A 72,089-nucleotide genomic window follows, 5' to 3' on the forward strand; every position below is an offset into this window, starting at 1 on the left:
AAAAAAAAGAAAAGAAAATAAAGAAAGAAGCTATGCTCAATAGAACAGTTGATTCTAATATGGAAATAGCCTAAACTATTCTGCAACATTATGCCCAATAGCATATATAAGACCATTCTTCTTAACCAATATAATAGAATGACAGGGGAGAAATTACAGAGTGAATAACCTTATTCATGTATATATTTACTTATATCTGCTGCATTCCCTAAAAAGTATTTGTGCCTACTATAAAAAGCTTGTCTGTAGGCTAGCTGTGCTTTTTAAAGAGTGGTTCACCAAAAGCTATGATTTATATATAGAGAGATGAAACATTTATTTTTAGCAAATCCCTTCTACTAACTACCATGGAATCCTCCAGAAAGTTGAGCAGTCCAGTGTATGTTTTGATATGTGATTTCAGCTTTGCCTGTGCACATCCATAAGTAAAAGTCTATACCCAAAACGATGCCATAATTATTTACTGTGTTTTGAATCTAAGTATCAAAATATTTCACTGATTTAGGTTTTCCAAATAATATCCTACTGTTACATGTGTCACAAGTACTAGTTGCAAAGTATATTGATAGTTAATTTTGGAAATGGAAGAAGTCAATTTTAAGACAGTTATGAAATTTGTTATTGAAAACATTCTTTGGCCTAATAACTAGTCATTTCAAGCTAGATATACTTTTGACCATGTTGGGTTGAATCATATTGTTCTCAACAAAGCAACTGTCTTTTTATAATAGCCAGGACATGGAAGCAACCTAGATGCCCATAAGCAGACGAATGGATAAGGAAGCTGTGGTACATATACACCATGGAACTCAAGAATTCATTTGAATCAGTTCTAATGAGATGGATGAAACTGGAGCCCATTATACAGAGTGAAGTAAGCCAGAAAGATAAAGATCATTATAGCATACTAACACATATATATGGAATTTAGAAAGATGGTAATGATAACCCTATATGCAAAACAGAAAAAGAGACACAGAAGTACAGAACAGACTTTTGAACTCTGTGGGAGAAGGTGAGGGTGGGATGTTTCGAGAGAACAGCATGTATATTATCTATAGTGAAACAGATCACCTGCCCAGGTGGGATGCATGAGACAAGTGCTTGGGCCTGGTGCACTGGGAAGACCCAGAGGAATCAGGTGGAGAGGGAGGTGGGAGGGGTGATCGGGATGGGGAATACATGTAACTCCATGGCTGATTCATGTCAATGTATGACAAAACCCACTACAATATTGTAAAGTAATTAGCCTCCAATTAATAAAAATAAATGGAAAAAAACCAAAACAACAACAACAAAAATAAATGCAATGTTCCTGTTTAATCACTCTAAAGTCAGAATTAAATTAATCATGGATGCCAGAATTTGGAGCCTCTTTTTCTCATATTCCCAAATTAATCTACAATAATTATTTATATTTTTATCTATTCTATACATTGGTAGAATTTGGATTAGAACTGAAGGGGTTTTAATGACCATTGTAAATTTGATATGTTATTAGACCTTAGAGCTTGTGAATAAAGGGCAGAAATTATCAAATCATGGAAGGATACATATTCAAATATGTTAGCAAACTATAATCAAATATGGAGGGATTTTAAGGAGAATGCAAGATCTTTAAAATCAGAGAGGAATGGGCATTCAATATAAAAATCCGTGATGAGGACTGGGACTTCAGTTGTGGATTCCATTAACATATAGAAATTAGAAAGATTTAGCACATTTAGTGTTGATTGGGTTTATCCAAGGGAACTGTGGTAATCTAATCAGAAAGGGGCCTCAGGGTCCTGATAGGTGGATCTCAGATGCACTGTTGCTTCTGTTCACAGTTGTTCTGAGTTGGCTGGACCGTGGACAGTTCTGAAAGCTACAGCTGCTGACCCGTCCAAAGAACATAGAACTCCTGACTGAACGGGACTGATTTTGTAACAGCATTGAGGAGACCAAATCTATAACTTTCTGGTGAGTAGATTTTTCTGAGTAGATGGATTCATATTTCTTTCCCTCAAAAATTAAAAATAATAATTTTAATTTAGCAGTAGCAAGCTTAAGAATGTCTTAAGCAAATGAAAACCACTAGTTAATAAGAATTATGTTATTACTTAGAATTCACTCTGAAACTACAGGCTTACCTTCAAATCATTGGAATTTGTGAATGAACATGAGTGATTCTATGAACTTATGATTTCATGATATAAAAGGAAAATATGAATTTCTTGATGGGAAGTCCTAGACAGTTTATCCATTTAGCATGATACCTAAAATTTGATTGAGAAACTGTGCTGTAGATCATGAAGAGTAATATATTTGTAAGGAAAAGTTGGGATTTCCGCCTTTAAATTGTCCAATAGCAACCCAGACCTGATGATGGCTCTCAAAACAACATCAGTAACACACCAAAATAGCTGAAAGAAAAAGAAATTCTGCACTCACTCTGATATGGAAGTGAAAACTTTTATTAACTTCAGTCATTTATTTTGAAGCACAGTATAGTAGATGGCTGGCTTCCCTGGTGGCTCAGGGGAAAAGAAGCTGCCTGCAGGAGACACAGGTTCAATCTGTGGGTTTCAAGGGCCCCTGGAGAAGGAAATGTCAACCCCCTCCAGTATTCTTGCCTGGAAAATCCCATGGACAGGAGCCTGGTGGGCTACAGTCCAAGGGGTTGCAGAAAAGTCACACGGGCCTCAGGGACTAAACAACCACAATATTAGATGGAACTGTGTGTTTATTGATTGATGGATTTGATGACTTTGGCTGCACCAGATCTTTCTTGCACCTCAAGGAATCTTTAGATGGGGCATGCAAACTCTTAGTCACCACACAGGAGCTCTGTGTCTTGGCAGGTGAACACTTAGCTGTGGAATGTGGGCTCTATTTCCCTGAGGAAAGACCAAATGCTGGGCCGTCCATTGGGAGCATGGAGTCTTAGCCACTGAAGCTCCGAGGAAGTCCCAGAACTGGTCTTATTGTGACTTAGAATTTGTATGTTTCCAAATGGGAAAACTTTTCTGATAGTAGAGCAAATCTGATATGATTGGGAGTATGTTGATGGGCTAATCAAAGAAATGGATTCCCCTTACATTAAGGTCACTTAAATTGAAGAATGTCATTCTCAAAGAGAAGAGAAAAATCAATTGTTAGAGTTCTCAGAACTGAAAGTTGTAGTTAAAGAAATATTACTTTTATGCTTAAGAGTCATTTTTCTTAGAGATAGAAGGGTCTGAGTTTTAATAGAATAAAATAGAACATTGAACTTGAGTACCTTTGTTTAGTGTAGATACACTCTGTGTGATATGTCATTGTTTCTCAGGTTGCTCTGTCAGAGGCAGTAAGAAGACTCTTCTTGTGTGAGTGCAGGAGACACGTGCAGAGAAGGGCTTCCCTGCCAGCGCCTGAAGTACCTGCACCTCCTCCATTGGTCAGTGTTCCTATTTGTTCATTTCTATGAGCTTCCGATGAGACATGTTTTGTCATCTTTATATCTCAGCCAAAACAGAGAGTCCTTGGCTTAATGTGAAGTAGTGATGTGAAAGTTGCTCAGTCGTGTCCGACTCTTTGTGACCCCATGGGCTATCCAGTGCATGGAATTCTCCAGGTCAGAATACTGGAGTGGGTAGCCTTTCCCTTCTCCAGGGGGTATTTCCCAACCCAGGAATCAAACCCAGGTCTTCCACATTGCAGGTGGATTCTCTACCAGCTGAGTCACAAGGAAAGGGTCTTGTTGTATAGAGTTGTATTTAATATGCCTTATTATAATGTCTACTGACCTCACCAGAAATGAAATATTGACCACTTAAACTCTTTTTCAATCCTTACATACATGTGTTTACCCTTCTCTTCTCTTCATCTTCCCTTTGTACTTCTGTGGCCAGTTTCTTAGATGAATTATATCTATTATGTGTTTCTTAGATGAATTGTATCATCATCTCAACTGCACATTCAGTCTATGGCCATTTGGACTTTTCTTAGAAGGGAGCGATGCTCAGAATCCTAAGGAGTGTTACTGTTCTAGAGAAGATGGCATTCACAGTAACATTTAACAGAAAGTACAGAATTCCTGTCTACATCCTACCTCCCCAGAATAAGCGTGTGTTTCCCTCCCCCCCCACCCCCCGTTATCACATTATGTCTCAGAGTCGTGTGTTTATTATGATTTAGGAACCTCCACTGACACTTCATTATCACCCAAAGTCTATGGTTTCACATTAGTGTTCACTCTTGGTGTTGTGTATTCTGTTAGTTTTCACTGATATACAGTGACACATATCCACCTTTATAATATCCAGAAGTGTTAGACTGCTGAAAGTCATTTGTGATCACCTATTCATCAGCCCCATCACCCTAACTGCTGGGAAGCAAAGTTTATTTCACTGTCCTCATATATTTCTCTTTTTTTCCATATATTCCTCTTTCCTGGAATATCTTATAGTTGGACTCATGAAGTATGTATGCTTTTCAGCTTAGCTTATTCACTTAGAGATATGAATAAAAGAATACTCCGTGTCTCTTGCTGACTTGATCGCTCATTCGTTTTTAGAACTGAGTACTATCTCCTGGCCTTGATATACCAGAGTTTCTTTATCCATTCATATTGGTTGTTTCCAAGTTTTGTGATTATGACCAAAGTGGCTATAAACATCCCATTGCAGGTCTTTTTCTTGTTTTAATGGATATAGGTTTTCAAATGATTTGGGCAAATACAAAGGAGCATGAGTCCTGACTTACGTGGTAGGAGGATATTTAGTTTTGTCACAAATTGTCTTATTGTCTTTCAGAAGGCGTGCACTGTTTTCATCGCCTTAGGAAATGAATCAAATTTCCTGATAGTCCACCCTCTCAGCACTTGGTCCTTCTTGGGGGTTTTGACCATTCTTGTCCGTGTGCTGTGGTATCTCATTGCTATTTTAAAGCCCTCTTGCTTGTCAGGCATTTTTATTTTTAACTTCCCTTCCTTTTCTCTCATCCTTTGTCCCTTGAGTGAGTCCCCAGGCTTTTCTTCATTTCTATGTAAAAGCCACTGTGGTGAGACTGGAAGGCAAGTTGGGGTCAGGCCTGAGGATTTTTAATTGTGAAAAGAAGCTTCATAATGCTCACAGGACTCAACTCAGAGGTTGGGTGGGTTCTCATTTACGTTCTTGAGGGTAAATGAAATGACAGAAGGGATGTACGCCAGGCGGGCGGTGCTTCTCGCCTGTGTCAGGAGAGAAGGAGAGTAACTTTCCTTTTCTTTCTCCACAGAAACGGAGGATCGCACACACTGCAGGACTTCAGAAATAACTCACCTGCTGAATCTTGAGAGTGAAGAAGCTGAAGATTCTGCTGAGGTGTCCAAACTGCTGGGATCACATAAGTGTCCCAAAGACCCAGAAATGGCGATGCCTAAATGCCAAGATGACTGGTCCAAGGAAGACATTGTGCAGTTACTGGAATGTATGGAGAAAAACATTCCATCCAGTGACGGGCACACATTCAAAAAAACCCAGTCAGTGATGGACTGGGAAAAAGTAGCTTTTAAAGATTTTTCTGGGGAAATGTGCAAACTCAAATGGTTAGAGGTTTCCCATAAGGTGAGAAAGTTTCGCACGCTGAAAGAATTAGTCCTGGAAGCTAAGGAAAATGTTAGCAATCCTTCCAAAAAACACAAGAAAACACAGAAAACACAAGAAAACACCAGAAAAGACAAGAAGCATGCTTATTTGTTCAAGAAGTCCCTGACAGCTTACCGCCACATTTCCCAAGTGATCAGACCCCAGTACATCCAAAAACACCCCAAGATAAGCAAGCAGGAGCTGACCAGGGATCTGTCTGAGGAACACAGGAAGGTGACTGAGCAGCTGAGGGTGAAAGACACTCAGGATCTTGAGAAAGAGAAAAAGGATTTTAGGGAGAAAATAGCTCTGTTCAGAGAACAGCACCCTGATCTAGTCTCAAACCCCAAGAAATCTGGTGTCCCCCAAAGAAGTGAAATGAAAGTGCCAGAGAAGTTTCAGGAGACTGTTCAAAAAGTGAAGTCTCCCCAAGAAAAAAGTTTACCCATGATGTGGAAATTCCAGGGAGAGCCCAAGAAGCCCCCGATGAATGGCTATCACAAGTTCCACCAGGATCTCTGGTCGAGCAGGGAGCTGAAAGTGATTCCCCCGAGGGAGCGCATGGTGGAGATCAGTAGACGCTGGCAGCAGGTCCCCCAGGACCAGAAGGAGCTTTATAAGAAGCAGGCAGAGGGACTGCAGACACAGTACAAGGTGGACCTTGATCTCTGGCTCAGGACTCTGTCTCCTGAAGAATATGCTGCTTACAGAGAGGCAACCTGTGCCAAGCGTAAGAACATGAGCGTGACGGGGGGCCCGAACCCCAAGATTAGAAGGGTGGATCTGCAGTCCCCATCATCAGGGAATCTGCAAGGAAGGCTTAGAGAGGACCCGGGGCTTCAGGCTGCAGAGTCAGAATCATCAGACACCATTGGAGAACATTCTTCTGCCTCAGGGAGATCAGAAGAAAATGAGGAAGAGGAGGAAGGCAGCTCCTCAGCCCCCAGCAGTGAGGATGAAGATGGAGATTCTGAGCCAGAGGAGCGCAGCTCCAGCTCCTCATCCTCAGGGGACTCCTCTGACTCAGATTCCAGCTGAGTTTAGTTCACAACCTGAAGGACAGAATTTTCAGCAAAAGTTCATCGGCTCTTCTCTCTATGCCTTTTCATTGCCTTCCTTCTTTCCTTCCCTCTTCATACAAAGTGGGACCTGTTGGAAAGAAGGCATCTTGTGCTATAATTTCTGGCTTCTCCATCTACCCCAAGTTCACCCCAAGAGAAAGTCAATGCAATGATGCCCCCTGGAATTAACTCTGAGCTGACAGGGCTGCGGGGCACCCTGGACTAGATTGAGCTCCTTGAACTGGAAAGGTTTGCTCTCCTCACCCTCTGCCTACCAGACATGTGAGGGGCTCCAGGGGTCTGTGAGACCCTTCTCTGTGACCTTGTCCCTCAGGACTCAGGCAGTGAGCTGGGGAGGGAAGATCTGATTGACTGGAAGTAGGAGATTTGCCTTAAAGAAAACTGTCCGGACCTGATGTCTCTACCCCATCTCTCTGAAGTGAGGAGCTGGCCCTTCCTTACCTTGGACGTGGGACTGGCACATGGGCAGCAGCATTTCCATGTGTGTGTGCATCCCGTTAACTGCTTGTGAGCTTTCTCACTGATCAAAACCTCGAAATTAAAAATGTGTAACCCTCCACCTGAACTAGCTTTTCCTTAAAACCAGCCTCCTTTGACACAGTGGCCCTGAGTTTGCAGGCCATGTCTGAATTTCTGCAGGTTTCTGCCCCAACCCCTTCCTCCTGCTCCAGGTTGTAAGTGAATCATGTTTTTACCATAGACTCATATTGTATTATATTATGACTTGTATGTTTGTATGTCAGTATTTTAATTCACACTTACTAAACAGTTTGGGAATTCATCTACCACTATGACACATTTTTATTTTGGTTTATTGATGTATTTGAAAGTGTATTTAAAGCTATTGCCATCTCATTAAACTTTTTTTTTTTTTCTAAACTTCCCTGGCTATTTTCATTTTTGATTCTCATGGACAATTAGTATCATACAAGTATTGTTCTTGTATATGAAAAGTGTTGAATCTGGAGAGTTCCTCTTCATCCATGATGTCTTAGAGGAATATTTTATTCTTCGTGAATATACAGCTGGGAACTTACTGTAAAGCACATGGAACTCTGCTCAATTTTGCGTGGCAGCCTGGATGGGAGGGAAGTGTGGGAAAGGATGGACTCAGGTATATTTATAGTGAGCCCCTTTGCTCTTTACCTGAAATTACCACAATATTATCACTCCTCTCCTCTCTCTCTTTTTTTTAACAGATTACTTGTTTTTCACTGAGCTTGGTGTCCTTGCAGTGCAGGGGATGTTTCCAGTTGGGGGAGCTGGGGCAACTCAGTGCTCGGGCTTCTCCCTGGGGTGGTTTCCCTGGTTTTGGGGCAGGGCCCTAGAGCAGTGGCTCAGTAGTTGTGACACGTGGGCTTCGGTGCCTCCAGCGCCTGTGAGATCTTCTGGGACCAGGAATCAAACCCATGTCCCCTGCATGGGAAGGCAGATTCTTAACCACTAGACCAGCAGGGAAGACCTACCACAGAATTATAACTGGCTATACTGCAATACAAATAAAAACTATTTAAAGAAACAGGCCAGAAAATGCACATACTTGATGAATATAGGCTAAAATTCTGAGTTTTCTGATACAAAAAGACAACATTGGTTAAAATACTAAAATATGTATTTATCTGTTGCTTCAGCTATAAATGAACTGGGAATAAAACTCCAGCCTTAGAGGATCTAATTTAAGATTAGATTTAGTGCTTCCAAAATGACTTGCTCACAGTTCATTCACACCCACAAAATGTGAAGTGGATTTCTTTCCTTTAGGAAAATCTAAACATATCTTTTGGCTGAAAAGACTCAGGGAGGAAAGCAGGAAGCACTGCTCACTGCCTGCCAGACAGCTTCTCCCTTTTACTCTAGAAATGGGATTGACGCCAGGAGTCTAGCAAGTCAATCCCGGAGATATTTCTGCCTCTGGCTGTGGGACCCAACTGCTTCACGTCATTAGACCTTCCTTCTCAGAACCTGCCCAACCTGCACTTCTGATCCCTTCACTGTAGAAGGACAGGTTGGGGCAGCAGCAGGAGGAAAGCGCGGGTCAGAGACTCACCTCTCAGGATTCTCGGTCTCGCCTTTCCTTGTCTGCAGCTTCTCTTTCAATAAAGGGCAGGAGTTCTTGACCTTCTGGAGTCCTTCCTAATTATTCTGCCAGCTCTGTCTGGAAGTGGGGCCCACCAGGACCCCTGAGGCACTGGTGATGAGGGGTGCAGACCCTGTAAAGAAAGGAGAGAAGGACCGTGCTAGGCCCGCCCACCACACCTACCCACGGAGCCTCCAAGGCTGACTTCTGGCTGAACAGAGAGGAGCTCTGTGCTTTCCCGACCAATTCTCCAAGTACGGGTGCCCTCTTGGGGCCTCACAGAAAAGCTCCCTCTCTGGAGAAAGCCATGTGGAGTTGTCTAAGTTTGAGCTCCTACGGAGGCAAGGAAGGGGATTGGGACCGGGGATTGCCCTGGAAAGGCCTGCAGGTTCCCTGTCCTCTCAGAAGGAAGGGCCCATGAGCAGCTCCCCGCTGAGTTTAGGGCTGGTCTTCCAGCGTTCCCCCATCTGCTACAGGTGGATTGTCTTTGTGTGGACACTCAGATAACCTTCCAGGAATTCGCCAGGAAAGAATACCGGAGTGGGCTGCCATTTCCTCCACCAGGAGATCTTCCCAACCCAAAGATCAAACCCAGATCTCCTGCATTCCAGGCAGATTCTTTACCCTCTGAGCCACCGAAGAAGCCTGGGCTTCACTCTTAAATACTCCCATGAAATAAAATGACTCTACTTTCAGGTTTTAGTCGACAGTTTCCATCTAATCCCTGGAACTCAGGTGAGTGGGGGCAAGACTCTGTGGGTTGGGAAAAGGTCTTGGAAGAGCAGGTCAAATGACAAAAAAATGAACAAACTAAAACATGCAAATATGCTTTCTTCAGTGATTTTACAGAAGATGGTAGCCAGAAAGGAGTCTTCTCAGGTGTCTCTGAGGAACCGTTCAAAAAAAGGAGAGCCAGAGTACATAAGGTCAAGGGCTGAAAAAACATTCAGAAAGCATCAAAAGATTATTGCAGATGATGAACACGATACATCTCAAATTAATGATTTTCATGCTTTTAAACAATTGTTATTTATTTATTTTTATAATCTTATTTGTTTGCTTATTTTGGCTATGCTGGGTCTTCCTTGTTGAGCTCAGCCTTTTCTGGTTGTGGCAAGCAGGGGCTACTCTCGAGTTGTAATGTGTTGACTTCTCCTTTTGGCGACATCTCTCATTGTAGAGCGTGGGACCAGGGTGTGGGTGTCAGTGGTCATGGCCCCCAGGCTCTAGTCAGGTGCTCAGTAGTCGGGTGCTTGGGCTTAGTTGCTCCATAGTCTGTGGGGTCTTCCTGGACAGGGATCCAACCTGTATCCCTGGTGCTGACCAGTGAATTCTTAGCCACAGGACCACCAGGGAAGTTCCTTTTCATGATTTTCTCTATGAAAAGAGCCAAGAGTCTGGGCTTACTGAAGTCATGTTTATGATATGCATCTTAACTCCCTCAGGACACCATCCTGTTTTCCTCTCCTTGAATTCCCCTCAGGGCACACTGTCTTGGGGAGCTGCAGTGGATAACGGCCTTTTGCTGCAACATCCTTTGTTTACTGAAATGACAAGTGAAATATCTATCCCCAAGCAAAAGCTTAGGAGAAGACTGGAAGTAGAACTGAGTTGCTATTCAGGTGCTCCGTCGTGTCCGTCTCTTTGTGACCACAAGGAATGCAGCATGCCAGGCTTCCCTGTCCTTCACCATCTCCCACAGTTTGCTCAAATTCATGTCCATTGAGTTGGTGATACCACCCAACTATCTCATCTTTTGCCAACCCCTTTGCCTCCTGCCCTCAATCTTTCCCAGGATCAGGGTTTTGTTTTGTTTTGTTTTGTTTTGCATAATGGTATATATTTAATGGTGTTTATCATTAATTATTATAATTTTTAACTAATTTATTTTAATTAGAGGCTAACTACAATATTGTAGTGGTGTTTGCCATACACTGACATGAATCAGCCATGGGTGTACAGGCATCAGGGTCTTTTACGATGAGTCAGCTCTTCCAATCAGGTGGCCAAAGTACTGGAGTTTCAGCTTCAGCATCAGTGCTTGCAATGAATATTCAGGGTTGATTTCCTTTAGGATTGACAGGTTTGATCTCCTTGCAGCTCAAGGGACTCTCAAGAGTCTTCTCAAGTACCACAGTTTGAAAGCATCGGTTCTTCAGTGCTCAGCCTTCTTTATGATCCAACTCTCACATCTGTACATGACTGCTAGAAAAATCACTGCTTTGACTAGAGAAAAGCCTGCACACACCTGTGCTGTAAGAAGCTGATGATCTCTGCAATGGCCCTGGACAGTATCACGAAGCTCCTGGCTATGGTGCAGCTGGACTGTATCCAGGAGGCGCAAGCGACCTGGATCTGGCATCTGTCCATCCCGCCCACGTTTGCTCCTCTCCTGGGTCAGAGGAGCAACGTGTAGAGACCCCGTCTATCCCGCATTCATGGTCTGCCCATGAGGAGCAGCAGCAGGAAATGGTCCAGTTTCCCCCTCAGTTTCTAACCTCACCGTCTCCAGTCTCTCTATCTGGACTCTCCCTCCTTGTCTGAACCTGCCTGGACCAGACGCTCAGGTGAGGGTGGACCGCTGCCTGGGAAACAGTGAGCACAACACTGGCACGTCAAGCACACCGGGTCCTCTGGGGCTCCATCCTGCGCGGTGCTATCACTTCACCTCGGAAATCAAGGGGGAGGAGCAGAGACAACACACTAGAGATCTCTGGATGGGGCGGTTTGGATCCAGTGAGGGCGGGCGTGGGTTCTTCCTTAGGAAGGGAAAGCTATGCCAGATGACTAAGAGAATAGGTAAGTGAAGAGGGCATTAAAGAAGGGACACCACCCCAGATCCGAACAATTTCAAAAAAAAGGTCAGAGGAATTCCCTGGTGGTCCAGTGGTAAAGACTCTTCTCTTTCAGGGCTGAAAGTCCAGGTTTGATCCCTGGTGGGGGAAGAATTTTCACAACCTGTGCAGTGTGGCCAGAAAAGAAAAATGAAAAGAGAAAGTTCGGGAGAGAGACAGAGAGAAAAGCTCTGTGCTTACCAGATTCCTGAACACAATGAATTTGTCTCAAATCACCAGTCCCTAAAAGATTGCCTTTTGCTCCCTATAAGTTAGTTAATAATTAAGAAATGCATAATTCTGAGAGGATTGTAGTGGAGCAGGAGCCAGAGATCATACAAAGCTGCAGGTGCTTTGCAGGTGATGCAGAGACGTACTGCCAGGCCAAAATGAGATGGGTCATTCTGGGTACTGACCTTCAGGAGGCAGTTAGTAGGACCCTGTCTATGGGAAAATCACCTATCTGACAACTTTAGCTCAGCTGCCACCCTGATTTCTCAGACCTAATTGCTTGCTTTCTCTCCAGATGCCCGAGGACCCCCTTGGCCCACCGGGCAGTAACTAAATGGCAGCTTAGAGAGTCAGATTTGCCCCATCTGTCCCAGAGCCAAAACATGTATCAGCTCAAAGGCCTGGATCTGAGTGCGGTTACCATGATGGACTTTAATCCTGAGATCCTCCATGTTCTTCTTGAACAAGTTGCAGCCACACTCCAGGAAGTGAACTTAGAGTGGTGTGGGATCACAGAGTCCCAATGTGAGTCCATCCTGTCTGCCCTGAGCTGCTGTTCAAGCTTGGGACCTTCAGTCTGTGTGGGAACCTCCTCTTAGCCATCCTGGAGAAGCTTCTGAGTCACACCACTGGGCTGAGCAACTTAAGTGATGAGTGTGATCCTGCCCCTCAAGGAGAGCTGCAGCCCTCCTGGAGCCCTCCTGGAGCCCACCTGGGCTGACTCGTCCAGCTTCAAGATAAACTCGTTGAGATCATGTGGGATTTAGGACATCCAAGGTCCATCTGGTTTAGCTCCAGCCTGTGTCCTCACTGGGGCAATAAGACATTCTATCCCAAGAAGTCCTTTCTGTACCACTGTTACCCTCCTCCTAGCTGGATGCATCTGTCAAAGTTTACTTCTGGTCACCTGCAAACTAAAATCTAGGCAGTAAATGCATCAGGAATGGAAAACCAATCTGTGGTTTCAGACATCAGCTCAACTTGAATAGAAAGGAAAGACAATCATGCGGGGATGCTTGATTGCATGGGGAAAGGTAGACTCTGGGAGGTGTTGGAACTCTGGGGGATATGTATTTATACAATCAAATATGCACCTCAATTTTTGGAGCTGCATGTGGGTTTGAGACCCACATGTTGGAATTTTCCCTGGGTGGATGTTTGTAAAGCAATTGTCAGAAATAAAGAAACTTTCATTGAAAACCAACTGCTGCCTTCCCTGATTTAGTACTCTCTTTTTCAGCTTATACCTCAGCAATCTCCAGTTATTGATTTTTAAAAAGAAAGCACTGCATTGTCTATGATCCAAAACTTTACCATTCCTGCACATTCTTTCTTCTGTTAAGAGCATCTCTTAACCCTTTGCTTATTTCTTTGGCTTTCCTGTTCCTCACTGTCTCCTAGACTTTGCCCAGTTTCATGTCCATTCCACTGGTGATGCCATCCAGCCATCTCATCCTCTGATACCCTCTTTTCCTTCTGCCCTCAATATTTCCCAGCATCAGGGACTTTTCCAATGAGTCAGCTATTTGCGTAAAATGACCAAAATACTGGAGCTTCAGCTTCAGCATCAGTCCTTCCAATGAATATTCAGGACTGATTTCCTTTAGGATTGATGGGTTTGCTCTCCTTGCTGTCCAAGGGGCTCTCAAGAGTCTTCCCCAGTACTACAGTTTGAAAGGGTCAGTTCTTCAGTGCTCAGCTTTTCTTATGGTCCAACTCTCACATAGCCATGTTTATGGCTACTGGAAAAACCACAGGTTGACTATACAAAGTGGTGTAGGCATAGTGGTGTCCCTGCTTTTTATTTTTTTATTTTTTTGTCCCTGCTTTTTAATATGCTGACCAGGTTTGCCATAGCTGTCTGTCCAAGAAGCATCATCTATTCTTCAAACCTCAGAACTTTCTTGTTTTTCTTGCTCCCTCTCAGGAAAATGAAACAGATGTAGTAACAGATATGGTAATTACCACAAAGATGGAATTTCACATTTGTGAGCATCATGATCAGCATGCTGAAATGTCCACAGGGTCATCATTAAGATGAAAGCACTGGTGATTGCAAAGTTCTGGGAATTTTTACTGTATTTCCACTCAACTTTCTGTATTATATTGAATATTCTCTATTATCAGATTCTTTTCCATGACCAGCATTGAAAATAAAGACATAATCCTTTTAGAAAATCTAGAGCAAACATACAATGAATTGGAGAAATAGAGACAGGGTTTAAGCAGCTCGCATGAAGAAAGAGAAAGAGGAGCTCAGTTATTTAGATTTCACAGTTAAAGAAGAATATACAGTATTTATTTTCTCTGACATAGTTCACTTAGCATAATGCCCTCAAAATTCATCCTGCTTTGTAGAATATGGTAGGATATCTTTCTTTTCATGGCATAATAATACATATATACATGTTTGTATGTATACACTGATGAGAAAGAAGTTTGGCAGAGATGCTTCTTCTATCTGTAGCATTAGAAAGTGTTTTTATTTGGGAAAATCTAAAAAAGTATGGGGAAAAAATGGAATTTTCTTTCATAAGCAACTTTCATGGACATGTATATTGACCAGAAGAGTTATTTCTTCTATATGTTTATATTTGTGGTATTGGCACCTGGGCTAGCATTGATTTTCCCTGAGTTGGCATTTTAATAAATAATAATATTTCACAAAATACTGATGATAAAGTTTTCGATGGACCATGCATTTGTAACCGTTTACTGCTTTGCCAGTCTCTGTGATCAGTTATGAGACCACAGGGACACTGTTCCTTACCATTTATTGGACAATATCTAACTTGGGAGTTTGTTAAGAAAAAGAACAAAATTAATACATATTGGTATTTCACAATCCAGTAATTTTGCTCCTTTCAGATTACTTGAAACATTCTGTCCATGCAAACACATGCACATGGAAGCTTAGAGCAGCTTTATTCCTCATTGTCAAAGCTTGAAAGGAACCAAGCTGTCCTTTAGTAGGTGAAAGAACCAACGGACTGTGATATATACAGAAAATTAAATGGTATTAAACCATGACAAGTCATGCAGAAAATCACAATGTCTGTTACTAAGTGAAAGAACCAATCCGAGAAGCCTACAAACAGTGAGCCCAACTACATGACATTTTACAAAAGGTAGACTCAGAGAACAATGAAATAATCAGAATTTTTTCCAGGGGTGGAGGTGAAGGAGGGATAAACAGGCAGAGAAGATACTCTGTGTGATTTTACAATGTCCTTATATACTTGTTAGAAGTCATAGAACACACAACACAAAGAGGGAAGCAACATATAAACTCTCCACTTTGAGTGATGATGATATGTCAATGTGGGCCCATCAGTTACAACAAATATACTGGTAGAGTGCAGAATGTTGACAGCTGGGGAGGCGATGTGTGTGGAGGCAAAAGGATTTAGTGGAAACTCTGCAACGTGTCCTCTATTTTACTCTGAACACAAAACTGCTCTTTAATGTAAAGTCTACTTTAAAAAGGATATTTGCAATCCAGTTTTGAAAACTTATTCCAAATATTTTTTAAAGAAACTTTTTGGATGATCTTTGAAATCCATTTTAAAGATATTTTTCTTTGGAGACTCCAAATCCACATGCATCCTTTCACTAAATTTTCTTTATAATTTTAAAAGACAATGTATATCTTCTATGTTTATACAATGTGTGTTAGTCACTCAGTCACGCCCAACTCTTTGCAACCACATGGACTATAGCCCAACAAGCTCCTCTGTCCATGGGATTCTCTAGACAGGAATACTGGAGTGGCTTGTCATTCCCTTCTCCAGAGGATCTTCCCAACCCAGGGATAGAACCGTGGTCTCCTGCATAGCAGGCAGATTCTTTATCATTTGAGCTACAGGAAGTCCTTATGTTTATATAAATCACAGCAGAAATGCATTGACATTACAGCAGATGTTTATAGGATGCTGAAACCCACAGCCCTGCTTGCAACATTAGGTCATGTCCTCTGGGCTGATGTACCAGCAGGTCGCCTAGGAGTCCTGAGGCTCAGGATGTCTGTCCCCAGAGAGGAGGGGAATCTTTCCTATGACCAACTCCTGCCCCTTCCTGTGAGGGCTACTAAAGCAGCTTGGGGGAATTCTGATTCATTCATGGCCTCATGTAATGCTGAGCCCTCCTTCTTTCCTTCCTGTCATAGGAACATAGAGTGAGCCTGAGGAACGAAGACTCCCGGGGGTGTCTGCTAGCAAGGGAAAAGAAGGCAAGGACTCATTTATTGAGCTCATACTGTATACCAGGTCCAGTGCCAAGACCTTAACATGTTTCATCTTATCGATGTCCAGGATAAGACTTTCCTGGTGACTCAGACGACAAAGAAGTTGTCTACAATGTGGGAGACCCGGGTTCGATCCCTGGATGAGGAAGATCCCTTGGAGAAGGGAATAGCAACCCACTGCTGTATTCTCCCCAGCCCAACATCCACTCCATCCCCAGAGCCAAGAAAACCAGCTCTTGAATCTTCAGCAGGAGCCTTCATTTGGGTCTCTTTTGTTTATGATCTCAGTGTTGGTTATATTTAAGTGATATTAAGAGTGGGTGTTTCTGACATGATGTTCCAGGAAGAGACCAGCATTTAAACCCATCAAATGAGTGAAGACATCCGCCCTCACCTACACAGTTGGGTTTCGTCCGATTCCTGGGGGCCTGAATGAAACAAGGTACTGTCTTCTCTCCCTCATTCTCTTCTTGCCCATGGACATAGCCACTTCTGGCTCTTGAGACGAGACTCCAGGACTTACCCGAGTAGTGCCTGGGTTCTCAGGCCTTTAGCCTCCCGCTTGGAGTTATATCACAAGCTCCCCCCATTTTTAGTCCTAAGCATTGGCCTGAATTATCAAAGTGGATTTGCTGGTCCTCTCCTTTAGAGAAAGCAGACCATGAGACTCCATCACTGTACCCTGTTTGAACCCCTTCCCATAATAATCCCTTCTAATGCATATACACATCATTCTCGACCAGCACGCCTTTGAACTGCTCAGATTCTCTTACTCTAGGACATTTTTCTAGAATAAATGTACCCCATCTGCAGGTGCTTAAGTCTCAGGATGTGGAAGTGAGTGTAGGGAGAGTTGACTATGAATTATAAAATGTATACAGGGAGTGTTTTTGACAACAGGCTGATATGTTGATGGTAAAACATGCTGCTATTCTCCCCTGAATAGGGAGAGACAGTAGGTGTTACGGGAATAATGTCACTCTCCCAAAGACATGACCTACTCCCACAAAAGGATGCATTTTCTTAATGTAGCTTAGAAACACTAAAGCCATGCTATATGCCTGTATGATTTTAGTATTATGCTCAAAAGAAATTGTATAACTTTACTGTATGTGTTTACTATAGCTTATTCAAGGAGGACCACTGCACACGCTTGACAGGGACGGGTTGGTGAGGACAAGAGACTGGGCTCATCTGCAGTATGGATGATGCTTCTAGGAGGGAGGGTCTTGATGTGTGTGGTGAGGCCCTTTCCTAACACACAGAGGTCAGGGACTGGGACCTATGGACCCACCAGGAGAACCCTGAGCCCAGCTCACGTCCAGGGCCATGGGTACCCTAATGTAGAGCTCTTCACTCCAATGACTCCTCGGCCACTGAGTATGTTCCCCTTGCTGTGTGAGCAGTAAGCCACTGAACAGCCACCACAGTAAGCTAGGAGGTGGCAGATGTCCAAGACAGAATAGAAAACTAGTGGGAATAGTGGGATTTCTGAGCATAGACAATGCTGTGAGTTTGTTTTCATCACTACCTGGAGATTCCTGAGGTGAAAACAGACAAACATGATAATGTATCATGAAGGGCACCGGAGACAAATACAATGCAGGTTTCCTTATTTGTGAGCATTTATTTCCAATCCCCACCCAAGGGTAATGCCACATGTGCATACAAGATTTCCTTCTGGAAATTAATTCATGTTTGTCATGCTGTAAACCCATGTCTCTGAAGGTCCCATCACCAACCAGAGTCTGCATTTCCCCTTGCAGTCCTGCACCCCCGCAGGATCATCTTTCCTTTCCATTCACGTTGAGCTGATGTCTGAATCATGGATTGGTTTTCCGTTCCTGATGCATGGGCTCACTCAAGATGGACTCACGTTGGGACTCTGTGATCCAACACTGGTTCAGTTCCTGGAGTGTGGCTGCAAGTTATTCCAGAAGAATGTGAAGGATCTCAGGATTAAAGTCTGTCATAGTGACTGCACTCAGATCCAGGCCTTTGAGCTGACGCATGTTGGGCTCTGGGACAGACGGGGCAAGTCTGACTCTGTAAGATGTCAGTTAGTTACTGCCGGGTGGGCTAAGGAGGTCCTCGGGCATCTGGAGAGAAAGCAAGCAATTAGGTCTGAGAAATCAGGGTGGCAGCTGAGCTAAAGTTGTCAGATAGGTGATTTTCCCATAGACAAGATCCTACTAACCACCTCCTAAAGGTCAGTACCCAGAATGACCCATCTCATTTTGGCCTGGCAGTACCTCTCTGCATCACCTGCAAACCACCTGCAGCTTTGTATGATCTCTGGCTCCTGCTCCACTACAATCCTCTCAGAATTATGCATTTCTTAATTATTAACTAACTTATTGGGAGCAAAAGGCAATCTTTTAGGGACTGGTGATTTGAGACAAGTTCATTGTGTTCAGGAATCTGGTAAGCACAGAGCTTTTCTCTGTCTCTCTCCCGAACTTTCTCTTTTCATTTTTCTTTTCGGGCCACAACCCATAGGTTGTGAAAATTCTTCCCCCACCAGGGATCAAACCTGGACTTTCAGCCCTGAAAGAGAAGAATCCTCACCATTGGACCACCAGGGAATCCCTCAGACCTTTTCTCTCAAATTGCTGGGGTCTGAGGTGGTGTCCCTCTCTAATGCCCTCTTCACTTACCTATTCTCTTAGTCATCTGGCATAGCTTTCCCTTCCTAAGGAAGAACCCACGCCCGCCCTCACTGGATCCAAACTGCCCCATCCAGAGATCTCTAGCGTGTTGTCTCTGCTCCTCCCCCTTGATTTCCGAGGTGAAGTGATAGCGCCGCGCAGGATGGAGCCCCAGAGGCCCCGGTGTGCTTGACGTGCCAGTGTTGTGCTCACTGTTTCCCAGGCAGCGGTCCACCCTCACCTGAGCGTCTGGTCCAGGCAGGTTCAGACGAGGAGGGAGAGTCCAGATAGAGAGACTGGAGACGGTGAGCTTAGAAACTGAGGGGGAAACTGGACCACTTCCTGCTGCTGCTCCTCACAGCAGACCGTGAATGCGGGATAGACGGGGTCTCTGCACGCTGCTCCTCTGACCCAGAAGAAGAGCAAACGTGGGCAGGATGGACGGATGCCAGATCCAGGTCACTTGCACCTCCTGGATATAGTCCAGCTGCACCATATTCAGGAGTTTCGTGATACTGTCCAGGGCCATTGCAGAGATCGTCAGCTTCTTACAGCACAGGTCTGTGCAGGCTTTTCTCTGTGACACCCACCTGGGGAGGTAGGGGAGGAAGTTACCCAGAGTCCTTTTCTTCAGGCAAAGGTCTGTGTTTATTTTAAGGGAGCCAAGGCCTGGTGTGTCCTTGAGCTCTGCTCCACCACTGGGGCCATTCCTGAGTGTGAGCACCCTTGAGTGCTGGCTCCAGCCCACATGCTCCAGAAATTCTGAGTATTCTGTGAACCTAGCACCTGCAGTTTGCACCTCCTGTGAGGAACAGGAGATTGACAGGGGTGCATTACCATCCACACAGACTGCAGCCACAGACTCAAAATAAGACCACAGACCGCCCCCTGTGTTTACCTCAGGTCTCTCTCCTCACCTGCTGCCTCGCCGGCTCCCCTCTGAGCCTCTCTGTCTCAGCTCCCTTTCTCCCCCTCTCCTCTCCAGGTCTCCGCTTCTAGTAGGATTAGCCTCACAGGAAGGAGATGGGGCGTGTTCTCTCACTGCCCTTGTGTCTCAGGCACCCCTGCACATCAGGAGGTGTTTCCCATGGTAAGCCCAGGCATCCGAGCCGCTTCACTGCCACCCTCAGAGCCCTCAGCTCCATCCCTGGGTCACCCCCTTGGCCCACCCCAGAGGTCTCCTCCGGGATGCCCAGGACCCTGTCAAGCTCCCTGGATCTCTGGACCTGGAGTGGACCTTCTGGGCCAGCAGGACATCAATGCTTCCAGCGCTGCTCATAAGGGACCCACATGAGGTAGGGCAAGGAGGCCCCCCCAGAGGCAGGCAGAGAAAGGGACAGGCTTGCACCATGATCCCAAGGTCTTAATGTGTCTCCCATGGATTGCGTCCATGAAGAGGGGTGGGACGAGCTCCCTGGGCAGAAACTCCAGATAAGAATAGACCAAGGCATCTTCCCTGAACAGGTGGATTCCCTCAAGGTCCAGGAGCCTACGGGTGATCCGAACACTCATTCTGATTCTGCTTAAGGAGTAATCCTGTGGGAAATGCCAATAAGCATATCATCCATGTCAGGCCAAGCAGGAGCACACCTAAGACAATCTCCCAATCCTTCAGAGGAACCTACTCAGGACTAAGACACTGCTCTGGCAGGGGTGGACGTGCCTCAGTCAGGCCACATGCCATTCAGGCCTCAATGAGCACAAAGCTATAGCTCTTTCCCTATTGCATTCAGAACAAGCCTCTCACAACTACCAATCCAGAGGAAAGGCAACCTCCAGCCCACTCAGTTCCATACACTGCTTTGATTAATTCAAGTCCCACCTGGAAGTGGGTAGCAGGAAGACTGAAAACTCACTCCAGTCTTTATGAGAGGATGTCAGAGCATCATTTAGAGCCCTAAATCAATAAGAAGAAGGTCATGTAGACCAACACAGCCTCCATCCTCAGTTACCCCTAATGTGAATGCCATTTGTGTAAGAATTGTATATTTTAAATTCATGAAACAAAATTCCAAAAACATATTTTAAATACATACTTTAAATGTCTTTGAAAGATATTTTAAAATGATAGAAGTTAAAGCACTAATTAAAATGCTTGAGTTCAGGCAAAACTACACTGAGAGGCAAAATCAAACCTGTAATATGTTCCTCAGAAATAACTGATTTTTTAATAACTCCTCCTGTACTAGGGGTACATGGCACCTTTCAAGATTAGCTAATTACTACTAAGAGAAGAGCGTCCTTGTATGAGGGTGGTAACTTACTGCTCTAATGTGACTGGTGGGGTGCTCACACCTCACACCCTGTGAGAACCCCTCTGATGTCTCCAGAGCCAGGAAATTCTACACCTCTTCTCCAGTGCTTGAGACTTTTATAAGTCTTTCTTGTTCTATCATCCCTCTGCCCCACTGCTAACCCAACTGGAATAGTATATCTGATTAGATTACAGAGTGACCATTGGATTGACCCTGACTGGATCATCACACTTCTCAAGATTAGTTGATTGAATCATATACACATCATCAAACAGAGAGTGATGGGGTGGTCAGGGAATCCAGGACCTATTCACTGATTCACTTCACAAATATTGACTGTATTCCACTACTATGAACAGTTGTATTCTTGTGGGTCAAGCATGAAAGGATTATTGCCCTTGGACAAGAAAGAACAAAAGTTGACAGAATCATTGTTGGGGGAAATTTAGTCAAGTCAAAATCAGCAAAATATCCTTGAACTAAAACAGCTTCATGAAAATAGTGGTGTTGTCATCAAAGAAAACACAATACACTCATTCCTGTATGAGATTTTAACGCAGGTATTAGGTAGGAAACACAGGAGCTTCTGAGTATATCCGGGAAACAAGGGAAGAGCATTGGGGGATGTGACTGGTTTTCCAGGCCTAAGCCAAGCCTTCTCTGAAGGTGGACAGGTCAAAACCTCAGTGAGAGTAAGAGTGGTTCTGGAAAGTTTGGGGCTGAGCATTCCTAAAGGGACATCATGAATGATCAACAGTGGGAAATAAAGGTTTCTTTTCCATTTTTATATTTTGAGAAACAGGGAAATTTAAATATGTTACTCTGGGTAGTATTAAGACAGTAAAAGAGGGCTTCCCTGTGGTTCAGTCGTAAAAAATCTGACTGCCAATGCAGGAAACATAGGTTTGATCCCTGGTCTGGGACAATCCCACGAGACATGAGGCATATAAACCCGTTTGGCACAACTGTTGAGTCTGTGCTCGAAATCCTGGGAGCCAAAAATGCTGAACGTCAAGCACTCCAGAATTTGCTCTGCAACAAGAGAAGCCACCTCAGTGAGAAGCCTGCGCACCACGACTAGAGAGTCACCCCCTTGCCCCAGCTAGAGAAAAGCAGGAACAACAGTGAAGACCCAAGGCCACAAAAAGAAATACAATAAATTTCAAGGAAAAAAGACAGGAAAAGAGAGAGGCTCAGAGGAGACACTGTCACCTTAGAGGCTGTTCTTTCCCAGAAAGTTGAGATCAGCACAGCACACTGAGGGTGAGCAATGTGGGCTCTTCGGGAACTTGGAATCAGAGAAGGAGTAGACCTGCTTCAGTCCCCAGTAACCCTGTCGTCCAGAGGTTTTCTTAAGTTTTTTTTTTTTTTGTCTCACTGAGGACACTTTCCAGATGGCTATGTCCTCCGCCATTTTTCAGGGGTCTTTGAAGTCAAATAAATCAGAATTCCACTGGTCCCTTTTCTACTGTATTTAGATGATTACTGTTTCCTCAGACCTAGCTAAATCCACACAGATTCTGATCAAGGTGACACCATTAGTCCCAGAAATAAATTCTGCTATTTCTCTTCAAAAATACCAACATCTTTTCTGCACTTAATACCAAAGCTCTTATTGGTGTTAGCGTACTACCACGTTCAGGGATGACTCCCACTTTGGGAAGCATCATACAAGGATTTCTTTGAAGTTGAATGTCACATGCAAAGGGAGACCCTTTCTCCATCTATAAGAATTTTCCATGCCTCTCACCCACCCCAGTTATTTGACGCCTGAACAATTCTTATACACCTCTGACCACCAAGGTGAAGACTCCCTGAAGGGTGTTCTCTGTCTTAGTCTCTTTGGGGAAGATCGCTTTCACCATATTTCTCTCATGTATATACATGACCTTTACATAAAATAGCATTATAGTGGATTCTACTCAAGTGACATTCTATTTTTTTTTAATTTTTTTTCATTTATTTTTATTAGGGTTAGGGTTAGGATTAGTTACATTTTATTTTTTTATTTTTTTTCCATTTATTTTTATTAGTTGGAGGCTAATTACTTTACAATATTGTAGTGGTTTTTGCCATACACTGACATGGATTTACATGTGTTCCCCATCCTGAACCTCCCTCCCACCTCCCTCCCCATCCCATCCCTCTGGGTCATCCCAGTGCACCAGCCCTAAGCACTTTTAAACATAAACATGATGAAAAAGAATATATATGTGTGTAACTGAGTCACTTTGCCCTACAGTTAAGATGAGACAATAATTTAACTAAAATTATGTTAATTGTGTGTTTTAATTGTGTTTATTTTTAATTGTGTGTTTAATTAAAAACACAATGATTTAACTATAATTCGGTAAAAAGTTTTTTAAAAAAAAACCTGGGACTTCTGTGGTGGTCCAGAGTTTAAGAATCTACCTTATAATGCAGGGGATGCCAGTTCAATCCCTGACCCAGGAATATGTCTCACGCCACAAGGTAACTAAGCCCATGAGCAGCAACTGCTGAACCCATGGGTAGCAACTGTTAAGCCTGTGGGCTGGAGCCTGTGCTCCAAAACGAGAGACGCACCACAGTGGAAGCCCGAGCACTGCGATGGAGAGCAGCCGTGTGCACCACAGCTCGAGAAAGCCTGCAGCAAGGAAGACCCAGCAGAGCCAAAACAAAACAATCTATCGATCAAAAAACTAGTCTCTGAAGAAAGCTCATGGGCTGACATGGAGCTCTACAACGGTGGCCAGATTCCAAGTTGGCCATTCCCGGGTATGCGGGAATCTGGGGGATGTTCAGAAGGGCCTTTCCTGCCTGAGCTGTCTTCAGTTGTGCCAAAGAAAATCAGAGATGGACATGGGGTTAAGTGTTGAAGACAAATTTTATTCAGCGTTATGGCAATAGATGGCTAAATGGGCTTCTTTTGACATTCCAAATTTGCTAGTTTTGCACACAGTTAGGAAAAGCCAGCATGATAAAATATTTTTTTCAGAATTCTCACCTTACAGATATAAAAGCCCTTTTAGGAGTAACTTGCATTTATTGCTCTGTTTCTTTGAGATGTAATTGTTCTACCTGATCTTAGGTGCTTATGACTTTGTAAAAAAGATGAAGGATTTATCTTTTTCTTTCTAGCTTATTCCTCTAGAATTTGGCCTGTCCAGCTCCCTTGTGGACTTGATGAATTACTGCCACCAGACGACAATTGATTTTCACTAATCATTATTTAATTTGCTCTAACTTGTTTTCAAATTGTTTATGTCTTGTGCCTCTCTCACTGTATTATGAATTTATAAATGTAACAAGCTATATATCTTATAGCCCATCTACATTATAAAATTAGTGTCTCCTGCACTACCCAATGGGAACCCAGGCTTCTAACACAGCTAAATACCTCGAGGCCATTAATTGTATCTAAAACCACAGAGGGAATATTTGTAATAGTACATGTCTAGATATGAGAAGAGGGAACAAGGGAAAATATTTTCTGCATTATTATTGACTAGTAAGACAGGAGATCCAGAGAATCTTAAGATATATTTTATAATGAATCTGCAGCTGATTGAGGGAGAGAGTAGGGAGTTGAGGATAAAAATGGCCAACTATAAGTTATATGGTGTATATTACAGACATTTTATTATACATCTTGATATGCTGATGTCAAAACATGGTCTACTAGTATTCCTCGATAGGGAAGACCAATAGTAGGTATGGGAATAAAATGAAACTCTTATTGACATGGCTTAGCCTTCAAAAGACATACTTCTGAAATGTGGTATAAACATAACAAAACCATCTTTCATGCCTGTATGATTTTAGTATTTTTCTCATAGGAATATGCATGTAAGTACCCACTCTTGACAGGGATGTGTTGTTGAGGACCACTGAGTGTGTTACCTTTGCTGTTTGTATTAGCCCATAGAACTAAGTAAGGAAACCAGGAAGAAAAAAGATAACTAGGGAATGATGTAGTTTCAGATCATAGGCAACAGAGTGCTTCCACCCCACCAGTATCCGGAGATCCATGAGATGTGAATACAGAAAGCAGAATAATATCATGGACGGCATTTATCATTTACACTGAAGGTCTCTTTATTTCTGACCATTTCTACAACTGTGCATACAGAAATAACTTGAACATGTGTGTCTCAGACTGAATCTTCCAGAAATTCAGTTTCATATTTGACTCTATAAACACATCTCTAAAAAAGTCACATCAACTCCACAAGTCAACACGCCCTTTTGGAATCCTGTACCCCTGCTGGATCACATTTTCTCAATCACACTGAGCTAATATCAGAAACCAGAGCTGTGTTTTCCCTTCATAATGGATGTATGCCCTAGATTTCAGTTTTCAAGTATCCAGGAGAAAGCTTCTGATAGAAGCAACCGACTAGGCAGGGTATTACAGAATTATGTGTTGGGACTCAGGTGACCACACATGTCATCACCACAGTGAGGACAGGGGCTGGGGCTAACCCAGATCTTCCTGGGACGTTCTAAGTCTGTAAGGATCACCCTCAGCTCAGCCTTTATCTGAGCAAGTCTCTCCAAGTGAAGGACACCCAGAGAGCTGTAACTCTCCCGAGGGGCCGGATACAGCTCTAAACTTAAATCGGGGAGCCTGTCAGTGTGACGCAGGAGACTCTCCAGGATGGCCATGGAGATGAGGTTTCCGCACATGCTGAGGCTCCTGAGCTGGGAGCAGCGGCTCAGGGCAGGCAAAAAGGCCATGAGGTGGACGTCCGTGATCCCACACAGGTTTAAGTCCAGTTCTTCCAGAGTGCCTGCAACTTTCTCCAGCAGAACTAGAAGGAGCTCGGGACTAAAGTCAGTCAGGGTAACACCACTAAGATTCAGGCCCTTCAGCTGACAGAGTTTTGGACACCAGGACAGATGGGTCAGGTCTGATTCTGTAAGCAGGCAGTTGGTGATTGAGATGTTGTCCAAGGGGGTCTTCAAGCACCTGGGGGGGAAAAACCAAGCAATTAGGTCAGGGAAACCAAAGTGGCAGGTGAGTCCCAGAGGAGAAGTCAATGATTGGCCCAAAGCTGACGAAGTTCAATATCCAGAATGCCCAGGCTCATTCTAGGCTGAGTCCTGCCATTTTCTTAGTGTGACTGGATCACATTCACATGATCTTGAAAGCCATCTTTCCTCACCTGTCAAGCAGAGTACAGTACACTCTACTTCCTTAGCAGGATGAATGGAGATAATGGAATGCACTAGAACATGATCAGAGGAGAGTGGGACACAAAGTGTCCTTCAGGGTGGACATCGCTGAATGTTAGTTCTGGGAGATGAGATAAAAAATTCTTTTCATTTAGATTGACACTCTGTGGGTGAGCTGCAGGGGCATACACCTCTGGCCAGGTGAGGCTCTTGGAATACAAGCAGAAACTGAAGACCCCACATCACGCCCTGGGGCTGCCAGTCTTTAGGAACTCCCAGCCCTACGACATCTAGAAACTTTCTATCACTCTTTATATTCTTTCGGCTCTGCTTCATTACCATCATTTCCAGAACCACGGATTTCCCATGTATTAATTACCTTATATGCAACAAAAGGCCACCTGTTACTGACCTGGGCTTTAAAACAGACTCCTTGTGGTCCCATGTTAGTGATCACGGAGTTTCTTTTCACAACACTCAGGCTGATGTGATTTTACCTCTTCAATGCCCCCTTCGCTTACCTGTTACATAAATCTTCAGAACAGAGAAATCTCTCCCCAAAGAAGAAATCACATACACACCTGCACTAGATCTATGCCCCCTTATTTGTGGGTTCCCAGCATGGAGTCCCTTTCCAGAGCTTCTGTAACAGATTCCCCCCCACCCGGATTGCTGTTCTTCTGTAATGCTGCGTTTCACAGTGGAGCAGCAGATGAGACACTGCCCTTGATATTCTACCATTGTGTCCACTGTTAATCAGCCGCTGGTGGAGCCTCACCTGAGCATCTGATCCAGACGGCCTTCAAGGAAAGACGGAGCTTCCATGCGGAGGTCCCGGAGGTCCCTCATCCGGAGGATCTGAGAGGTCAATTGCAGAAGATCCTGATGGTCCTGCTCCTCAACAGCAGACCCACGAATGCGGGAGAAAATGAGACTCTGAACGTTGCTCATCTGACCCAGGAGAGGAGCAAACTGGGCCAGGGTCGACAGCTTCTGGGTGAAACTCAGTTTCACCTTCTGTACACAGTCCAGCTTCACCATCCTGAGAACTTCCTTCATATTTTCCTTGGACATTGAAATAATCTTCATCTTCTTACAGCACAGGTGTATGGAGGCTTTTCTCTGCTCCACCCACCTGAAGAGGTAGGTGAGGAATTTCTCCAGGCGCTTTTTCTCAAGACAAAGTTCTATGTACACTTCTAAGGGAGTCAAGGCGTGCCTTATCCTGGACATGTCCTCAGCCACTGGGGCCAGCAGTGAGCTTGAGGGCATGTGCTCCTTGCCTCCAGACCACATGTTCCAGAAGTCCTGGCCGGTATTCCTTAAGTCCAGCACTCGCAGCTTGCACCTCCTGTGGGGAAACAGCAGATGGGTGGGGTGAGATTCTCCAAAATACACATTGAATGAACCCAGAGCCTCAGAGTTGAGGCAACATTCCAGCTCCCCATCTGCACGCTTTCTTCACACTCCTGCTCTCACCTGCTGGTGTTTCTTTCCTCTCTTGCTCCCTCACCCCCAGCTATTTTTCCTCTTCCATCCTTCCTATTATATTTTTGTAAGGGATTTCCCAAACTGATCTCAGCAATTCTCAAGGCCTCTGAACTTTTTCAGAAGCCTCTGGTCCACTGCTTGGTCATTCACTCTGCCTTGCACCAGGTGTCTCTTCCAGGACATCCAAGACCCTGCCAGGCTCCCTGGATCCACTCACCTGGGGTGAACCTTCTGGGCAAGCAGGACATCAAGGCCGTCCAGCACTGCTTGTAAGGTTCCTTGGTGAGGCTTTTGCATCAGGCCCCCCAGAGGCAGGCGGGCAAAGGGCCAGGCAGGCACCATGGCCTTCAGGGTCTCCCTGCGTCGGCCAAAGACGGCAGCCATGAAGACTGGCGGGTAGAGCTCTCTGGGCAGATACTCCAAAGCGGAGATGGCGGAGGGCTCGTCTCTCAGCAGGCCAATTGCTGCCAAGATCACAAGTCTGGGAGGATTGTGAACACTCATCCTGACTCTTCTCTGATTGGAATCCTGGGAAACAGCAAGGGGACAAGGCATCCTTCTCAGAACAATCGTAATCATCAGGATAGTCTCTCTCCCCACATGTCAGAGAAATCAAATCAGGACCACAGCCATTGCTCTGGCAATGATGAACCAGAATGGAAGAACTCGGTGTGTCTGGATTTCAGTCTGGGTTTGTGGCCATAAAGCCAGAGCTCTCTCCATCCTGCCACTAGAGCAAGAATCTAACAAGTTCCTGGAAGGAACAAAACCAACCGGTGGCTCATCCATTTCCATCCACTGCTTTCCTTAATGCATTTCCCTCTTGCATATCTGCACCAGGAGACTGAAAAAGCTGACTCCCTTTGTTTTTATGGTGAAGATAAAAAACTCTCACTTAAAGCCCAAACCATGGGGACAGGAGTTCATGTATAACACAGCTTCCATCCCCAGGTCCCAACTTAGCTGGGAATGATTAAGGAGATACTTGTAAAGGGAATGCAATTTGTGTACAGAGTAAAAACCTTAAATGTCAAAAATAGCATTCCAAACAGATGTCTTTAAAAAGAAAAACTGCTAGTTAAGACTTTTAAATAATATAAACCAAAGCACAAACCAAAATGGATGTGAGGCAAAAACACGCTTTGAGGCAAAAAGATAGATTTAAATTTAACAAAAAGAAGAGAAAAAGGAAAGCTCTCCATGCCATGTCAAACTGCATTCTACCATTCACTGCATGCTGGCTGTTGGCAGAACATCCCTCACAGAGGTTAACTCACCAGGTCTGATGTGGTCGGGGTGGGGGTGCTGCTCAGACCTCAGACTTCGGGGAGAACACAAGGAGTGACTCCAGAGTGAGAAGCTTCTGTGTCTATTCTTTGGTGCTTGGGCATTTTATGGAACTTTTTAACCACATCTGCCCTCCTTTCAACTGCTAACCTCCAATCAGTAGGCATTACCTGATTGGATTCCAGAGTGTCCCTCAGGTTCATCCTGATTGGGTTACTGCCAGTCTCCAGATGAATTGACTATGATTCATAAAAGAGAAAGAATTGGGGGAGGGGGAATCTAGTACTTATTCATTGATTCACTCCACAAAATTGGTTGAGTTTTGCTAATATGGCCAGTGAAATAAAAAGACGCTTACTCCTTGGAAGAAAAGTCATGACCAACCTAGATAGCATATTAAAAAGCAGTGACATTACTTTGCCAACAAAGATCTGTCAAGCCAAGGCTATGGTTTTTCCAGTGGTCATGTATGGATGTAAGAGTTGGACTATAAAGAAAGCTGAGCACCAAAGAATTGATGGTTTTGAACTGTGGTGTTGGAGAAGACTCCTGAGAGTCCGTTGGACTGCAAGGAGATCCAACCAGTCCATTATAAAGGAAATCAGTCCTGAATGTTGATTGGAAGGACTACTTCTGAAGCTGAAACTCCAATTCTTTTGCCACCTGATGCGAAGTGCTGACTCATTGGAAATGACTCTGATGCTGGGAGATGTTGAAGGCTGGAGGAGAAGGGGTCGGCAACTGAACTGAATTGAATATGGACAGTTGTATCCCTGGATAGAAGAAAGGGAAGGGATTATGGGTTCCTGTTGTTCAGTCACTCAGTCATGTCCAACTCTTTGTGTCCCCATGGACTGCAGAATGCCAGGCTTTCCTGTCCTTCACCATTTCATGAAGTCCATTGTGTCAGTGATACCATATAATCATCTCATCCTCCATTATCTTCTCCCGCCTTCAATTTTTCCCAATATCAGGCTATTTTCCAATGACTCAACTCTTCACATTAGGTGGCCAAAGTATTGGAGCTTCAGCTTCAGCATCAGTCCTTCCAAAGAATATTCAGGGTTGATTTCTTTTAGGACTGACTAGCTTCATCTTGCAGTCCAAGGGAATCTTAAGAGTCTTCTCCAATTCCACAGTTCAAAGGCATCCATTCTTTGTTGCTCAGTGTTTTTTATTATCCAGATCTCAAATCCATATGTGAGTACTGGAAAAGCTGTAGCTTTGACTAGATGGGCTTTGTCAGCAAAGTAATGTCTCTGCTTATCAACATACTGTCTAGATTTGTCACTGCTTTTCTTCCAAGGGGTAAATATCTTTTAACTTCATGGCTGCAGTCCCATTCTGCAGTGATTTTGGAGCCCAGGAAAATAAAGTCTGTCACTGTTTCCATTGTTTCAGCATCTATTTGCCATGAAGTGATGAGACTGGATGCCATGATCTTTGTTTTATGAATATTGAGTTCTAAGCCAGATTTTTCACTCTCCTCTTTTACTTTTATCAAATTTAGTTCCTCTTCATTTTCTGCCATTAGGTTGGTTTCATCTGCCTCTATGAGCTGATTGATATTTCTCCTGGCAACCTTGATTACAGTTTGTGCTTCATCCAGCCTGGCATTTCACATGATGTACTCAGCATAGAATTTAAATAAGCAGGGTGATAATATACAGCCTTGATGTACTTCTTTCCCAATTTGGAACCAGTTCATTGTTCCATGTCCGGTCTAAGTGTGGTTTCTTGACCTGCATACAGATTTCTCAGGAGGCAAGTAAGGTTGTCTGGTATTCCCATCTCTTTGAGAATTTTCCACAGTTTGTTGTGATCCACACAGTCAATAAATGTGCTTTGGTGTAGTCAATGAAGCAGAAGATGTTTTTCTGGAATTCTCTAGTCTTTTCTAAGATCCAATGAATATTGGCAATTTGATCTCAGGTTGCTCTGCCTTTTCTAAATCCAGTTTGAACATCTGGAAGCTCTCAATTCACATACTGTTGAAGCCTAGCTTGATGGATTCTGAGCTTTACCTTGCTACCATGTGAAATGAGTGCAATTGTGTGGTAGTTCGAATACTCTTTGGCATTGTCCCTCTTTGGGATTGGAATGAAATTGACCTTTTCCAGTCCCGTGGCCACTGCTGAGTTTTCCAAATGGGCTGACTATATTGACTGTATCACATTAACAGTACCATCTTTTAGAATTTGAAAGAGCTCAGCTAGAATTCCATCATCTCCACCATCTTTGTTGATAGTGAAGCTTCCTAAGGCCCACTTGACTTTGCATTCCAGGATGTCTGACTCTAGGTGAGTGATCACACCATCATGGTTATCTGGGTCATTAAGAAAATTTTTGAATAATTCTTCTGTGTATTCTTGCTACCTCTCCTTAATATCTTATGCTTGTTTTAGGTCCATACCATTTCTGTCCTTTATTATGCCCATTTTTGCATGAAATAATCCCTTGTTATTTCTGATTTTCTTGAAGAGATCTCTAGTCTCTCCTGCTCTATTATTTTCCTCTATTTCTTTGCATTTTTCACTTAAAATGGATTTCTCATCTCTCCTTGCTATTTTCTGGCACTATGCATTCAGATGGATATATCTCCTTTGCCTTTCATTTCTCTTTTTTCTCAGCTATTTTTAAGGCCTCCTCAGAAAACCAATTTTCCTCTTAGCATTTTTTTTCTTGGGGATGGTTTTGATCACCACCTCCTGTACAAAGTTACAAACCTCTGTCCATAGTTCTTCAATGACATTATCTATCAGATCTATTCCCTTGAATCTATTTGTCACTTCCACTGTATAATCATGGGTCTTCCCTGATAGCTCAGTTGGTAAGTAATCTGTCTGCAATGCAAGAGACCCAGTTCAATTCCTGGGTCCAGAAGATCCACTGGAGAAGGGATAGGCTATCCACTCCAGTATCCTTGGGCTTCCCTTGTGTTTCAGCTGATAAAGAATCTACCTGCAATGTGAAAGACCTGGGCTTGATCTCTGGGTTAGGAAGATACCCTGGAGACGTGAAAAGCTCCGCAATCCATTATTCTGGACTGGACAATTCCATTGACTGTAATGTCCATGGTCTCAAAAAATCGGGCACGACTGAGTGACTTTCACTTTCACTGTATAATCATAAGCAATTTGATTTAGGTCATACCTGAATGGCCTAGTAGTTTTCCCTACATTCTTCAGTTTGAGTCTGAAGTTGGCAATAAGTTCATGATCTGGCCACAGTCATCTCCCAGACTCGTTTTTGCTGGCTATATAGAGCTTCTCCATGTTTGACTTTGAGGAATATAATCAATCTGATTTTGGTATTGACCATCTGGTGATATCCATGTGTAGATTCTTCTCTTGGGTTAATGGCAAGGGTGTTTGCTATGACAGGTATGTTCTTTTGACAAGATTCTGTTAGCCTTTGCCTGCTTCATTTTGCAAGGCCAAACTTGCCTGTTACTCCAGGTTTCCCTTGACTTCCTACATTTTCATTCTAGTCCCCTATGATGAAAAGGTCATCTTTTTTTGGTGTTAGTTCTAGAAGGTCACATAGATCTTCATAGAACCATTCAACTTCAGCTTTCTGCATTAATGGTTGGAGCATCAGTACAGTTCCATCACTCAGTCGTGTCTGACTCTTTGTGACCTCATGGATTGCAGCATGCCAGGTTTCTCTGTTCATCAGCAACCGCTGGAGCTTGCTCAAACTCATGTCCATCATTGCACATGTCCATGGTTGGGACATAGACTTGGATTATTTTGATGTTGAATGGTTTGCCTTGGAAAGGAGCTGAGATCATTCTGTCATTTTTGAGACTACACCCAAGTACTGCATTTCAGACTCTTTTGTTGAGTAGGAGAGCTACTACATTTCTTCAAAGAGATTCTTGCCCACAGTAGTAGATATAATGCTCATCTGAATTAAATTTGACCATTCCTGTCATAGCTGAAAGGATGAGAAGGACCCCTCCAATTGTGAGACCACATAATTGTTGGAAAATGCTGTGATGTTAGTGGAAATTTCTAAATTCAAGGTGGGGATGTTCCTTTGGGATCACAGTTACAATGAGATCCACAAGCAGAATGTTTTAAAGTTGAAACGCATTTTCTGAAAATAACTCGAGGCCCAATATGGAAGCTACAAAAGTGGTCAGCCTCCAAGTTGGTCATCCTTGAGTATGTGGGAATCTGGGGGATATTTGAAGAATGCTTCCTGCCTGAGCAGTAATCAGCTGAAGGAATTGTTTCCAAGGAAAATCAGACACAGACACAGGTGTAAGTGGCTACATCAAGTTTTATATAGGACAACGATAATACAGACAAAGATACCCTAGCATTTCGGGTCATCCAACTTTAACAGATTCAGGTGGCAGGGACTCACAACTTAGAAGCAGTGTGTTTCTTGGCTGATAATTTCCTATGAGGAGGAATCAGGTCTGCGAAGGATCTTGGCTGAACCAAGCTAACAGATTTTTTGCTGAGGGCAGCCCAGCTGAACTGGATACTAATAGTGGGCAGTGAAGATATTTGATCAGATTCTTGGGGAGACCAGATATCAAGAGTGGGATTTCTTGCTGAACTGACTACTGACTTAGAATTATTATTCAAACTGGATTTTACAAGGAAGCCCTCAGATAATTTGAGGAGAAAGATCATGAGCCTGAATAAATTTTGGTGAAACAATGCTTTCCTTGCCTCACTTCTGTAACCCAGTGAGCAGGTGCATCTAGCGGAGACTCAGTAGACATTCTCCCTCAGTTCCACTTGCGGTCTTCTCCTACACTTTCCTCTGGGGACAAATATTTCATTTGCCTCGTCAGTAAACAAAGGCTATTGCAGCCAAAAGGCCGTCACCCACTGCAGCCCCCAAGACAGTGTGCCCTGAGGGCAGTTCAAGGAGCACATGAAGGTCAGTGTCCTGAGATGATTACCGTGAATGTCACATGGATGACTTCAATAAGCCCAGACTCTTGCCTCTGTCAATACATTAAAAAAGAAAGGAAGAAAGAAAGAGAGAGAAATTCCCTGATGGTCCAGTGATTAAGAATCCACTAGTCAGTGCAAGGGATACAAGTTGGATCCCTGGTCTGGTATGGTCCCACAGGCTGTGGAGCAACTAAGCCCGAGCTCCACAAGCAACAGACTGGAGCCTGGGAGCCTGACTACTGAAGTGCACACACCCTGGGGTAATGCCCTGTAATGAGAGAAACCACCAAAATGAGAAACCAATGCTTTTCTACTGGAAAGTGGCCCCTCCTCGTCACAACAGGAGAAAGGCTGTGCTTAGCCAGGAAGACCAAGCACAGCCAAAATAAGAACATTTTAAAAATTAGAGAAATAAATAAATAAAATTTAAAATGCATGAAAATTAGTGAGATGTACCACTTTTATCATGTGCAATAATCTTTTGATATTTTCTGATTTTTTTTTAACACCGAATGATCTTGTATACTGTGGCATTCCTTATAACCTTTTTTTTTTCCTCATAACTTTTGAACAGTTCCTTAGAGCTATCTGAGAAGCCACCTTTCTGGCTATAATCTGCAGTCACCAAATAAAACATACGTCTCACATGTTAGGCTGTGTATTTGTCATTTGATATGCTCTTCTGAGACCTTTTCCCAACGCACATGTCCCGGCCCCATTCACCTGAGTTCCAGGAGTTAGATGGAAACTGTCAAGGAAAACATTAGCCACCCCCTGAAAGTAGAGGGATATTTTATTTGGTGGCAATATTTAGAACCCAAGCCCAAGAGACAGAATCTCAGCAGTTCTGAGAAAACTGCTCCAAGAAGGCAAGAGGGGGGCTCAAGTGATAAAGTTTGTAAAAAGGAGAAGGTAGTCTGAACATCAAAGATTGTTGTTCAGTCACTCAGCCTGTCTTTGCAATTCCATGGGCTTCTGAAACAAAAATCAGACATCAAGTGGAGGAGTTTAGCATGATACATATGGGAAGATGCAAGCCTCTGGGCTCATTGAATTCATTCCTTTCATATGCACCTCAGCTCTCTGGGGCCAAATCCTATTTCCTTGTTCATCTTAACGAGTGGTAGATGCACCAGATGGCTGCTTCTTTCACCCCCTGAACTCCTCAGCAATCACCCTTGCGAGTGGTGACATGTTGGATTGGAGGTCTGGGAGCCCTCATTTGGACTCCAGAAACCTCTGATGACTGTGTCATTTCTTGTTTATTGAAATGGCAAGAGATGTTCTCATTTCACAAAACTTTCTGTGCATTCTACTCAATATTATTGTGAACCTAAAACTGCTCCAAAATATAATATTTACTCTCAAAACTATCCTTGCAAGCCTTTAGGCTCAATATTTTATTGATCTACATATTTTTTTAAAGAAACAATTCTTGTTCATTTATGGTTAAAAGCAGTTTTTAGATCTCATTTGTTTTTTTGAGTCTTCTAAGCAAGTACAATATTTTTAAATCAACCACATGCCTTCTTAAAAATACTATATTGCCTCAATAACTTTTAGAGTAATTTGTATACAAACCACTGTGCAGATATTTCTACTCAGTGATATTACCAGAAGACACTATTTTTAAAATATTTACTTATTTAATTATTTGGCTGCCCTGGGTCTTAGTCATGCACCCATTATCTTTGATCTTCCTTGTGACCCTGTGTGTGGGTATTGTGTGTGTATATGTCTCTGTGTGTATGTGTTCATTTGATTCCAACTCTTTGTGACCCCACGGACTGTATGTAGCCCACCAGGCTCCTCTGTCCATGGTTTTCCAGGCAAGAACACTGGAGTAGGGTGCCATTTCCTTCTCCAGGGGTTCTTCCCAATCCAGGCATAGAACCCACATCTTCTGTGTTCCTGCATTGGCAGGCAGATTCTTTGCCACTGGGCCACCTGGAAAATATGAGGGATCATTCAGTTGTGGCATGCAAACACTTAGTTGCAGGATATGGGATCTATTTCCCTGACCAGGGATTGAGCCAGGGACCACTGTGTTGGGAGCATGGAGTCATACCCACTGGATCACCAGGGAAGTTTCAGAACACCAAGGTTTATTGAAAATTCTGAAGTATACAGTCCTGATTACAAAACTGATTTTTATTCTGAGGTGCTGTGGCCAGCACAGCAGGTAGGGATTGAAAGTGGTCGATGCACAGTTTGGGAGAAAGAAATTAGAGACAGAATTAAAATTTCAAAGATGGAACTAAGGGACTCAAGACCTCTTGGATCAATAGCGCTGTTCTTCGGAGCCACATCACCTTTACTTAGTGTCTTGGCATGCAGGAAGTATCTGTTGTACTATGATAAAACCGGTCTTGTGTCCCTGGTCACATCTCCCATTTTATTGATTACTTTGGACCATTTTTGTTATTATTTTACACAAGGGGTTCACCCAACTGGAGTTCATAGACCCACATACGCTTTGGAAAAACATCTTGGTGTGTTCTCAAGCAGCGTTCTGAAATTTCACTGACCTGGCATCCCTAGGTCCACACTAAGCTATTCCTCAGCTTAACAGGGCATGACGAACCCAACTAATCAACCCGATGTACTTTTGTTTAGATTATAACTTTTTGCTATATTTTGCTTTTATTCTTTTCCCATGGGATTTTTCTCGTGGCTTAGTCAGAGCAACAGGCAGCTGACTGTTAACCCCTGCACTCTGGTCTGATCTAAGGGCAGCTGGCCTAGAGACCTGAAGCTCAGAATGTCTATCACTGAAGATGAATCCAGTCTCTCCCACTCCCTCCTACCCCCAGCTCCCCCCGCACTGCCAAATGGACCAGCCTGGATGAATCCTAATTCATTGGTGACTACATGTAATATGCGGGTCCAATTTCACTACCTAGGTTTTGCTTTCCTCTCTTGTAAGCAACAAGATTTAAGTTCAAGGAATGAAGACTCATGCTATTCATGAGGAGGGAGAAGATTGTTAAAAAAAAAAAAAAAATATGGAGTGCTTACATAATAATGAGCTCTTACTCAGCAATCCCAGAACCAAGCCCTCAACAGGCAATATCTCATTTTGTGAAAGTCACAAGGTCGAGTCCGACTCTTTGTGATCCCATGGACTATACATACAGTCCATGGAATTCTCTAGGATACTGGAATGGGTAGCCCTTCCCTTCTCCAGGGGATCTTTCCAACCCAGGGATCTCCTGCATTAATTCTTTACCAGTTGAGCCACCAGGGAAGCCCCCAAAATATGGAATGCTTCATGAATTTGTGTGTCATCCTTGCACAGATAAACTTCTCTGTATCGTTTCAATTTTAGTATATGTTGTGCCCAATTGAGCACAGATATCTCATTGGATCCTACAAAAAATCCCATAAACTATATGTGCATCATTATATTCACTGTGGAGGAATCAAAGCTCTGCCTAAAGTCCTCCCAGCCTTATATCCCCTTTCATCACAGAAAAAAACTATTGCAGCCTCTTAATCCTTAGCAGGGAAACTTTATTTGGCTGCATTTGTATAGACACACTGTGAGGGTTAAATTCATATGTCAACTTCACTGTGAGTTGAGATGCCCAGATCACAGGACTAAGATTAATTCTAGGAGGATCTGCAAGGGAATTCCTGGAAGAGATTAGCGTTGAAATCAGTAATTGAGTCAAGACATCAGCCCTCACCAATGTGGTGGGCATCACTTTATCCTCTGGGGGCTTGAATGGAACAAGGGCAACTGTTCTCCCTCTCTGTCTTCCAGGCCATGAATACTGGAGCTTCTAGCTCTTGAACCTGGAAACTCCAGTACATACACAAGTGGCTCCCTGGTTCTCACAGCCTTTACTCTTGACAGAGCTACACCATCACTTCCATTGCTTTTCAATCTTCAGATTAGGTCTGAATTATACCATAGCATTTTCTAGTTCTCTAGGCATCAGACAGCAGATAGTGGGACTATCAGTTCAGCTCAGTCACTCTATCGTGTCCGACTCTTTGCAACTCCATGCACTGCAGCACGCCAGGCTTTCCTGTCCATCATCAACTCCCAGAGCTTACTCAAACTCATGTCCATTGAGTTGGTGATGCCATCCAACCATCTCATCCTCTGTTATCCCCTACTCCTCCTGCCTTCAGTCTTTCCCAGAATCAGGGTCTTTTCCAAGGACTTAGCTCTGCACATCAGTGGCCAGAGTATTGGAGCTTCATGTTGAGCATAAGTTCTTCAGCTTGAATATTCAGGACTTATTTCCTTTAGGATTGACTGGTTTGATCTCCTTGCAGTCCAAAGGACTCTCAAGAGTCTTCTCCAACACCAAGTGGGAATACAGAGTCACCATAGTCGTGCCAGCCTCTTCTGAAACTATGTATGTGTCTGTACCAGGAGAATCTTGAACAACACATAGTTGAACTGCTCAGGGTCACTTAGATGAGGATTTATTTTTTAAACAGTAAGTTAGTTCTACATCTACAAAATCTTTTAGAACTAACACCCAAAAAAGATGTCCTTTTCATTACAGGGAACTGGAATGCAAAGGTAGTAAGTCAAGAGATATCTGGAGTAACAGGCAAATTTGGCCAAGGAGTACAGAATGAAGCAGGGAAAAGGCTAGAAGAGTTTTGCCAAGAGAATGCACTGGTCACAACAAACACCCTCTTCCAACAACACAAGAGAAGACTCGACACATGGACATAACCAAATGGTCAACACAAAAATCAGATTGATTATATTCTTTGCAGCCAAAGATGGAGAAGCTCTATAAAGTCAGCAAAAGCAAGACCTAGAGCTGACTGTGGCTCAGATCATGAACTCCTTATTGCCAAATTCAGACTGAAATTGAAGAAATAAGGAAAACCACTAGACCATTCAGATATGACCTAAATCAAATCCTTAATGATTATACAGTGAAAGTGAGAAATAGATTTAAGGGACTGGATCTGATAGACAGAATGCCTAATGAACTATGGACAGAGGTTCATGAGATGGTACAGAAGACAGGGATCAAGACCATGCCCAGGAAAAAGAAATGCAGAAAAGGCAAAATGGCTATCCGAGAAGGCCTTAAAAGTAGCTCTGAAAACAAGAGAAGCAAAAAACAAAGGAGAAAAGAAAAGGTATACCCATTTGAATGCATTGTTCCAAAGAATATCAAGGAGAGATATGAAAGCCTTTCTCAGGGATCAATGCAAAGAAATAGTGGAAAACAATAGATGGGAAAGACTACAGATCTCTTCAAGAAAACTCAAGATACCAGGGGAACATTTCATGCAAAGATGGTCTTAATAAAGGACAGAAATTGTGTGGACCTAACAGAAGCAGAGGACATTAAGAAGAGGCGGCAAGAATACACAGAACTATACAAATATGATCATTACTACCCAGATAATCACAATGGTGTAATCACACACCTAAATCCAGACATCCTGGAATGCAAAGTCAAGTGGGCCTTCAGAAGCATCGCTATGAACAAAGCTAGTGGAGGTGACAGAATTCCAGTTGAGCTATTTCAAATCCTAAAAGATGATATTGTGAAATGACTGCACTCAATATGCCAGCAAATTTGGAAAACTCAACAGTGGCCACAGGACTGGAAAAGGTCAGTTTTCATTCCAATCCCAAAGAAAGGCAATGCCAAAGAATGCTCAAGCTAGCACACAATTGCACTCATCTCACACGCTAGTAAAGAAATGCTAAAAATTCTCCAAACCAGGCTTCAACAATACGTGAACCATGAACTTCCAGATGTTCAAGCTGCTTTTAGAAAAGGCAGAGGAATCAAAGATCAAATTGCCAACATCAGCTGACTCATCAAAAAAGCAAGAGAGTTCCAGAAAGATATCTATTTCTGCTTTATTGACTATGCCAAAGTCTTTGACTGTGTGGATCACAATAAACTGTGGAGAATTCTGAAAGAGATGGGAATACCAGACCACCTGACCTACCTCTTGAGAAATCTGTATGCAGGCCAGGAAGCAACAGTTAGAACTGGACATGGAACAACAGACTGGTTCCAAATAGGGAAAGGAGTACGTGAAGGCTGTATAGCATCACCCTGCTTATTTAACTTATATGCAGAGTATATCATGAGAAACACTGGGCTGGATGAAGCACAAGCTGGAATCAAGATTGCCAGGAGAAACATCAATAACCTCAGATATGCAAATGACACCACCCTTATGAAAGAAAGTGAAGAAGAAGTAAAGAGTTTCTTGAAAAAGTGAAAGTGGAGAGTGAAAAAGTTGGCTTAAAGCTCAACATTCAGAAAACTAAGATCATGGCATCCGGTCCCATCAGTTCATGGCAAACAGATGGGGAAACAGTGGCTGACTTTATTTTTTTGCTCTCCAAAATCACTGCAGATTGTGACTGCAGCCATGAAATTTAAAGACACTTGCTCCTTGGAAGGAAAGCTATGACCAAACCTAGACAGTATATTAAAAAGCAGAGACATTAGTTGCCAACAAAGGTCTCTTTAGTCAAGGCTATGGTTTTTCCAGTAGTCATGTATGGATATGAGAGTTGGACTGTAAAGAAAGCTGAGTGCTGAAGAATTGATGCTTTTGAACTGTGGTGTTGGAGAAGACCCTTGAGAGTCCCTTGGAGTGCAAGGAAATCAAACCATTCAGTCTTGAAGGAAATCAGTCCTGAATATTCATTAGAAGGACTAATGTTGAAGCTCAAACTCCAATACTTTGGCCACCTGAAGCGAAGAGCTGACTCATTTGAAAAGACCCTGAGGCTGGCAAAGATTGAGGGCATGAGGAGAAGGGAACAACAGAAGATGAGACAGTTAGATGGCAACACCAACTCAACAGACATGAGTTTGGGCAAACTCCGGGAGTTGGTGATGGACAGGGAAGCCTGGCGTGCTGCGATTCATGGGGTCGCAAAGAGTCAGACACTACTGAGTGACTGAACTGAACTGAACATCATATGTAGTTGGCTGAATCTGAGGATGATTGAGGATAGGGAGAGAGGACGTGAGTTATATGTAATGCGGCTGCTGCTGCTAAGTCACATCGGTCCTGTGTGACTCTGTGTGAATCCATAGATGGCAACCCACCAGGCTCCCCTGTCCCTGGGATTCTCCAGGCAAGAACGCTGGAGTGGGTTGCCATTTCCTTCTCCAGTGCATGAAAGTGAAAAATGAAAGTAAAGTCATTCAGTCATGTATGATTCCTAGCGACCCCACGGACTGCAGCCTACCAGGCTCCTCCATCCATGGGATTTTCCAGGCAAGAGTACTGGAGTGGGTTGCCATTGCCTTCTCCGGTTATATGCAATACATAATTTATATTTCTTTTATATTCGAACATTCCAATTTTCAGACAAGCTAACCTTTGCTTTTCCAATAGGGAGGGACTAGAATTGGAATTGGAATTGTCAACCTATTCTGATATGACCAACCACCTAAAATGATAAAATTATAGAAGGTGGTATGGAAATAAAACCCATGTCAATTTTTTTTTTTTTTTTTTTTTTTACTATTTTAGCATTTTACTAAAAGATGTTGAATGTCTGGTCACAACTCAATTATATCTCCTCCTGTAACCTTCCTATAGTCACTCCTATATGACTGCTATATATCACTCCTATAATTGATTATATCGATTATAACTCCTCCTCCCTAACAGGCATGGAACGGTGAGAACCAGTCTCAAACTTGTTTGCAGTGTGCAAAACATCTTACAGAACTGAGGACCACACCTTTGGCAGTGAAGGACACACAAAGGCAAGAAACTGTGGCTTATACACCGACCAGTAGAAGCATGAAGAATACCCACGCCCAAGGTCATGGCCTGAGTCAGCCAGGAGAGCCCTGCAGAGAGCTCTTCGTTCCAACAGTTCATTGGATGCTGTGTTACCCTCTGTGTGTATTAATCCACTGAACAGCCAAAGAAATAGCAAGGAGGTAAGAGTTGCCCCAGGAGGCTTACGTGGTGGCTCAGATGGCAGAGAATCTACCTGTAATGCAGGAAACTGGGGTTCAAGCCCTGGATTGGGAAGGTCCCCTGGAGAAGGGAACAGCTACCCACTCCATGTTTAGGTCCATTTAAATTCACATTAAAGGATATTGATCTCTTCCCTTGAAAAGGTGTGGTTTCAAACGACCTATCAGTAACACAACTGGAGCAGGTTAGTTCAAGAAATGCTAATACATGGGAAAACCATGGCATGAAAAGTGTTCCTAGGACAAATTTTGCATATTTGAATAAACCTTGTTAGAAATGGAGTATAAGACACATTGCATAAGTGTCACTGTGAAGGAGAGGAGAGGAATAGCATAGTGCCTAGAGGGAAATTAGAGTGCATATATGTATTTTTAAAAACTGTACAAAATGAGATTTATCACTTTAAAGAATATTTAGAAAACCCAAAGAAAATAAGAAGAGAAAGTTAAATCCAATTTAGAGAGGAAATAACTTATGGAGTAAGAACCCTGAAGAATCCTCTTAATGATAGAGTTTGGGACCCCTAGATAGCTTGATTCAAACAGAGAAATAAACTAGGAACTCACAGAAAATAGACAGGAAGATATCTGAGACCAAAAGTTTGTCAACCACTTTCTTGATGACATGAATGAAATAATATTTAAGGTTTTCTTTTGAATATGAACATAAGCGATGCTTTGAGTCATCTATCCCCTCAGAAATATGTGGCCTTAAGAAAGGTGATGATTGCAGCTGAATATCAGAGGATGCTTCTGTTGTTCCGAGAGGAAGAGCAACTGCATCTGGAGGCCCTGGAGAGAGAAGTCAACCAGATTTGTGAACAACTCAAGGAGAGTGTGTTCAGAATAACTAAGTACAGAGAAAGTCTGAGAGAAATGTACAGAGAGCTGACCGAGATGTGCCACAAACGGGACACGGAGCTGGTCCATGTGAGAAAGGAGGGTCCATCCACAGAGAGAGAAACACTCTTCTAGAGGAACTGCTGTGACACTGAAATATTACCTATCCAGACAGATGGTAACAAAATCAGCAAAATTCTGTGACCAGGGGAAAGTGAATTTTCTTGGCATAAATCTCACTATACATCCCCCTAAACCCTTGTCACTCTCTGCTGTTCACACCCTGAGGACACTGAGGTTTTTTCTGGCATCTAGCTAAGATATTTAGAACTGGTATCAATTTTAAAGCACTCTATAATGTGAAGAGTTGACTCATTGGAAAAGACCCTGATGCTGGGAGGGATTGGGGGCAGGAGGAGAAGGGGATGACAGAGGATGAGATGGCTGGATGGCATCACTGACTCGATGGACATGGGTTTGAGTAATCTCCAGGAGTTGGTGATGGACAGGGAGGCCTGGCATGCTGAGATTCATGGGGTCGCAAAGAGTTGGACACAACTGAGTGACTGAACTGAACTGATAATGCATTTTACTCAGTTGTCTGTTTTACTTTAATTGTTATTAAAAATGGTGAGTTTTCTCCTTGAACATAGCATTGGGCAATGAGTGACATTGGAAACCTAGATGCTGATGCATCATGACGCAGACCATTCCTGCCCCCTTTCCTTCCTTAATGTGTCCTGAAGAAGCCCATCGTGTTTTAGTTTAGGCTGTGTTATGAAGATAGCTTCTGAGTGTTCTCTAGAAAAGAATTAGAAAGCCATATCTTACACGCAAACAGGAATAGTAAAGAACATGAAAATGGATAGAACTCTCATGATTAACATGATCTTTTCTTTTTTGTGTTTCTTTGACAGGGCTTGGAAAATGTATTGGAAAGGCAAGTATATACTAATGATTTTTGATTTCTGAAAAATGTGTTATCTTTTTCATGAAGTGGATTCACCGTTGTTCCTTAGGACCATGGGGAATTGATTTGAGATCCACGCCCACCCCCAAATTCCAGGATAAGGAATCCTTAGTACGTAATGCCATAGTATTTGCAGAGAAATTCTAAGCATGTTCCTCTACACTTTGCCATCTCTAGTCAATTTACTACAACTAACATATTACAGTGCAAATTAAATGCAACATAAGTCATTCCCTGGTATGTGGCATTTTCAAGTTTGACCTTTTTGGAAAGTCGTGTCTGACTTTTTGAGACCTCATGGACGATATAGTCCATGGAATTCTCCAGGCCAGAATACTGGAGTGGGGAGCCTTTCCCTTCTCCAGGGGACCTTCCCAACCCAGCAATTGAAGCCAGGTCTCCCACATTGGAGGTGGATTCTTTACCAGCTGAGCTACAAGGGAAGCCCAAGAAGACTGGAGTGGCTAGCCTATCCCTTCTCCAGTGGATCTTCCCAAGGAGTTGAATCAGTTGAATCAGGAGTTGAATCAAGGAGTCAATCATTGCTGATGGTTTCTTTCCCAACTGAGCTATGAGGGAAGCCCATATACCTGAGGACATGCTGACATTCTTGGCTTTGTTCCACCCACTTGTCCCATCTTCTCCAACCTCACCAAAATAAAACTTAGTGAAGGGATTTTTCTAGGATATCACAGAGGAAGCACCTACCCTAGTGAGTTGGAAGGTGAGAAAATTATGAAAGAAGCATATTCCCCACATGTGACAAGTGAGACTGTGATATTGCTGATACTGAGTCGCAGCGACTCAGCCTGTTCCATCACAGCAAGCTCCCTGCAGGCGGGACCTCACAGGGAGGTGCTTCCTGCTGCCCACCCAAGAGAAGTGACTTTCAGGACCAGGGCAGCCAGGTTGGATGTCGGTCACTTTGCTGGATTGACAAGAGTAAACATGTCTGGCCAGTGAGCACTTCTTTTTGACACAGAATGCATCCTTGATGATTACTTTCTGAGTGAAGTCTCAAAGGCTTAGCCTGAATTTCTTGCTCCCTGTAAAATGCCCAGGATCTTGGAATTGATGGAATTGAAGAAGGGAATGAAGTTCAGTGAGTGAAACCTTGGAATAATGTCTGAGAAAAATGGGAAAACTGAAATTTGAGATAATTTCTATTTAGTAAAAAATATGGCAACATTTTTATATTCTCATGTGAGTAGAATATATTGTATATGCAAATCACCAAAAGTAGGGGAATTCTGACAACATATCCTGGAGTGAAATTTGCTGTTTTGCAATGCTCACATGATTAGCCTTCGGTCTTTACATGGAAATGATGTCCTCTGTTACAAGACTGACTTGGCACAGATGCAGACGCCTCAGCCCGTCAACCCAGAGCTCCCTTCCTGGCCTGTCTCTGGATTCCTACACATGCTGAACATCTACTTTACATATGGTAATCTGAGCCACCAGGAAAGCCTGGCTCTAGGTTTATCCACCTCAGTTCAAATGACTCAGTTCCACTTATTTTTTTATGGCTGAGTAACATTCCATTGTATACATGTACTTCTTCTTTATCCATTCATCCACTGATATCCATTGATACCTCGGTTGCTTTGGTTGCTTCCATTTCCTGGCTACTGTAAATAGTGCTGCAATGTTCATTGAGGTTCATGTGTATTTCTGAATTATTGCTTTCTCAGGACATATGTCCAGTAGTGGTATTGCTGAGTCATATGGTAGTTTAGTTCTGGTTCATTTATGCAATCAAAGCACACTGCATGCAATGTAGATGAACCCTGAAAGCATTAAATGAAAGTAACCAGATATAAAAAGTCATAAATTGTGTGAACCCATTTAATTGAAACTATATAAAATGAAACTTCATGGACAATAAAAATGGATTAGAGGGGTGACATGAGATAGGGAGGGGAAATGGGGCATAAATATTAATGGGCACCAATTTCTTTCTGGAATGATGGATTTATTCTGGAATTAGAAAGTTATTTTTTCACAAAGTTTTGCATATTACTAAAACCCATTGAATTATATACTGTAATCTATGGTATGCAACTTTTATGTTAATAGAAGTATTACATTAGTTTAAAGAGAAAAGCAATTGATTATATTCTATGAAATACTCCATAATAATTTTTTTAAAAAAATAAAATTTAACTAATAAGCTTATACATTCAACATGGTTATGACATTTTATGAACATATTATCATTATGTACCATTAAGCAACAATGTGCTCAGAGATAGTCAGGTATCATCCTGAGGCCTCACATGAATTTTCAGAAAACAATTTCCTCAGAGGAGAAGTAAAAACAAATGGTCACAGAACTTGACATTCATGGAGACCCAAGGCAAAGGAAAGGCTTCAGAGGGAAGGAGAGGGAGGAAGGGAAGAAACCATACATGAGGGAACTCCTGAAAGCATCACAGAAGCTCACAGTGCCACTGTCTTAATCCAGGAAGATGCGAACTACCCAGAGGCCTTTTCACAAACTGAACTAAGGCCAGGGAATTGGTGAAGAGACTATAATGGTCGTTCACCTTCTTAGGAAATAGAGCAAATGCTTCTTCAGAATAAATACTGACCAAACCTGATTTCTAACATAGGAAGAAATTTTCTATTTTGTTGCTCATAAAATACCTCATACTTTGATAGCCTCACATGTTTCATTGTATGTATTGGGTGACTTACATGTCTAGACTACACTCATTAGTTCTTTTTTTTTGGGGGGGGGGTTGTCATACATTGATATGAATCAGCCATAGATTTACACGTATTCCCTATCCCGATCCCCCCTCCCACCTCCCTGTCCACCCGATTCCTCTGGGTCTTCCCAGTGCACCAGGTCAGAGCACTTGTCTCATGCATCCCACCTGGGCTGGTGATCTGTTTCACCATAGATAATATACATGCTGTTCTTTCGCAACATCCCACCCTCACCTTCTCCCACAGAGTTCAAAAGTCTGTTCTGTACATCTGTGTCTCTTTTTCTGTTTTGCATATAGGGTTATCATTACCATCTTTCTAAATTCCATATATATGTGTTAGTATGCTGTAATGTTCTTTATCTTTCTGGCTTACTTCACTCTGTATAATGGGCTCCAGTTTCATCCATCTCATTAGAACTGATTCAAATGAATTCTTTTTAATGGCTGAGTAATATTCCATGGTGTATATGTACCACAGCTTCCTTATCCATTCGTCTGCTGATGGGCATCTAGGTTGCTTCCATGTCCTGGCTATTATAAACAGTGCTGCAATGAACATTGGGGTGCACGTGTCTCTTTCAGATCTGGTTTCCTCAGTGTGTATGCCCAGAAGTGGGATTGCTGGGTCATATGGCAGTTCTATTTCCAGTTTTTTAAGAAATCTCCACACTGTTCTCCATAGCGGCTGTACTAGTTTGCATTCCCACCAACAGTGTAAGAGGGTTCCCTTTTCTCCACACCCTCTCCAGCATTTATTGCTTGTAGACTTTTGGATAGCAGCCATCCTGACTGGCGTGTAATGGTACCTCATTGTGGTTTTGATTTGCATTTCTCTGATAATGAGTGGTGTTGAGCATCTTTTCATGTGTTTGTTAGCCATCTGTATGTCTTCTTTGGAGAAATGTCTGTTTAGTTCTTTGGCCCATTTTTTGATTGGGTCATTTATTTTTCTGGAATTGAGCTTCAGGAGTTGCTTGTATATTTTTGAGATTAATCCTTTGTCTGTTTCTTCATTTGCTATTATTTTCTCCCAATCTGAGGGCTGTCTTTTCACCTTACTTATAGTTTCCTTTGTTGTGCAAAAGCTTTTAAGTTTCATTAGGTCCCATTTGTTTAGTTTTGCTTTTATTTCCAATATTCTGGGAGGTGGGTCATAGAGGATCTTGCTGTGATTTATGTCAGAGAGTGTTTTGCCTATGTTCTCCTCTAGGAGTTTTATACTTTCTGGTCTTACATTTAGATCTTTAATCCATTTTGAGTTTATTTTTGTGTATGGTGTTAGAAAGTGTTCTAGTTTCATTCTTTTACAAGTGGTTGACCAGTTTTCCCAGAACCACTTGTTAAAGAGGTTGTCTTTTTTCCATTGTATATCCTTGCCTCCTTTGTCAAAGATAAGGTGTCCATAGGTTCGTGGATTTATCTCTGGGCTTTCTATTCTGTTCCATTGATCTATATTTTTGTCTTTGTGCCAGTACCATACTGTCTTGAAGACTGTGGTTTTGTAGTAGAGTCTGAAGTCAGGCAGGTTGATTCCTCCAGTTCCATTCTTCTTTCTCAAGATTACTTTGGCTATTCGAGGTTTTTTGTATTTCCATACAAATTGTGAAATTCTTTGGTCTAGTTCTGTGAAAAATACCGTTGGTAGCTTGATAGGGATTGCATTGAATCTATAGATTGCTTTGGGTAGAATAGCCATTTTGACAATATTGATTCTTCCAATCCATGAACACGGTATGTTTCTCCATCTGTTTGTGTCCTCTTTGATTTCTTTCATCAGTGTTTTATAGTTTTCTATGTATAGGTCTTTTGTTTCTTTAGGTAGATATACTCCTAAGTATTTTATTCTTTTTGTTGCAATGGTGAATGGTATTGTTTCCTTAATTTCTCTTTCTGTTTTTTCATTGTTAGTATATAGGAATGCAAGGGATTTCTGTGTGTTAATTTTATATCCTGCAACTTTACTATATTCATTGATTAGCTCTAGTAATTTTCTGGTAGAGTCTTTAGGGTTTTCTATGTAGAGGATCATGTCATCTGCAAACAGTGAGAGTTCCACTTCTTCTTTTCCTATCTGGATTCCTTTTACTTCTTTTTCTGCTCTGATTGCTGTGGCCAAAACTTCCAACACTATGTTGAATAGTAGTGGTGAGAGTGGGCACCCTTGTCTTGTTCCTGATTTCAGGGGAAATGCTTTCAATTTTTCACCATTGAGGGTGATGCTTGCTGTGGGTTTGTCATATATAGCTTTTATTATGTTGAGGTATGTTCCTTCTATTCCTGCTTTTTGGAGAGTTTTAATCATAAATGAGTGTTGAATTTTGTCAAAGGCTTTCTCTGCATCTATTGAGATAATCATATGGTTTTTATCTTTCAATTTGTTAATGTGGTGTATTACATTGATTGATTTGCGGATATTAAAGAATCCTTGCATTCCTGGGATAAAGCCCACTTGGTCATGGTGTATGATTTTTTTAATATGTTGTTGGATTCTGTTTGCTAGAATTTTGTTAAGGATTTTTGCATCTATGTTCATCAGTGATATTGGCCTGTAGTTTTCTTTTTTTGTGGCATCTTTGTCTGGTTTTGGAATTAGGGTGATGGTGGCCTCATAGAATGAGTTTGGAAGCTTACCTTCATCTGCAATTTTCTGGAAGAGTTTGAGTAAGATAGGTGTTAGCTCTTCTCTAAGTTTTTGGTAGAATTCAGCTGTGAAGCCATCTGGTCCTGGGCTTTTGTTTGCTGGAAGATTTTTGATTACAGTTTCGATTTCCTTGCTTGTGATGGGTCTGTTAAGATCTTCTATTTCTTCCTGGTTCAGTTTTGGAAAGTTATACTTTTCTAAGAATTTGTCCATTTCATCCAAGTTGTCCATTTTATTGGCATAGAGCTGCTGGTAGTAGTCTCTTATGATCCTTTGTATTTCAGTGTTGTCTGTTGTGATCTCTCCATTTTCATTTCTAATTTTGTTAATTTGGTTCTTCTCTCTTTGTTTCTTAATGAGTCTTGCTAATGGTTTGTCAATTTTGTTTATTTTTTCAAAAAACCAGCTTTTAGCTTTGTTGATTTTTGCTATGGTCTCTTTAGTTTCTTTTGCATTTATTTCTGCCCCTGATTTTTAAGATTTCTTTCCTTCTGCTAACCCTGGGGTTCTTCATTTCTTCCTTCTCTAATTGCTTTAGGTGTAGAGTTAGGTTATTTATTTGGTTTTTTTCTTGTTTCTTGATATAAGCCTGTAATGCTATGAACCTTCCCCTTAGCACTGTTTTTACAGTGTCCCATAGGTTTTGGGTTGTTGTGTTTTCATTTTCATTCATTTCTATACATATTTTGATTTCTTTTTTGATTTCTTCTATGATTTGTTGGTTATTCAGAAGTGTGTTATTTAGCCTCCATAGGTTTGAATTTTTAACAATTTTTTCCCTGTAATTGAGATCTAATCTTACTGCATTGTGGTCAGAAAAGATGACTGGAATGATTTCAATTTTTTTTAATTTTCCAAGACCAGATTTATGGCCCAGGATGTGATCTATTCTGGAGAAGGTTCTGTGTGCACTTGAGAAAAAGGTGAAGTTGCTTGTTTTGGGGTGAAATGTCCTATAGATATCAATTAGGTCTAGCTGGTCCATTGTGTCATTTAAGGTTTGTGTTTCCTTGTTAATTTTCTGTTTAGTTGATCTATCCATAGTTGTGAGTGGGGTATTGAAGTCTCCCACTATTATTGTGTTACTATTAATTTCCTCTTTCATACTCATTAGTGTTTGCCATACATATTGCGGTGCTCCTATGTTGGGTGCATATATATTTATAATTGTTATATCTTCTTCTTGGATTGATCCTTTGATCATTATGTAGTGTCCTTCTTTGTCTCTTTTCACAGCTTTTATTTGAAAGTCTATTTTATCTGATATGAGTATTGCGACTCCTGCTTTCTTTTGGTCTCCGTTTGCATGAAATATTTTTTTTTCCATCCCTTCACTTTTAGTCTGTATGTGTCTCTTGTTTTGAGGTGGCTCTCTTGTAGACAGCATATATAGGGGTCTTGTTTTTGTATCCATTCAGCCAATCTTTGTCTTTTGGTTGGGGCATTCAACCCATTTACATTTAGGGTAATTATTGATAGGTGTGGTTCCGTTGCCATTTACTTTGTTGTTTTGGGTTCACATTTATACAACCTTTCTGCATTCCTGTCTAGAGAAGATCCTTTAGCATTTGTTGAAGAGCTCGTTCGGTGGTGCTGAATTCTCTCAGCTTTTGCTTATCTGTAAAGCTTTTGAATTCTCCTTCATATCTGAATGAGATCCTTGCTGGATACAGTAATCTAGGTTGTAGGTTATTCTCTTTCATTACTTTCAGTACGTCCTGCCATTCCCTTCTGGCCTGGAGGGTTTCTATTGATAGATCAGCTGTTATCCTTATGGGAATCCCTTTGTGTGTTATTTGTTGTTTCTCCCTTGCTGCTTTTAATATTTGTTCTTTGTGTTTGATCTTTGTTAATTTGATTAATATGTGTCTTGGGGTGTTTCGCCTTGGGTTTATCCTGTTTGGGACTCTCTGGGTTTCTTGGACTTGGGTGGCTATTTCCTTCCCCATTTTAGGGAAGTTTTCAGCTATTATCTCCTCGAGTATTTCTCATGGCCTTTCTTTTTGTCTTCTTCTTCTGGGACTCCTATGATTCGAATGTTGGGGCGTTTCACATTGTCCCAGAGGTCCCTGAGGTTGTCCTCATTTCTTTTGATCCTTTTTTCTTTTTTCCTCTCTGCTTCATTTATTTCCACCATTTTATCTTCTACCTCACTTATCTTATCTTCTGCCTCTGTTATTCTACTCTTGGTTCCCTCCAAAGTGTTTTTGATCTCATTCATTGCATTCTTCATTTTTAATTGACTCTTTTTTATTTCTTCTAGGTCTTTATTAAACATTTCTTGTATCTTTTCAATCTTTGTCTCCAGGCTATTTATCTGTAACTCCATTTTGTTTTCAAGATTTTGGATCATTTTTATTATCATTATTCTAAATTCTTTTTCAGGTAGATTCCCTATCTCCTCCTCTTTTGTTTGACTTGGTGGGCATTTTTCATGTTCCTTTACCTGTTGGGTATTTCTTTGCCTTTTCATCTTGTTTAGATTGCTGTGTCTGGAGTGGGCTTTCTGTATTCTGGAGGTCTGTGGTTCCTTTTTATTGTGGAGGATTTACCCAGTGGGTGGGGTTAGACCATTGGCTTGTCAAGGTTTCCATGTTAGGGAAGCTTGCGTCAGTGTTCTGGTGCGTGGAACTTGATTTCTTCTCTTTGGAGAGCAATGGAGTGCCCAGTAATGAGTTTTGAGATGGGTCTATGTGTTAGGTGTGACCTTGGGCAGCCTGTATGTTGACGTTCAGGGCTATGTTCCTGCGTTGCTGGAGAATTTGTGTGGTATGTCTTGCTCTAAAACTTATTGGCTCTTGGGTGGTGGTTGGTTTCAGTGTAGGTACGGAGGCTTTTGGACGGTCACTTATTACTTAAAGTTCCATGTAGTCAGGAGTTTTCTGGTGTTCTCAGGTTTTGGGCTTAAGTCTCCTGCCTCTGGATTTCAGTTTTATTCTTCCTGTAGTCTCAGGACTTCTCCAACTATACAGCACTGATAAGAAAACTTCTAGGTTAATGGCGAAAAGATTCTCCACCGTTAGGGACACCCAGAGAGGTTCACAGAGTTACATGAAGAAGAGGAGAGGGAGGAGGAAGATAGAGATGAACAGGAGGAGAAAAAAGGGGGACTCAAGAGGAGAGAGACAGATCTACGCAGCTGTCTGTTCCCAGAGTGTTCTCTGTAGCCCAGTCACCTACAAAGATTCAGAGAATTGGATTGGGAAGAGAAGGGGAAAGGAGGAAATAGAGGTGTTCTGATGTAAAAAACAGAGAGTCAAGATTGGGAGAGAATAATCTTCAGTTTAAAAATAGGGCTTCTCTTCTTTCTTTTTTTTTTTTTGTAAGGTTATAGTGTATTGAAAATGAAAATTAAGGAGTAGTAGAGGAGTACTAGAGGACTTTAAAAGAAATAAGAGAAAAAGAAAAATAGAAAATAGAAGAGAAAAAGGAAAGAAAAAAAAAGAAGAAAAAAGGAAAAAAAAAGAAAGAAAAAGAAAAAAAAAAGAAAGGAAAAAAAAATTTTTTTTTCCCTAATTAAAAAAATCGTAAAAATCTATGGAAATGAAAGTTAAGGAGTAATGGGGGAGTAATAGGGAATTTTAAAGGAAAATAAAAGAGAAAAAATGAAAAAGAAAAAATAAAAAAAGTAAAAATATATCTAGGAGTTTCTCTGGAGCTGTTGCGGTCAGTGTGGGTTCAGCTCAGTTTCAGATAGCTCCTCATTCCAGCTTACACTGCCTGATATCTACAGGCCCCTTCTGGTGTAGTCGGTGTTGTCTACAGGGATTATAATCTGTTGCACCAGTCCCTTCTGAAGCGGTTCCCTTTGTTTATTTGGCTTCTGTTTGCCGGTCTCTTCAGAGCCTCATTTCCGCCCTGACACAGGCGGGCGGAGGTGGACTCTTATTCAGTTAGCTAGTTCCGTCGCTCTGCAGGGAGGGGCTGGCGCTGCGGGGAGGGGCCGGCGCTGCGGGGAGGGGCCGGCGCTGCGGGGAGGGGCCAGCGCTGCGGGGAGGGGCCGACGCTGCCGGGAGGGCCTGGCGCTGCGGGACGGGCTGGTGCTGCCGGGAGGGGCTGACGCCGCTTTCTCCGTCTGCGCTGCTCAGGCTCCCGGCTGTTCTATATGGAGCGCGCCCCGCGCTGCGCGAGGTTCCAGCCCTCGGGTGTTCCACAAAAGCGCGGAGCGAAAAGCTGCGCCTGCTCTCTGTGTCTTCCCCGTCAGAGCGGTCCAGGCAGCCAGGGGCTTGGTGGGCGCACTCTCCCCAGGTGCGGCGCGCCCACTCCCTTCCACGGACCCAGTTTCAGTTTCCTCTGGCGCCAGTCGGGTGCGTGCGCCTTCTGCCCTCCGCGTCCCCAGCCCCAGTCCCCGCCCACGCCAGTCGGGTGCCTGCGCCCTGGGTCTCGCCGCGACCTTCCCCTCCCCCCTGCCTCCTGCCTCCGGCAGGGCTGGGCCGGTCCGCAGCCTGCGAGCTCTTCTCGGGACTTTCTCGGTCTCTGTTCTGCGAACTGCCGGCAGTGTGTTCGGCCGGTTAATTTTCTCTCTCTCTTTTGGTCTCCCACAGTTCAAGTTGGCACCTCACAGAAGCTCCCTCCGATTGTCCTCAGGGCTCTCAGGCCCGGACCCTACCCCAAGCAATGCCGCCTAAGACTCCCTTCCCGGGACGGATCTCTGTCCTTAGCTCTTTTGTCTCACTTTTTTATATTTTATATTTTGTCCTACCTCCTTTTGAAGACAATGGGCTGCTTTTCTGGGCGCCTGATGACCTCAGCTAGCGATCAGAAGTTGTTTTAAGAAGTTTGCTCTGCATTCAGTTACTCTTTTGATGAATTTGTAGGAGAGAAAGTGGTCTCCCCGTCCTACTCCTCCTCCATCCTGGCTCCTCCCCCCTCATTAGTTCTAAGATTAGTGAATGGTTTACTTTGAAGTGCTACAAGGAGTTTCATTTGCTAATGAATGAATGTTTAATCTAGTTTCCTAAACCAAGGAGGCTTGTCAGTTTCAATCCTCTTCAATAATATTTCTTGCTGACAAGGATGAAATTACATTGTAGGGGAATGTGGAGGACCATGTGATAAGCTTTAGGATGATTTCCATTTTGAATATGGAAGAGAACGTTGTCAGGTGAATTTCCTACAGCTCCTGCTGCTGCTGCTAAGTGCTTTAGTCCTGTCTGGCTCTTTGTGACTCCATGAACTGTAGCCCACCAGGCTCCTCTGTTCATGGGATTCTCCAGGCAAGAATACTGGAGCAGGTTGCCATATCCTCCCCCAGGGAATTTTCCCAGCCCAGGGATCGAACCTGTGTCTCTTGCGGCTTCTGCACTGCAGGCAGATTCTTCACCCCTGTGCCCCCTGTGAAGCCCACTAAGCTCCCTCAAGGCCTCTTGTCTCTGGAGTGAAATAAATGCATACATATGGGTTAGTCTGAAAGTGACAATGATAAAATATAACTTTTTAATCTACTTGTTAAGTTCCTGATAAATTCTTACCAGTACAGCACTTAACGAAAGGGTAGTAGGGAGCATGAAGGAGACCCCGCCCTGACTTTGTCTTTAATAAGGTTTGCACTGGACCTCCTTCCCTATTCCTGATTTTGGAGGCAATGCTTTCAGCTTTTTATTTACCCAGCCTCTGAGTAAAGCAAGCCTCTATTTGAGCCAGGAACCGAGGTCCTCATAAAAACATTGGGGTCTGGGGACCCATTCCTCGAGCCCCTCTGGGAAGACCCTTACCAGGTTATTCTTTCTTCTCCCGCAGCTGTCAAAGTACCAAGAATTGATTTGTGGGTGCATCACACTCAAGTTAAGAGGTGGCACCCTGACCAGAACTAAGTGATGTCATTTTATGTCTTTATTTTCTATGCTCTGACTTTGTACTTTTCAGATGGACCTGATAATCTATGTGAGCCTAATTATGCTGACTCCAAAAATCCTGGGTCTGCCATTTGATCCTCAAGACAATGCGTTCCTGTCCTGGGCTCACCCCTATGCTGCATTCCACAATCGGCCTAACTGCTGGGTCTGTGGACCACTCCCTTCTTCATCCGTGGAAGGCTTCCCATGGTGGACATCTCCACTTCAAGGAAAGGACTTTCTCCAAGTCTGCAAATACCTTCAACAATCGCATGTGGTGCCTCTTCTTAAACTGATGACATCTAACAACCCTAAGATGGACTGATGTAACTATGGACATAATGTGACTTCTCATTTTAATGACTATTTTGCCTTACATTTGTAACTGTATAATGGGGTTTTCTAACCGTCTAAAAGCTTTTAATTTGCAAATGGCTGTCCGAGCTCCTATGAGTGCCACAGCCTCCTCCAAATATTACTTGGGGCCCTTGGATCAGAGACCCTCAATATGAAGGTTAGGAGAATATGTTGCCTCAACAATTTAGGGACTATGCCTCTAAATAGCAGGAAGTAGTTATGGAATGAGAACAATGCCCCTTTCCCTTGGCAACATAATTCTCCTAAAAGAAAAGGGGGGAATGAGAGAGTCATTTCCTAGGCAGGTTGATAGGAAGTCTAGGGGTCCCCAAGGAGAGAGAGGTCTGGAATATTCAAGGAGGAAGAAAGGACAAACTTTTTACTTTTTTCCTCTACATTCCTTAGGATTATATAACAATAATGTATCCTGCCTGAGGACAGTCTTTGGATTAAACCTTCTGGCCAACTGTTATCTTAAAATGTAAATTATGGGAGTAGGTCTGGTGAGGTCTTTACAACCTCCAGGCATTCTTTGGATTCATCGGAGAGTATATAACTCCATTGCTAACACTAGCAAGCGGGTACTCTTTCTAACCCCTTCTGATGTCTATATCAGAAGCTTTCTCTATCTCCTTTATGCTTTAATAAAACTTCATTGCACAAAAAATAAATAAATAAAGATTTATTAATTTATTGGCTGTGGTGGGTCTTTGTTGCTATACACAGGCATCCATTCTCTGGTTGTGGTGAGCAGGGGCTACTCTCTCGTTGCTGTGTGCAGGCGTCTCAATGACAGTGGCTTCTCTTGTGGACCATGGACTCTAGGTTCACGGGCTTCAGTAGTTGTAGCGCATGGCCTCAGCACTTGTGGCACACAGGCTTAGTTGCTCTCGAAGCATGTGGGATCTTCTTGGGACAGGGATCGAACTGCTGGTTCCTGTATGGCAAGGTAGATTTCTAACCACTGGGTAAACAGGGAAGCCCTCAGATTTTCACCATTGAGTGTGATGTCAGCTGTGGATTTCCCACATATGGCTTGATTATGGTGAGGTAGGTTGCCTCTATGCCCACTTTCTGGAGAGTTTTTATCATAAATGGATCTTGAATGGTATCAAGAGCTTTTTCTGCATCTATTGAAATGATCATATGGTTTTTTCATCAATTTGTTAATGTGGTGTATCACACTGATTTATTGGCAGATACTGAAAAATTCTTGCATAGATGGGATAAATCCCACTTGATCATGGAGTATAATCCTTATTAATGTATTGTTGGATTTGGTTTGTTAATATTTTGTTTGAGCGTTTTTGCATAAAATGAACACTCCTGCACCGTTGGTGGGAATGTAAATCTGTACAACCACTTTGGAGAATGTAATGTAGATTCCTTGGAGGGCTGAGAGAAGTTACTCCACGTTCAAGGTCAGGAGGGGCGGCCGTGAGAAGATACCCCTCCTCCAAGTAAGAAGCAGTGGCTGCGCTTTGCTTACCCCACGTCCAAGGTAAGAGAAACCCAAGTAAGACGGTAGGTGTTGCGAGAGGGCATCAGAGGGCAGACACACTAAAACCATAATCACAGAAATCTAGCCAACTTGATCACAGGACCACAGTCTTGTATAACTCAATGAAACTAAGCCATGCCCTGTGGGACCACCCAAGAAGGTCGGGTCATGGTGGAGAGGTCTGACAGAATGTGGCCCACTGGAAAAGGGAATGGCAAACCACTTCAGTATTCTTGCTTTGAGAACCCCATGAACAGTATGAGAAGGCAAAATGATAGGATACTGAAAGAGAACTCCCCCGGTCGGTAGGTGTCCAATATGCTACTGGAGATCAGTGGAGAAATAACTCCAGAAAGAATGAAGGGATGGAGCCAAAGCAAAAACAATGCCCAGTTGTGGATGGAACTGGTGATAGAAGCAAGGTCTGATGCTATAAGAGCAATACGCATAGAAACCTGGAATGTTAGGCCCATGAATCTGATGAACTATGGACGGAGGTTTGTGACATTGTACAGGAGAAAGGGATCAAGACCATCCCCATGGAAAAGAAATGCAAAAAGGCAAAATGGTTGTCTGAGGAGGCCTTACAAATAGCTGTGAAAAAAAGAGAAGCAAAAAGCAAAGGAGAAAAGGAAAGATATTCCCATTTGAATGCAGAGTTCTAAAGAATAGCAAGGAGAGATAAGAAAACCTTCCTCAGTGATCAATGCAAAGAAATAGAGGAAAACAACAGAATGGGAAAGACTAGATATCTCATCAAGAAAATTAGAGATACCTAGGGTCATTTCATGCAAAAATGGGCTCAATAAAGGACAGCAATGGTATGGACCAAACAGAAGCAGAAGATATGAAGAGGTGGCAAGAATACACAAAAGAACTGCACAAAAAACATCTTCATGACCCAGATAATCACAATGGTGTGATCACTCACCTAAAGCCAGACATCCTGGAATGTGAAGTCAAGTAGGCCTTAGAAAGCATCACTACGAACAAAGCTAGTGGAGGTGATGGAATTCCAGTTGAGCTATTTCAAATCCTGAAAGATGATGCTGTGAAAGTGCTGCACACAATATGCCAGCAAATTTGGAAAACTCAGCAGTGGCCACAGACTGGAAAAGGTCAGTTTTCATTCCAATCTCTAAGAAAGGCAATCCCAAAGAATGCTTGAACTACCGCACAATTGGACTCATCTCACAGGCTAGTAAAGTAATGCTCAAAATTCTCCAAGCCAGGCTTCAGCAATTCATGAACCGAGAACTTCCAGATGTTCAAGCTAGTTTTAGAAAAGGCAGAAGAACCAGACATCAAATTGCCAATATCCGCTGGATCATCGAAAAAGCAAGAGAGCTCCAGAAAAACATCTATCTCTGCTTTATGGACTACGCCAAAGCCTTCGACTGTGTGGATCACAATAAACTGTGGGAAATTCTGAATGAGATGGGAATACCAGACCACCTGACCTGCCTCTTGAGAAACCTGTATGTAGGTTAGGAAGCAACAGTTAGAACTGAACATGGAACAACAGACTGGTTCCAAATAGGTAAAGGAGTATGTCAAGGCTGTATATTGTCACCCTGCTTATTTAACGTATATGCAGAGTATATCATGAGAAACGCTGGGCTAGATGAAGCACAAGCTGGAATCAAGATTGCTGGGAGAAATATCAGTAATCTCACATATGCAGATGACACCACCCTTATGGCAGAAAGTGAAGAGGAAATAAAAAGCCTCTTGATGAAAGTGAAAGAGGAGAGTGAAAAAGTTGGCTTAAAACTCAACATTCAGAAAACTAAGATCATGGCATCTGGTCCCATCACCTCATGGGAAATAGATGGGGAGACAGTAGAAACAGTGTCAGACTTTTTTTTGGAGGCGGGGAGGGGGGGGCTCCAAAATCACTGCAGATGGTGATTGCAGCCATGAAATTAAAAGACACTTACTCCTTGGAAGGAAAGTTATGACCAACCTAGATAGTATATTAGAAAGCAGAGACATTACTTTGCCAGCAAAGTCCGTCTGGTCAGGGCTATGGTTTTTCCAGTGATCGTGTATGGATGTGAGAGTTGGACTGTGAAGAAAGCTGAGCACTGAATATTTGATGCTTTTGAACTATGGTGTTGGAGAAGACTCTTGAGAGTCCCTTGGACTGCAAGGAGATCCAACCAGTCCATCCTGAAGGAGATAAGTCCTGGGTGTTCATTGGAAGGACTGATGCTGAAGCCGAAATCCAATACTTCGGCCACCTGATGTGAAGAGTTGACTCATTGGAAAAGACCCTGATGCTGGGAGGGATTGGGGGCAGGAGGAGAAGGGGACGACAGAGGATGAGATGGCTGGATGGCATCACTGACTCGATTGGCATGAGGTTGAGTAAACTCCGGGAGTTTGTGATGGACAGGGAGGCCTGGCATGCTGCGAATCATGGGGTCGCAAGGAGTCACACATGACTGAGTGACTGAACTGAACTGAACTGAACTGAATTGAACTGAATGTAGATTCCTTATCAAAACTGAAAATAGAGCCAGCATTTGATGCTGCCTTCCCACTCCTTGGGCACCTATCTGGTGAAAAACATAATTCAAAAAGATACACCCACCCCAGTTTTCATAGTAGCACTATTCACACTGGTCAAAATATGGAGGCAACCTAAATATCCATCAGCAGAGGAATGGATAAAGATGTAATTGCATATGCACAACGGAACTTTACTCAGTCATGAAAAAATGAAATAATGTTATTTGCAGCAACATGGATAGACCTAGGAATTTTCATACTGAGTTAAGTTAGTGAGACAAAGACAAGTATCATGTGATATCGCTCATATGTCAAACCTTAAAAAAAAATGGTACAAATGAACTTATTTACAAAACAGAAATAGAGTCACAATTTTAAAAAAAAGAAAAGAAAAGAAAAACCTGTGGTTACCAGGAGCAAAGGGGAAGGGGGGTAAATTGGGAGATTGCAGTTAACATATACACACTACTGTATATATAAATAGATAACTAATAAGGACCTACCGTATAGCACAGGAGACTACTCTCTAGTGACCTACATGAGGAAATAATGTAAAAATTAGTGGATATATGTCTATACATAACTTATTCCCTTTGCTGTACAGCAGAAATTAATTCCTTATAAATCAACTATACTCCAATAAAAACTAAATAAAAATAAATACCCAGAAAAAATGTGGAGTGCTTACATTTTATGCCAAAAGAAAATGTAAGCACTCCATATTTTTTTTCTATATATCTATATGTGGAGAAAGAATATTATAGCTCCTCCATATCATTTACTATAAATCATAGTGAGAACTAATAAGAAAAAATTTTCTCTATTGTGTTATCATTTACATTTTATAAAATTTGATCCATTGAAAATAAAGAATTTTTAGTAAGTGTACTAAATTGTCTAAGCATTGCAAAAATCTGGTTTTAGAACGCTCTCATTAACCCTCAAAAATTTTCTCCATTCTGTTTTCAGTCAATTTTCTCATTTACTTCCAGTCCTAATTAACTGCTGTCCTGATATCTGTATTTACACATTTGATTTTTTTATACATTTCATACAGCTGGAATCAATATATAGTCTTTAACATCTGGCTTCTTTCACTTAGCCTATTTCTGAGATTCACTCATGCTATACCATTTATCAGTACTTCATTCCTTTTTATTGCTAAATAATATACAATTGTAGGGATATATCACATGTTAATTCATTCACCATTTGGATACTGGAATGCTTCAAGTTTTGGGCTATTTTGATTAATGCTACTATAACATTTATGTACAAATCTTTGTGTGAATAGATTTTTTCATTTATCTTAGGTAGTCATAGGAGTAGAACTCTTGAACTATACAATGTTTATTTTTAACTTTTCAATGTTATGCCAAACTGTTCTCAAAAGTGACTGTAGCAGTTAACATTCTCACCAGCAATGAATGAAGGTTTCATTTTCTTCATATCCTGTCAACACTTATTATCTGTCTCTTTGATTATAATTATTTTGGTGAGTGGAAAATAATTTGCAGTTTACTAATTATTAGTGATGCTGAGCATCTTTTCATGTGCTTGTGGCCTTTTGTACATGAATAGAATAATCAGCTCAGTTCAGCCACTCAGTCGTGCCCGACTCTTTGCGACCCCATGAATCACAGCATGCCAGGCCTCCCTGTCCATCACAAACTCCCAGAGTTTACTCTAACACATGTCCATTGAGTCGGCGATGCCATCCAGCCATCTCATCCTCTGCCGTCCCCTTCTCCTCCTGCCCCCAATCCCTCCCAGCATCAGGGTCTTTTCCAATGCGTTAACTCTTCACATCAGGTGGCCAAACTATTGGAGTGTCAGCTTCAGCATCAGTCCTCCCAATGAACACCCAGGACTTATCTCCTTCAGGATGGACTGGTTAGATCTCCTTGCAGTCCAAGGGACTCTCAAGAGTCTTCTCCAACACCATAGTTCAAAAGCATCAATTTTTCAGTGCTCAGCTTTCTTCACAGTCCAACTCTCACATCCATACACGACCACTGGAAAAACCATAGCCTTGACCAGACGGACCTTAGCTGGCAAAGTAATGTCTCTGCTTTCTAATATACTATCTAGGTTGGTCATAACTTTCCTTCCAAGGAGTAAGTGTCTTTTAATTTCATGGCTGCAATCACCATCTGCAGTGATTTTGGAGCCCCCCCCGCCTCCAAAAAAAAGTCTGACACTGTTTCCACATCTATTTCCCATGAGGTGATGGGACCAGATGCCATGATCTTAGTTTTCTGAATGTTGAGTTTTAAGCCAACTTTTTCACTCTCCTCTTTCACTTTCATCAAGAGGCTCTTTAGTTCTTCTTCACTTTCTGCCATAAGGGTGGTGTCATCTGCATATGTGAGATTACTGATATTTCTCCCAGCAATCTTGATTCCAGCTTGTGCTTCATCTAGCCCAGCGTTTCTCATGATGTACTCTGCATATAAGTTAAATAAGCAGGGTGACAATATACAGCCTTGACATACTCCTTTTCCTATTTGGAACCAGTCTGTTATTCCATGTCCAGTTCTAACTGTTGCTTCCTGACCTGCACACAGGTTTCTCAAGAGGCAGATCAGATGCTCTGGTATGCCCATGTCTTTCAGAATTTCCCACAGTTTATTGTGATCTACACAGTCAAAGGCTTAGAATAGAATAATAAAGCAGGGAAATTTGCAAAGAGAGGAATGAGGTGACATCATTGTTACTATTTTAAAAAGTAGTCAGAAATGATCTCTCCACCAACAAGAAAGTATTTGGAGAGAGACCTGAAAGGAGTGGGGGAAAGCATTCCGGGTAGAGGAAACAAGAAGTGCAAATGCCCAGAGTGAGAGCAGTTTTCATACATTCTAAGTAAACCGGAAGGACACTGGAGATGAAGCAATGCGGCAGAGTGGTGATGGAAGACAGGTAACAGATGGACTGGTGGGAGTGCAGGTCTTATAGGGGCTTAAATTATTATAAGTAGGTTAATTATACTTCAAAACCAAACAGTCTCACAGAAAAAGTGTTCAGATTTATGGTTTCCAAAGGTGAAGGAGGGTGGGGTCGAGAGAGGGGAAACTGGATGAAGGTGGTCAAAGCGTACAAACTTCCAGTTATAAGATAAAGAAGAACTAGTGGTACAGTGTACAATAGGATAAAAAAATATTTAACACTGCTGTATGTTATATATAAAAATTGTTTCTTTAAGTAGATATACTCCTAAGTATTTTATTCTTTTTGTTGCAATGGTGAATGGTATTGTTTCCTTAATTTCTCTTTCTGTTTCCTCATTGTTAGTGTATAGGAATGCAAGGGATTTCTGTGTGTTAATTTTATATCCAGCAACTTTACTATATTCATTGATTAGCTCTAGTAATTTTCTGGTAGAGTCTTTAGGGCTTTCTATGTAGAGGATCATGTCATCTGCAAACAGTGAAAGTTTCACGTCTTCTTTTCCTATCTGATGAAACTGGAGCCCATTATACAGAGTGAAGTAAGCCAGTAAGATAAAGACCAAAACAGTATACTAACGCATATATATGGAATTTAGAAAGATGGTAACGATAACCCTATATGCAAAAGAGAAAAAGAGACACAGATGTACAGAACAGACTTTTGGACTCTGTGGGAGAAGACGAGGGTGGGATGTTTCGAGAGGAAAGCATCAAAACATGTATATTATCAAGGGTGAAACAGATCACCAGCCCGGGTTGGATGCATGAGACAAGTGCTCGGGGCTGGTGAACTGGGAAGACCCAGAGGGATCGGGTGGAGAGGGAGGTGGGAGGGGGGATCGGGATGGGGAATACATGCAAATCCATGTCATTGTATGGCACAAACCACTACAATATTTTAAATTAATTAGCCTCCAAATAATAAAAATAAATGGAAAAAAATAAATAAAAATTGTCAATACAGTAAATCTGAGTTCTTATGGCAAAGAAATTTTTTTTCCTATTTCTTTAATTTTGTATCACATGAGATAGGAGATGTTCACTAAACTTTATTGTGGTAGTCATTTCACTATGTACGTAGTAAAATCATTTACACTTTAATCAAATACACCTTAAACTTATATAGTGATATGTGTAATTATAGCTCAATAAAACTGGAAGGGGAAAAAAAGAACAGAAAAAAATGTTATTATAAGGATTGAGCTTTGGTGGGCAGATTTATATTAACTCAACCTGCTCCTCAGAGATGTGGTCATGGTCAGCTCTGGTCTGTCTGGCAAGGGAATCCCGCCTCTGGAGGTCAGTGTTGGCTTTGAAATCTGATGTCTTTGATATTGTACTTCACTCAGGGCAGCTCCTTGGAGTCTGGCCTTCTGCCAGCAAAGGCTCAGACATGGACGACAGAAGCTGTGCCCACAGTCTATGGTGACGGGGTCCAGGAAGCAGTTCATGCAGATGGAGCAGGTGAGTTCCTTCTGGAAGGCTTCCAGCTTGTCTGAGTCTGTGTTTCTCAAAATTAGAGAGAATAGAAATGGTAAGAGAGAAAGTCTTTCTTCTACCCTGGTAATGGAAGCATAAAGCCTTTTGCATAGGCCTGTCTTGAACTCTGTCTAATCTCCATATTTCCTTACTCCCAATACAAACTTAGAAATACAGACAGGTTAGGCCCATGCTATCATACAAAGGATAAAACTAGAGGAGAGGCGCTAGAAACTTTTTTCTCTTTAAACTCTAATCTTAATTATACCCAAATTACATGGAAGAGGTTAAAGATTAGACCTGAAGGTAAATGTTAGGAAGACTCCAGAGTTCATTTTGTCAGCTGAGTGGTACAAATACGCACATATAATCTCAGCCTGTCTCTCTTTCTCTCCATCTCTCCCTGCTCGGAGCCAACACTGTGCACCCTTCTCCTCTACACTAACGTTCTCTATCTCTTCTGACCTCAGAGTGACACGTGTGTTCTTCTAAAGACAAATAAAATTGTCTATGAATAATTTAAGCTTAATATAATCCTTGTTGACTTGACTTTTGATGTCCTAAAACTGTAAAAAGGTTGGTGTTTGGATCTATTCCGAATACTTTTCATTTATGGATGCAAAGTGATGGTTTAAAAATGATAGTAAATGTGACCATTTAAAGAAGTTTTTCTGATTAATGTAAACCTTTTTCATCTGTTTAAACACTATCAAATGTATACATGGTGTTGAACATTTTAGAAGTACTCTGTGTTTTATAAATACATATGTCTCTAGAAACTCTTTTAAGACTTAAAAATATCTAAGAACATATAAGGTCATGAAACAAGGATAATAAATAGCTGAATATTACCAATATCAATATATTAAAATTGTTTATTAACATTTATTTTAAATTTTGATATCATTTTAAAACTCTAAGAAAACTACTTGTTTTCTAGGACAAGACCCATGGAGGTAAGTTGGTAATGGAAAGTATTGGATAAGAGGAAGTGGGTATGAATATATAATTTCCATTATCATACATTGTAACTAAATATTTGCTTTAACTACATGATTCCTGTTTTCTTTCCTCTCAGTGAAAAATTGAATAGAAGAGGCTGCTTCTTTATAAAGCTGAGACTTTAGGTCTGGTCAGAAAAAGACAGGGAAAAAAAAAAAAAAAACAAATTTGACTTAAGTGAGCAAGTGTAACATCAGCTTTAAGATGCCTTAAAAAAAATTAACAGTAAAGCCACGGTGTACAGATCTACTTATTGAAGAAAAAAAAACTGTTGAGAGGGGATTTATGGAATTCCGAAAGATAACCATAATTTTCAATAGCATGGAACCTAAAGCCTTTGGCTAACACATGCAACAAATGAGGAGACAGCTGATGAACAGGGAGAAAGTATAAAGAGGTCATGTGTAGAGTGGGTTAGAAATGGATCAAGAATTCTTTATGAAGAAAATAACTTTTATACTAATGACATTAATGATTATGATATATTAAAATAATAGGAGAATTTAATGGGCTTCCAAGGTGGCTCAGGGGTAAAGAATCAGCTTGCCAATGTAGGAGATGGGGGTTCGATTCCTGGGTCAGGAAGACTCCCTGGAGAAGGAAATGGCAACGCGCTCCAGTATTCTTGCCTGGAAAACCCCATGGACAGAGGAGCCTGGCTGGTTACAGTTCATGGGGTTGACACAACTTAGCAACCCAGCAACAATAAGAGGACAACCCAATATGTGCTTTTTAGTGTTTCTTGGCATTGGATTAGCTCCTTTTATATAGATTAACTATTTTAACCTTCTCAACCATGTTCACTAATGTTCTACCCTCCCCCTCATTTTATAAGGATTACTAGACATAGTGTGGGTAAAAGAAATTACTTGTCTTCAGGTCCCACAGAAAATAAATCCTCAATGCAGTGCTCACTGCATTATATGCAGTAATAGATATTACTGACAAACACACACACACATACACACACATAAATTACATTTTTTGTCCACAATTACCATTAAAGTTCCATTTCTAAGTGAATATAGAAGAATTTAATTGTACCTTGATTAGAACTCACTTCTGGGTACAGCTGATGAAATGCTCTACTTCTGTTCTGTAACTCTGTTAAATTCAGTTCAGCTTAGATGCTCACCTCCTCCTGGCAGAAATATTCCGAAGTCTGTCCAGTGCTGCCAACTCCAATCCCAACAACTCTGCACTCCGGAGAAGAATGAGCTTGCACTGTCACCAGACACTTTATGTATTCTCTGAACACCACACCCTTTTCTTCCAAGTGATATGGTTATCAGTCTTGTGGAAAGGTATAGGTTCACATGATTAGAGTTTTGCAGAGTTGAAAAAACTTTCAAATGCTAATGACTGATGTCAAACCTTTGAGACCTACTTAATCCAATTGCCACAATCCAATCTCTGCTAAAAAGTTTACAGTTGTAATCCATGAAGTTGTTGCTTGGACAATAAATGAACTTCCCAAATATGAATTTAATATCTCCATTTAATGAATTATATCATCATTTAAATTACAGATGAAAAATATACTTATTAGTTTGGGCAATAATCTCCTAGGAGAAATGGAGTAGCCCTCATAGTCAACAAAAGGGTCCAAAATGCTGTACTTGGGTGCACTCACAAAAATGACAGAATGAACTCGGGTAGTTTCCAAGGCAAATCGTCCAACATCACAGTTATCCAAGTCTATGCCCCAACCACTAATGCTGAAGAAGTTGACTGGTTCTATGAAGACCTACAACACTTTCTAGAACCAACACCAAAAAAACTTGTCCTTTTCATCATAGGGGATTCAAATGCAAAGTAGGAAGTCAAGAGACAACCAAAATATTAGGCAAGTTGAGCCTTGCAGTACAAAATGAAGCAGGGAAAAGGCTAACAGGATTTGTCAAGAGAACACCAAGCTGGTTATAGTAAACACCCTTTCCAACAACCCAAGAGATGGCTCTACACGTAGACATCACCAGATGGAGTATGTACTTTGCAGCCAAAGATGGAGAAGCTCTATAGAGTAAGCAGAAACAAGACCTGGAGTTGACTGTGGCTCAGATCCTGAGTTCTAACTGTAAAATTCAGGCTTTAATTGAAGAAAGTAGGAAAAACCACTAGGCCCTTCAGGTGTGACCTAAATCAAATCCCTTATGATTATACAGTGGAGTCATGGCTAGATTCAAGGGACGAGATTAGGTAGACATTGTGCCTGAAGAATTATGGATTGGGTCCGTAACATTGTGCAGGAGGCAGTGACCAAAACCATCCTAAAGAAAAGGAAATGCAAGAAGGCAAAGTGGTTGTCTGAGGAGGTTTTACAAAGAGCTGAGGAAAGAAGAAAAGTGAAAGGCAAGGGAGAAAAGGAAAGATACATCCAACTGAACATGGAGTTTCAGAGAATAGCGAGGAGAGATAAGTCCTTCTTGAATGAAAAAATGCAATAAATAGAGGTAAACAATAGAGTACAAAAAGCTAGAAACCTATTCAAGAAAACTGGAAATATCAAAATCTCAGAAATGGGAAGGACCAAATAGAAGCTGAAGGGTTTCAGAAAACATTGCAAGAATTCACAGAAGAACTATACAGGAAAGATCTTAATGACCCAGATACCCACAATGGTGTGGTCACTCATCTAGAGCCAGATATCCTGTAGTGTGAAGTCACGTGTGTTTTAGGAAGCATTACTATAAACAAAGCTAGTGGAGGTGAGGGAATTTTAGCTGAGCTATTTAAAATCCTACAAGATAATGCCATGCAACTGTTGCCCTCTATATGTCAGCAAAATTGGACAGCTCAGTAGTGATCGCAGGACAAGAAATGTCACTTTTCATCCCAATCCCAAAGAAGGGCAATGCTAAAGATTATTCAAACTACCCTACAATTGCCTTCATTTCACATGCTAGCAAGGTTATGCTCAAAGTCCTTCATGCTACACTTCGATAATACATGCACTGAGAACATTCAGATGTACAAGCTGGATTTCAAAGAGGCAGAGGAACCAGAGATCCAATTGCCAACATTTATTGAATCCTGGGGAAAGTAAAGGAGTGCCAGGACAACATTGACTTCTGCTTCAGCGACTACACGGTGTGGACTGCAAAATGGTGGAAAATACTTAAGGAGACTGGAGTGCCAGGCTACCTTATGTGTCTCCCAAGACACCTGTATGGGGGTCAAGAAGCAACAGTTAATATCAGACATGTAACAATGGAGCAGTTCCAAATTGCGAAAGGAGTACAGCAAGGTGTATATTTTCACCCTGCCTATTTAATGTATATACCAAGTACATCTTGCAAAATTCTGGGCTGGATGAATCGCAAGATAGAATCAGGATTGTTAGGAGAAATGTCAACAACCTCCGATATGCAGATGGTACCACTCTAATGGCAGAAAGTGAAGAGGAACTAAAATTCTTTTAATGAGAAGAGGAGAGTGAAAAAGCTGGCTTGAAACTCAACATTAAAAACACTAAGATCACGGCAACCAGTCCCATCACTTCATGGCAAATAGAAGGGGAAATAGTGGATGCAGCGACAAATTTTATTTTCTTGGGCAACAAAGTCATTGGGAACCATGGCTATAGTCATGAAATTAAAAGATGCTTGCTTCTTGGAAGTAAGGCATGAGAAACCTAGACAGCATATTGAAAAGCAGAGACATCACCATGCTGACAAAGATCTGAATAGTCAAATCTATGGTTTTTCCAGCAGTCGTGTGCGGATGTGAGAGTTGGCCCATAAAGAAGGCTCAGCATCAAAAAATTGAAGCTTTTGAACTATGGTGTAAAGGAAACCAACTCTGAACATTCATTGGAAGTACTGTTGCTGAAGCTCCAATACTTTGGCCTCCTGATGAGCCAACTCATCAGAAAAAACAAAAACACATAATTCTGGGCGAGACTGAAGGGAAATGGAGAAAGGGGCAGCAGGAGATCAAATGGTTAGATAACATCACCAACTCAGTGGACACAAATCTGAGTAAACTTTGGGAGACAGTGGAAGGGAGAGGAGCCTGGCATACTAGTCTATGAGGCTGCAGAGTGGGACATGACTTAGTGACTGAACAATAACAACCTCAGAAACCAATGCATACTCTACCTTTCTTTTAAGAATAGACAAGATTTAGTACTCCATTTTATAAAGCAGGACAAAAAAGAAACTTCACTTTACAGATAAGAAACCTTCCAAAAACTACATTAACCAACAATCATGTTTAACAGCAACATTAACATGTTTAACATCAAATTATATCAGGTTTATAGCAGATAATGCTGATTGGATGTGATAAGAAGAATGATGCATCTTCTTGTTTCTCTCTAAAGCATTTGTCCAGTTGCTATATAGTTGAATAGAATGTTTGAAAATTCTACAATGTAGAGAATAGTTTATTAAAAATACTGTACTCCATATGGGCTTCCCTGGTGGCTCAGAGGGTAAAGCAGCTGCCTGTAATGTGGGAAACCTGGGTTTGATCCCTGGGTTGGGAAGATCCTCTGGAGAAGGAAATGGCAGCCCACTCCTGTACCCTTGCCTGGAAAATTTCATGGATGAAGAAGCCTAGTAGGCTACAGGCCATGCAGTCGCAGAGAGTCAGACACGACTGAGCGACTTCACTTTCTTTCCTTCTTTCTACCCTGTTATACAGTACAACACTGTATATTAAAAAATGATTTTTAAAAGAATGGTTGAGTCTGTGATATCTCATGTGGGCTTACTGACTTAGGAATGTTTTGAAACCAATGAATCTAATTGACAGCAATCATTACAAAATAATTCAAACACTGAAGAATGTAACATTAAAGATTAAAAGGCACAGATATCAGTCAAGATCACATAAGGTGATTAAGGTACCAAAATTTCAATATTATTAGCATTAGCATATAATTCAAACACTGAAGAATGTAACATTAAAGATTAAAAGGCACAGATATCAGCCAAGATCACATAAGGTCATTAAGGTACCAAAATTTCAATATTATTAGCATTATCATATTATTATCATTGCAATCAGTAGTGTTTTCTAAATTGTTGCACATATTGAGAAATAGAGTGCATATTCAGGTCATTCTCTAGGTGGGCAGTTCTGTGTACTAAGCTTAAAGTGGTAAAATTTGTATAAGATTTATAATTAATTATACTAAATGGCATATGATCTTGTAATGGGGTTCTGTTGTTTCAACCTGGCTAGGCTTTAATACAAGGATTTAAGGTAATCCATCAGCCGCTTTGAACACTCACGTCTCCTGCAATTATTCAAGCAGATCCTAATCTAGGTGATGCTGTGAAGAGGTTTTGAGGATGTAAACCTGTGATATAGACTCTGATCTAAGGAGATTATGCAGATACACCCGATTTAATCAGCAGGAGGTCTTTAAAAGAATGTATAGAAACTCCTGGAATAAAAGTGCAGACAATAAGTGGATCAGCATTGCTCCCAGTGCCTCAGCCTCCCGCGGGCAACAGCTTTGCCCTGAATAACTCGGATTCCAGCCTGCTTGTGTTTACCCGCCCCGAGGAAGGCCCTCCTGTCCTCACACTTTCCCCTCAGCATCATAGGGGGCAGCTCCCTGTGAGCAGGAGCTTTGTCTGTCTCTCTCTCCTTCTGTAACTGAACCCTAGCTGAGGCAAACCTGATACACTGACGATAACTATTAGCTTAACTTTAACTATAAATCTTATAGTCCATTGACTGACAGCGGCCCTCCCAATATATTAAGATAGATAACCCAAACTTTTCATGGATTTTTCTTTTTTTTTATTGCTGCAAGTTCTTAGCAATAAAACTTACTTCCACTGCTTCTTCTTGGGTCAAGGAAGAAGGTGACCACTCTTTGACCCAATTAAAGACCTTGCCCAGGTTATTAGGAGATGCCAGTTTTGAAAATTTACATTTAGGAAGAAAATATAAATGCACCTTCTTAGAAGAAATGTATCATCAGTAATTTTCTGCTCTTTACTCCTGATTGCATGCGAGGTGTAGTTTCCACTGCTTGCTAGTTGCCCTCCAGACTATCATCTATGTATAGCTTCATCAATCACCAACTTGAATGATTTTGTTCATAAAATTTGCTTCCTAGCCTTATTTTATTTTTATTCATGTAGTTTTATGATTGTGCTCATTGCAACACATTTAGTTACTAAGGAGTTTATAAAGGAAACATTTTACAAGGTAAGGCCCCAATCATAATTACCAACTGCAATGTTCTCATCGTTGTTCTATGATCCATTACTTTTCTGTGGATCTCTCCTCATGGACCCCTGCACTGGAACTGCGGTGGGGAAATTTTAATGAGAGATGGGCTAGGTGACATTAAGAACGTTTTCAAAATCTTGGTATCTCACTTTCTTACTTCCTAAATTTAGAAGTAGGCCACTCTCCTACTGGGAGTGCATAGATTGGGGCAGAACTATTTCCATATGTATATTTAAGTTCTGATCTGCCAATAAAGTGTTTCTTTCTGACTTAGAAAAGTAAAAATAGAAACAAATTCATGTTCATTTGAATGAGGTATGCCACTTGTTTTCAAGCCAGCTTCTGCATTTCTTCTTAGCAGAAATCCTGACTCTTTGTCACTAATACATATTCCACTGGTGTATGAATGATGTTGGAAATCTGCTTAAGATTAAGGCCCTCTCATTATTTGTTCTTTACTCCCCCTCTAGGTTCCTGGCTTTTTTCCTTTTTCCTTTTTTTTTTTTTTTCATGAACTATTGTATCTTTTATTAGTAGTTGTATCTTTTATATACAAAAAAATTGAATTTGAATATTAATCTTGTTTCCAAAAGAAATCTTAATGATTTATTTATTTATTGTACACTCTTTTTTTTTTTTCACTTTATTGTTTATTAACGTGTTTCAGGTGAATAGTTGTTACATCAGAAATAATGATCATACTTGACTTTTTATACCTAAAGTTTATTTCTTACTGTGTTTTGACAGTTGTCTAAAAAAACATTAATAGTGGTGATGTATTATTGTCCTGATTGTGAACTTTAAAGTTGATACTCCAAAGCTTTAGTACAGAATTTGCAACTACTAACATGATTTAAATTTATGTTTAAATTAACATAAGTTTAAATTATTCTTAAGCATCTATTAACTTATTTTGTTTTAGGTTTTTAGCTCTGTTGGTAAAGAATCCACCTGCAATACAGGAGACCCTGGTTCGATTCCTGGGTTGGGAAGATCGCCTGGGGAAGGGATAGGCTACCCACTCCAGTATTCTTGGGCTTCCCTTGTGGCTCAGCTGGTAAAGAATCTGCCTGCAATGCGGGAGACCTGAGTTTGATCCCTGGGTTGGGAAGAACCCCTGGAGAAGGGAAAGGTGACCCAATCCAGTGTTCTTGCCTGAGAAGACCGTGGACTGTATTCCACGGGGTTGCAAAGAGCTGGACACGACTGAGCGACTTTCACTTTCATTTCAGTTCATGATGTGTACTCATATGTTCATGGCATCCTTTCTTTCAACTATCAGTCTGATTTTTCCTCCGACACATTAATATAAGGCAATTGTACT

The 72,089-nt window shown here is 41.9% G+C and overlaps 1 protein-coding gene and 1 pseudogene across 1 annotated transcript; both read right to left on the reverse strand.

The window, feature by feature from the left end:
- Window positions 1-19,058: 19,058 nt before the first annotated feature.
- Window positions 19,059-29,096, reverse strand: LOC122431434 (PRAME family member 8-like). Its single transcript, XM_043452741.1, has 5 exons — window positions 29,064-29,096; window positions 27,824-28,134; window positions 26,894-27,466; window positions 25,423-25,909; window positions 19,059-19,505 (listed from the first exon to the last, which is right to left on the reverse strand). Exons 1-5 carry the CDS (start codon window positions 29,094-29,096, stop codon window positions 19,059-19,061), a joined length of 1,851 nt encoding a protein of 616 aa, XP_043308676.1.
- Window positions 29,097-37,065: 7,969 nt separating this feature from the next.
- Window positions 37,066-37,164, reverse strand: LOC122431560 (annotated as a pseudogene).
- Window positions 37,165-72,089: the final 34,925 nt, after the last annotated feature.

This window comes from Cervus canadensis, chromosome 29 (assembly GCF_019320065.1).
Source record: "Cervus canadensis isolate Bull #8, Minnesota chromosome 29, ASM1932006v1, whole genome shotgun sequence".
NCBI lineage: Eukaryota > Metazoa > Chordata > Mammalia > Artiodactyla > Cervidae > Cervus > Cervus canadensis.

Excerpts from the sequence above, each read along its gene's own strand:
- LOC122431434 (XM_043452741.1), bottom strand. The coding sequence starts at position 29,096 with ATGAACCTGAGGGACACTCTGGAATCCAATCAG. Across the intron at positions 25,910-26,893 it reads CGTCTGGATCAGATGCTCAG|GTGCTTGAAGACCCCCTTGG; the intron begins GTGAGGCTCCAC and ends TTTCCCCCCCAG. Across the intron at positions 19,506-25,422 it reads AACGTCCCAGGAAGATCTGG|GAGGTGCAAACTGCAGGTGC; the intron begins GTTAGCCCCAGC and ends TGTTCCTCACAG.